We start from the raw sequence: 71401 nt of genomic DNA, 5'->3' as shown, positions 1-71401 counted from the left end.
CCGAGCCACTGCCACGCAACACGACGGTGCTTCCAAGAACCTCGCCGACACCCGAGGCTAAAACTCCCACACCGCTCGAAGCTTCCAGCTCAACACCCGGCGAACTCTTTTCTCCACCAATCGCTTCCGCCGAGACGATCTGTTCTCCATCGACGGTCCCCGCCATGCACGTCCCGCATGACAGCCTCGACGAGTTCCAATCTCCACCACTTGCTGCTGCCGAACCCTTGGGCGAGGACTTCCCGCTCGATTTGTCTCCACCAGTCGCTATTTCGACGCTCGACTCCAGCGCACTGACGACGGTTTCCACGCCTTGCAGAGTCGGCGGTGTGACTTCGAGCTCGCTGACGCCCATCTCCATGGCCATCCCGAACAAAGAGGAAATAAGCGCATCGTCAAAGTAATCTCCATAGTCAATTTCCGGGTGTGAGGGTGAAAAGGCCATGTCGCTGCCTTCCAAAAAGCTAGATATATCCTCCAAACTGAATTCTTGAGGGGACGATGTCCAACTTCCCAGCTCTTCATATGGGACACTTAAAGAAGGGGACAGTGGTGATTCTCCACCATTTGTGAGCTGGTTGGTGTTGCTCATATTAATGGAGAAAAGAAGACTAAGAGTGAAAAGAAAAGAAAGATTATATAAATAAAACAAAGAGAACGCAAAACGCAACGAAGAATAAAGAATGAGGATGAGTAAGGAATCTACCTCTTTCTTGTTGGATGACTGGAGATTCGAATGCCCAAAATGGCAAAAGAGGCTTATCACGGTACCTAGCAGCAAGAGAAAAAAAGGAGGACAGGGAGACGAAGTGAATATTTAAAACCCAAGACAAAGAAGATGTAACTTGGAAGAATAAAACGAAGAAGAAAAAACCGAGTAGAAATAGGGATGTATTTTGTCAATCACGGAAAAGAAGGGAAGCCCATTCTTGTGCCTGACAAACACAAAATCGCACGGCAAAAATAAGATGATGGAAACTCGTTGGGATATGCTCCAGCAGAGAATAAACAATGTACGTATAAAATATATCCTCTCAAGTAGCATGAGGCCATCAACACGTGAAAAAGTAATCGGGAAGTCAAAGGGATTGACAGCCCAATCACCACGAAAAAGAAGGAAAGCCCACTCTCATACCTGACAAACACAAAACCATACGACAAAAATATAATGATGGAAATTTACGGAGGTGTGCTATAGCAGAAAATAACCAATATATGTATAAGCTATACCTTCTCAAAATAGCATAAGGCCGTCAGCACATGGATAAGGAATCGGAAAGTCAAAAGGGTCAGTAGCTTTATCACTGTGCCTGACACCATATCTTAAGGGAGTTGGTAGCCTAGCAGGAAAAAAATATCTATAATATATATAATAATAATGATAAACACAATAAATAAAATGAAGCTCACGGGTCCAGGTTCAACGAAATACTAGAGCAGAGCAAATAATTTCACGGGCGACAAGTCCTCCAAAAAACTGGGGGGTTAATTAATGTAACGACGACCCCCAGGCTCGACCTCCATGCGAGCTCGACCCCCAGGCGAGCTAGACCCCCAGGCGAGCTCGACCTCCAGGCAGGCTCGACCTCCAGGCCAGGTTCGACTTCCAGGCCGGGAGACGGAGCGAGAAGCCCGCGCCGAGCTGGAGAAACTCGCGCACCTGACGCCCGCGCGCTCGCGTCGAGCTAGAGATGGCTGCGCACCGACGCCGTCACGAAGGCGGGGCGAGAAGCCCGCGCCTGCACCGAGCTGGAGAAACTCGCGCGGCTGTGCCGAGCTGGAGAGTCGGGAATGCCAATTTCTCGGATCTACAATTTGGTTTTGAAACCCGGAGCGCTCACCATCGACATATTCAAGCTAGGACGGTCGGGATAACGTCCGGACAGGCAACGATCCACCCCGAAGGCACGAAGTTTCTTGAACGACTAAGTCCTCCAAAAAACTGGGGGTTAATGTTGTGTGGGATTTTTCCCATAAAAAAACATCAAGGCCCAACTCAACCAAGGATGCATGGCGACCCCGGCCCAAAGAGTAGAGCCCGAGATTAAGACAAGTCGAGCTCACCCCTTAGGGGACCTCTCATCCTGACGTCCAGGCGAGCTCGACCTTCAGGCGAGCTCGACCTCCAGGCAGGCTCGACCCCCAGGCGAACTCGACCTCCAGGCGAGCTCAACCCCCAGGCGAACTCGACCTCCAACCAAGCTCGACCTCCAGGCGAGCTCGACCTCTCATCCTGGCGTCCAGGCGAGCTCGACCTCCAAGCCAGGCTCGACCTCCAGGCGAGCTCGACCCCCAGGCGAGCTCGACCTCCAGGCGAGCTCGACCTCCCGGCGGGCTCGACCTCCAGGCGAGCTCGACCCCCAGGCGAGCTCGAACTCCAGGTAGGCTCGACCTCCAGCCAGACTCGACCCCCAGGCGAGCTCGACCCCCAGGCGAGCTCGACCTCCAGGCCAGGCTCAACTTCCAGGCTAGCTCGACCTCCAGGCCAGGTTCGACCTCCAGGAAGAAGTCCAACCCAAAAATTGTGAAGGCAATCCCAGCCCTGCCAAGGACCAATCCCTCTGGTAAAGCTCACAAAACCGGAAGACACCTCTGGTAAAGCTCACCAAACCGGAAGACACCTCTGGTAAAGCTCACAAAACCGGAAGACACCTCTGGTAAAGCTCACAAAACCGGAGGACACCTCTGGTAAAGCTCACCAAACCGGAAGACACCTCTGGTAAAGCTCACAAAATCGGAAGACACCCCTGGTAAAGCTCACAAAACCGGAGAATCCCTCCGCTAAGTTTTCATAACTTTTCACATTCAAAATCCTATAAATACCTCCATTTTTCCCTTTTGGAGGTAAGTTTGGCTCACACTTACAAAACCTCAACTTCTCTCTCTAGAACTCAAAGCACGACACCTAGACTAATGTTGAGCGTCGGAGTGCCCGCCGGAGGAAACCCCTCCGCGGTCCTTTAGCTTACGTTTCTCCCTTTTCTCAGGTGACGAGTCGTCGTAAATCTTTTTCCGGCACGGCGGAGGTACACGTGTTGATAAAACTTCTCCGTTCGACCCCCGCACGGTCATAGGGTCCGGTCCTAGACCGAACCGCGGACCGGTTCTCGTGTTGATCCATGGCATTAACAGCACTCATATTATTATGATTGTAAAAAAAATTAATAGAACAAACACAAAGCCCCTCATTTTATTAAAATTGGTTGATACCGGTAAGTTTTCGATTTATAGGCGAACGTTGTCGTGTAGAACGAGTGAATCACCCAATTTGCTTCTTATCGTAGTACAACAAAAGGGTGCTTTTTCAGCCAATGAAAGTGAACTTTCTGAAGTGATTTCGAATATTTGTTTGTACAATTTTTTTTCCTACTTTTCAGAAAAATAATCTCAAAGAAACAGTACAATAATGAAATACAGCATACTTTTATGCCACGAGGAAAAAATGGAGTCGGCACAGAGAACGCATAATGCTAAATGGAAATGATTAAACAATTCTTACAATCAATTTTTTTTTTTCTTACTGAGAGAGACACATAGAGAGAGGCTATATAGGGTCCACAGAAACATTACACGTGAAAAAGCGCAGATCACAGTTCTCTCTCTCTTCTTCTTTTTCTTCTTCTTCTTAATATTCCATATGATCATGATCTGAATTTGCTTTCGCTGACGACAATTGTGGCCTTTCGACTTGGTTCCCACATTTAGAGTTTTGTTGCTGATCATACGCCACTTGCCTTAGTCTATCTATTTCCCTTTTTAATGCCTCTTGGTGAGCTGTGATCTCAGTGACAAATAAATATCCCCACATAATTAGTCAGCTAATTCATCCATGATGCGTTTGGTTAAATAACAAAACAAGTATATAATATCTATATACCGTCTTTGAAAATCTTGTCTTGAGACAAAGCAGCGATGCGTTGTTTGAGAGTGCTGTTATCAACGTTGAGGATTAACCTTTGGTGGTCTAAATATGCAACCCTTGGCGATAATACTGACACCTCTGTCTACAATCAATCAATATATATATATATATATATACAACTCTTGCTTATATAGGCACTAATTAATGTATACAAATAACGATTGTTATTATGAGTAATAATATTATGGATTCACCTGTAATGCTGTCACGCTTCGTTCTAACTCTGAGATGTATTGCAGCTTTCTCACTCTCGACCTCTGAGCCGATTGCCTATTTGCTATTATTCTGTATTTATAAAAAGCAAAGTTGAATTATATATCTCGTCAGTATTACTATATATTACTGTCGAGTTGACGATGTATTTATTATCTTGTAATAATAATTAACATACATAAGTGACACAATAATTAGTTCAAGTTACAGAGGGAAACAAACAACCATTAGAAATTTGAGTTGTTTAGCTATTGAATTTCATAAAAATAAAAAAATAAATATTTTTTTTTCTTCTTTCCAAAAATATTACAAGATTAATAATTTAAGAACTAAAATGCCAGAAGGAAAAAAAAAGGGTTGAGAGACCAAAAGATTTGTGTTAATAAAAACCCAGTATTACATATGATCCATGCAGAAGACAAAAATATTTGTGCTTGAAGAAAGAATAACTGGGGTGGCTAATTACCTTTTTACCCTCTTGGGGTCGGAGGCGTGATATCCCGGAGAGAGATCGCCGCCGTCGTCGCACGGCGAATTATCGGCGCTCTGGGCCTCGGCCGGCTCCGGCTTCGGGTTGAGAAAGAGACCTTCGTCGGTGTTGTGATCCGACGGCGACGACGGGTTCGGCGGCGGCGGAGGAGACGGCATGTCGTCGGAGAAGATGGAGATGAGGAGGTCGTCGTCGAGGAAGGCGAGAGAGTCGCTGGCTGACCTCCTGTGGGAGTGGGACCCACGGCGCTCCGATGAGAAGTCGAGGAAGTCCACGTCAGCCCACGGCGGCGCTATTGTTCTGGAGATCATGCTCGGCGCTTTCGGCGGTAACTGTGCCATTGTTGATGATATGACTATGTCTCTCTACGTTCGTACGTGCCAACTCCACTCAACGTCTCGACTCAGGCTCAGCTATGAAGATATATACATGCCAAATCTTAGAAAATGCATATACAGATAGATACACGTTATAACTTTTTTTTAAAAAAAATATTATATTGTATTGTATTGTATTGTATATCATGTAATCCACAAATACAGTAAAATCTCTCTCTATATTCAATCTTATAGTTTAGTATTGAACATTCATTCAAGTGCAAATTACAAATAATAACCTTTTGAATTTTGACATATAAGGTATTTTAATATATTGTACGGAGCCCAAGATTAATGCCATTTGTGTTTATAGTTGGACCTTTTTTTTTTTTTTTTTTTTTTTCATTTCATATGCTCCTTTGTGTGTAAACAAGTTCATTTGAAAAGAACTGATGAAATATTCGTGTTTCCATTCAACCAAAAATCAGAATGGATGGACTCCGTCTATTTTAGAGAAGTAAATAGATTAATGATAATAATCCCGTCGGTGATGTGGCAATTTTCTATTGGTCTTAAAAAAAGTGTTATCCAATTTTTTTCTTATTTTATAGTTTTTTGTTTGATTCATGCTTTCCGTAGCTAAACCGAGCACTAGGGATGAATTCATTTATATTATTATAGAGATGAAGATGCTAAATCACTCGTCAAATGTTATGAACCATATAGTCCCATAAAAGATGTGAGCTCTATATATCGTTGGTTATGAATAATAGGGTAGGGAGATTCCCGCCTCTCAAATCGGACGTGAAGGTCTCCCTTGCCGCTCAGTTGAAAGCTATGAAATAAGTCTACGATAGTTTAAAAATTGGAATTAACGATTCAAAGAACTATACAGAGTAAGTTGAATAGTTTATGAATGTGTCACTCGATTGACGTGACGCACTGATATATTGTTGATTATCGATACTCATATAGATATGTTCCATCCATTTTTTTTATCTTCCCTTAAAGGTTCGAATCATCTGATTTTAGAGATCCAACGGTAAAAGCTATATATAAGACTTATTTTTTTAATCATGATTGTTTTCCTCCATTCCGTCCAAAATGACGTTCATTTGAAAGGAATATAAGTATATCATGTGTATGTAAATATACGTCGTGTGTATGTATGTATGTATGTATGTATGCATGTGAGGGATATTTTTGTAAAATAAAAGGGAGTAAGTAGTAGCAGTGGTAGTATAGAGGGGAGGTGGTGGGCTCACATGGGGGATTATTAGGGACAGCTAGCAACACCTATTTTCCAATGCTCTTCCACTACTTCAATATTATTATAATTACTACTATATATCTACTTACATTTACTCCATCCTATAATATAATTTCTCACATTTTCATTAGTTACCAAAATAAAAAATTATTATTGCAAATGTGAGGAATAAATTTTCAGATTGAAATGAAAAGAAAAGAAAAGAAAAACATTAAATATATATAACAAAAAGAAGCTACCTCATTTGTCACGTATGTAAATTAATTTTTTTTTAAACAATTACGAATATCATTTTTAAAAATGGAAGTCTTATTGGCTTCAATATAATTACGAGAGAAGAGGAATCATCTACCACGTGCAGATGTGACTCTTTTTTTTTTTTTTTTTTTTAAATAATAAGTATCTTCATAAAAACATTATCTCTATTCTTTATAGAGCACATACTACATCTAGTACATACACATTAATTATTCTCTACATCTTTCATTCATTGGCTCTGTATTGTATATATTATAGATCCTAACTCATGAAAAAAAGTCATTTCATGATTCTCTATCATTTGTTGTTATATTGCTTTGTAGTTTCAAGCAAGTAACATAATTCAAATGGAAATTAAGGTTTATATAGCCATTTATTTTTACAGCAAAAAATATCTATATAAGCCTTTTATTTTATAAAAACATTACTGCCTCAAGTATAAGAATTTCCTGTTCGTTTTCTAAATGCATAATTTTTTTGAAATATTAATAATATATGTCAAAAAGCCATAACGAGCCACACATTTCATTGACAAAAAAAATCAAAGAGTATAGAGAAACACACACACACACACACACACACACACACACAAAAAACAAATGTCAACAAATATACTAAGAAGAAGAATGAAATTAATGAAAAAAATAATAACAAAGCAAATATTATAAAAGAGAAAAGGGGACACATATACACTCCCATGTGAGATTGATTTTAAAGAGAAGTTAAAAGCAAACATAATGTGGGCTATAACACTTCACATGGCTATACTTGAACACCCTTTCACAGCTCATCTTCCCTTATGTTATTATATTCATATATACTTCTAATTATTCATATTATATATCAACACGTAAGAATATATTCATATATCCTTCTATTTAACGTGGTGGCTTATCTGTATCCAGGATCCAGGTACAGGTACGGAGAGATCAAATTTAAGAGGGATTAAAACTCAAACTAACATTTCAAAGTAATTTTTTTTTAACTAGGGTAGAATTTGCTGTATGTATAGTTAAGGGCGGAGCCAAATGTAATTAGGAGTTAAGTGTAAAAAAACTCATGTATAAAAATTGAATTTAAAATTTAGGAAAGATATTAAGTTTTAACCTAAAAATAATTATAATTATCTTTTAAAATAATATTATGTATATAAGGGAATCAATTTTAATTTTATTTGATAAATAAAAAAGTAAAACTACTAGAGTTAAAAAATTAGGTAAATAGCCAATTAAAACGTTTGGAATTACTATATAACCAACGTTTCGTAAATTTTAAGTAAATAACCATAAAAATGACGTGACCTTATAAATGAAAGTGGTTATTTACATAAGATTTAAGTCTGTAAATATATGAGAGTACAAATGTACCTAAAATTTACGAAACGTTGGCTATTTCGCAATGTCAAAGTGTAAATGTGGCTATTTATCTAATGGTCCATTAAGAAAATAGCCAACTTAAACGTTTAACATTGCTAAATAGCCAACGTTTGGTAAATCTTAGGTAAATAGTCACTTTCAGACGTAAGTCTTAAGTAAATAACTATTTTCATATACCAAATGTTTTGTTATAGATAATAAGTAGACGAACACACCCAACCGCTAACACCTACCTTAGCTCCTGGTTAGAGCATCCTTTTATTCAAACATGAAAAGCTCCACTCCAAAGAATAAATGATGTTAGGAATAAAATAATTCATCCAATAAGAACATGAGGACCACATCCAGTGACGGATTTACATGGGGCCCAGAGGGGGGTCACATAACCCCCCACATTTTTTTATTTTATATTTTTGGCCCATTTTTATATTCTTTTTAAATTACAGTAAAAGTTTACTATTGAGCCCCACTTGAGATTTGTTTTCATATTAGCTCCCCATTATTTTTTTTCTTTCAAATTTGCTCCTTCTCATGAGCTTTTCCGGATCCATAACTGACACCTCCAAGCTCTGGCCAAGTCATCACGCCGTCTCGCAGACTCGTCATCGAGGCCTCTCGCCTCGTCTCATGTTGTCTTGCTAATTTTCCATTAGGGCCTCTCGTCTTGTTGTCCCACCAACTCTCTGAATTGCCATCAAAGCCTCTCGTCAAGTCTCGGGACAAAAATGTGCGAAAGCTCTGTTTGCCTATGTCGTTTTGTCGACCGCAAGACCAATTTGTCTTGTCACTTGCCGATACTTGGGTCGTCGTTTCGTTGTTTCTCTGCCCACAATATCAAATTTTCTTGTCACTTGTCGAGACCTGGGAAACGTCTCGTCACTTTTCCGTTCAGGAGACTGATTTGTCTCGTCACTCGCCGAGACCCATGACGTTGTTTCGTCACTTCGCTATCCACAAGAAAAAAATTTCTCGTTAATTGACAAGACCCGATACACCTTCATGTCACTTTTCCATAAAGATATCATCCAAGCTTCCTCGTGTCATGGCTCGAGACCGAAAAGGTTGATATGGGCCCTTGTGGGGAACAACTATGCCAGATATTATAAATACCGCTCTCAAATACTACTTTGAAGTATGTTTTTGCAAACTTAGAGAAACTTACTCTCTCTTTAACTCTCTCTCTCTAACTATAGAGACGAGCCTCGATTAGCTTAGGGGACTTTGTCGAATGTCAGAGCGTGTGTTGGGATAAAACCCTTTGTTCATCTTAACTTATTCTCTTATTTAAGTGACGAAGATTAGAAAAATAACTCCCTTTCCAATTGACAAGAAGATCAAGACCGAAAATTGACCCACGTGTTTTTGTCTCTTGAAATTTTTTAGATATCGTGGCATATCGGGTCCTCATATTCATATTTACAACCATCTCGGGCTCGACAGGGAAAATACACAAATCGATCTCTTTAGGCACGTGGTATCTTAGGTCTGCCACTTGCATCGACGTGTGTGATCTTAAGTGTTGATCAGAAAACAATCGTAACACTTTGATTTTTTTTTTTTTACAATTCGTAATTATAGAAAAATTTAAGAGTCAACTTAGAATGTTATCACATTAATAAATAATATTTTGTTTACCTATACATAAATAAAATAACTCAAGGATATGAAAATCAATAAAATTAAGGCGCTAATTGATATATTAATATACATATAGGAATATAGGATAATTTAGGGCTGAAAAAAATTATATGTTCTCTGTTTTATTGATATCTGGAATATATTTTCTATTATTTTGTTTTCTTTTTTGCAATTTGTTGTGATTTCGTATATGTAGTAACTTTTAGTCTAAATCTAATTACCTATAATGAAATTTAACAAACATTGAAATTACTTCACGTGATTAAGATAGTTGTTCAATTAGCGAGTGGAACAACTTGTTGAACAACTGATTTCTTTTAACAGTTTTAATCAAGATGATAAACAAACAAAACAATCAAGCAGAAAGCAATAAAGACACGCAAGAATTGGTAATCATGTTCGGTATAAACCAATGTTTTAAATGTCGTTTTCGTTGTCGTTTCGAGCCTCCTAGATTTACAGAAAATTGTCATGGCGGTGGAAAATCGAACGGAAAAAATGTGGAAAACGGCAAATGAAATGCCATTTTCGATGAAAAACCGACGTGTCGACGGAAAACCGAACGAAAATAATGTGGCGAAACAAAAGAATACATTATATAGTAAATATAGTCCAAATTTAAAAAACTTCAAATCATACATATCTGGCATAAATGTTCCATACTGAATGACATACTACCAAATTGATCATGAAATAAATATGCTTTACAAACATATAATTACAGTAGAAAATGAAATGTATCAATAGAAACCTGATGGACGTCCTGGTTGGATAAAACTCGGTTGATTTTCTTGAAGCTTACAATATTAGCACCAAGTAAATGCCCCTTGTACGATTGTTGGAAGTTTTGAATATGCCTGTCCTAGTCGGTTTGATCGTACCCCACGGCTTCACTTATTAGTAGACATCCTGTTACACAGGCTATAATGTGTTCGGCACCGAACCGATCTACGCGTACACCGAATGTACGACGTCCACTTCCTTGCGGATTCACATGTGCTTGTGGCACTCCTATCGGATTAGAGTAACGGTAAGAAAGACAAGTATACGAACCGTCACCCTGTGTGTCTGACATAGTGAATGACATAGTGTCGAACTGAGACATCAAGTGGTCGATGCCGTATTCACTACCATAGGACATGTATGTTCCATATCCTTGTTGAAAGTCACCGCCGTAATCACTACCAGAAGACATGTAGTGCGTCGACGTTCTCTGTGTTCCACCACCGTAATACGATCCGATCTCAAAATCAAAGTAATCTCCGGTCTGTGAAACATATAATATATTACTTTCCATATTAAGCATACGTACATTGTTTGAGAATTCGACATGAATAAATTCCAATACAATAACCTATTAGATCTTTGATGCCGTGACCTATGATTTGAATATTGTGTGGTTCGATAACCTTGCTCCATAGTCCACAGATCGTAAGGTTGGCCACCACCACTACCACCACCAACATCTTGACTAGCAGGATACCCGCCAAAGTCATCACCACCTCTATCATTGTCACCATCATTAGGACTTCGTCCATCATCTGATGATCCATGCAAAGTCTAACCGACGTCTTCGCTCAATACGGTGCTCACATCAACACATTCCTCCCGAGCTTGTGAGGCGAGCGTAGGTCAGGGTTCTGGTCTTCATCGTCGAGGTGAACTGGTCGGATCCATTATAGGAGTTCATCATCGTCAACGTTGTCTCCCATTACCTTCATTGATCTTTGGATCATATTCAAAGGATCCTTCATGTCGGCGACGTCGCTTTCGATGTCTCGTAATTGCAACTCATGTTGTAGCTACAAAAAACGAGATCATCTATTCTCTTATACGCCGGTCGATTTCGTTGCTTAGTGTGGACAAGTGCGAACGAGCTCCAATTTCGCTCGCATGCTAATGATGATGCGGTCTGAGACAAGATTCTCATCGCCAACTTTCTCAGCATGGGGGTTTTGATTTCAAACATGGTTCACAATTCTCCTACAAAAATGAAGAAACTCCGTAAATATGAAGTTATGAAATATTACTAATTCGGTCTTCCCGCTACTACGGATTTACTACCGAACATGCCTTTCGCGTCGCGGAGTGCCAGAAGTTCATTCCCGATGTTGTCGCAGTCATCACTCGGATGGGCAAGTTGTCTCGTCCATCTCTCGACTGCAATGTCCACAACTCATTGCTTGCTTGTGATGCTTCCAAACTTCTTTTTCATTAAGTCGAAGACGTGGTAAAACAAATCCATCGTCAGAACTACTTCTATATCAACGAGACGCAAAGCTGAGTACATAGGCTCGAACACCTTGGTCCATAGACTCGTGAAGGTCAAGTAGTTCATTGCGAATCTTGTCGGACCTGGACGAATTAGCTCTCCTTGTCCTTCTTCTCTCATCTTCGAGAGAATTATCCCGTGATTGTAGATGAACTTCGTCATTTCTCTACAATTTTTAACAACTTCGGCGATAGTTGCTGATTTGCGCAAGTCCTCAAGCATCAAGTCAATACAATGTACGGCGCACGGAATCCTATACAGATTGTAGCGCCGAGCAAGTTTCATTCAAGCTTTCTACTAATCCGAACCATTATCTGTGATAATCTGAACAACATTCTGTTCTCCGGCTTCTTTAACCACATGCGACAGAATCATATAGATGTACAAATAGTTCTTTATCTCACCCGACGCATCAACTGAGTTCAAAAAACAGTCTTACCAGTCGAATACACCATAACATTTATGATGCTCAAACGCGTCGATCCCGTCACTCCGTCCGACATTATGGTGCATCCATATTACACACTTCCCTTTGCTAATCGATGTACTTCTTCACGGACGCAACCTCGTCTCTCAAGTACGTGTTATAAATCTCGTAAGGAGTCGAAAGCGGGATACCTGGACCTGTGAAGTTTGAAAACGCAAGTACAGGTGAACACGGTAATACTTGTCAAATTAAAACCGCTACTTCAAATACAAAAGTCTTATCAACTACCACAGTTTCATTGATCATGTATCAGAAGTGAGGCAACTTCACTTTGTTTGCTGAGATGTTCTCGTGGATGACGTAGCTGTTAACGGATCGTCCTAATAATTTCTTCAATTTCGGATTCATCATTTTCGAAATAGTTGGTTGTCGCCCACTCTCTGGCCGAAAATGAGGAGGTGGTGGTGCAGTCCCGGAACCTCCACCAGGGCCAGATATCCAAGCTTCCGGATGTGTCTCTTATCAGCTTCTCTAAAGAGCTTGCATCATATTATGTTCGTATTCTTGGTCGGGGTTAAGCTATACGTGAGTCGTACCGAAGCATCCGGCCAAGTTCTCGTCAACGGTTTCATCATGGACATAATTGCTTTTCTTCTTCCTAGGATAATGTAAGAACAAACCATTTAATCTCTTCTGTCTCAAAGTCACTATGTATGAATTGCATCATGCTTACCTCAATCCTGAAATGAGACATGTCACTTCATAGCTTACATACTCTCATTTGAGAAAGTTAGTGTTCTAGATTCACAACGTGATATAGACAAGACCTATTGATGAAGTACTAAGCTATGAACATGTCATGAACAACTTTGTGAAGATCTCATAGATATGTAATTCATGTACAAGATTGTTGAAATGCAATGTATATCACCTCATGCTTTGTTCCTTGGAATGTGAATATATGAATTGGCCAGTGTCCAAATTGAGTCATAACTCTTTTGGATGAATCAATTTGACTTGTTAACTCCTCATCAATACATTGTTTCTAACTTATTCACAAGTGACAAAAGAGTTGAGGAAATAACAACTAGAAGGGTAAAATGGTAATTTTTATAAATCTCATCTAGTTGATGATATTCATGAAAGGTAAACATAGATTATATTCAATGGATCCTCTCATCACAATTAAGTAGAATTTTGAGTAGAAAATATATTCATTTGAACCGAGAGATTTTCAGTGTCAACTCTTTAGTGGAGTCAGTTGACATTAAGCTAAAACTTGGAAAAGGTTTGTGAACTTTTGAGTCCAAGTATGCTAGCTCAAGCTTTGTTCATTTGGATCCATGATGTCACTACACAAGTCATTAGAGTAGGATTTTTTTAACTAGTAGCTAAGTCAAAACAAGTTCAAGTGTTGAACTAGACGAATTTTACGAAGTTTGTCTAATGGGTAATTTTATCCATAAGGACATAAGATGGTATAAATGTCAAAATAAGATTTTAGACATTATCATATGATGAGAATGTGAATTAATTCACACGGACAAGACTTAGTTTTTGGCCTTGAGGATTGAATTTCATTTTATGGAATTTTATGTGAAAATTCTACATGGGCTTTTCTTGTATTGTCTTGTACAAATAAAGAAACATCTAGAAGCATGTTCTAGATGAAGAAATTCGTGGCCATCATCAAATAAAGAAAGATGGAAGTTATTTTGTGCATTGATGTATGAAGATACTTGCCAAAAAGGAAAAGAGGAAATAAATTTATAGCACATAGCTATATTTGTACACGTCCAAGAGAGAAAGGGAAAGTAATTTCCAGCATTGGTATTATTATGATAAGAATGAGAAACAAATATTGTGCTCATGAGTATGTGATATTCAGCCATAATAGAAAAGAGGTAATTGCATCTTTTGCATTGATTCAAGGCAATTCCTTCTCCTATAAATACACACCGCATTCACAATGTTGGAACAAGTTTTTTGTGTGCCTTTCTCTCCTCTTGGCTGTGCCCCTCTCTCCCTCTCTTCTTCTTGCTCTTTTGTTTTGGCACCTATGTCCTCATTAGACCTAGCGTTTTGTATTAGCTCTTTGGCTCTAAGACTAGTTCTTAGGTCATTGTGTTTAATAGTGCCCACACACTAAATCCTTTTCAAGCTCGAAGACTCTAGTGGTAGAAACTATTGTGGTTGCTCGGATTCAAGAAGACACGAATAACACAATCTAAGTGGGGATACGAGCGATTCAACCAATCCACAAGCTTCTCAACGCTCAAGCTTCAAGTGAGGTTGATACCGAGTGAAAACTCTTTTATAGTTTTATTTTATATTACATGTTCATGCACTTTGTCTAGGTAGTAAAATAGTTTTTACATGTTTTAAAGAATTTTTTTTATTTTTCGCCGCTAACAAGAAACGATAAATTATTCTTAATCCTATATCTATTCCATCAGTGTGCAGTGTTTACAAACTCCTTCGTCTTATCTTTGATATACCTGCATATTGAATTCAAAATTTCAATCCAATCTCAAACTTATTTCATTTCAATATGTCAACAAATTTCCATTTCAACATGTCAATAAATTCTATTCAAACTAGTTTCATTTCATTTCAAAATGTAACAATTTCAATTCCAACTCTAAAAATTTCATTTCTAGCATAAATGATAAACTAATTTCAATTCAAAGTATACTCAAACTAATTTCATTTCAATATGTCAACAAATTTCCATTTCAACATGTCTATAAATTTTATTCAAACTAATTTCATTTCAATTCAAAATGTAACAATTTCAATTCCTACTCTACCAATTTCATTTCTAGCATGATAAATTAATTTCAATTCAAAGTCTAACAATTAATATTTCAATTCAAAATCAAACACCATCAATTCAATTCGACATATATCAATTCCAATTCAAAACATAAGTAAATGTAATTTAAAATTTAAAGACATAACCTTAATAAAAAAATAAAAAAAAAAAGAAATAAATAGTTGTTTTTCTTTAAGGTATTTGCACATTCAGCTTGGATATGTCCAAATCTTTCGCACTCTCTACACTAGATTCCCTTAGATTTTTTGCGCTTGTCGTTATTTATGGTATCGACAAACATGTTCCTCCTTTGATAATTTTGATCTCTCCTATTTTGAGAGATAGGACTAGATTGCTGCCCTTTCTCTCATCCTCTTATGTTCATCTTCTTCATAAATTTGCCAAAATTCTTGGCCAAGAGAGCAATTTGCACTAGTACAAAATATAGCATCATGTACGACTTTTTTCGCACCTGAAAGTGCAAAAGTCGCACCTGATGACACTTTCCGGTGCGACTTTAGATGCGAATTTGTCGCATCTGAAAGTCCGCAGCTGATGATTTTAGGTGCGACTATCCGCACCTGAAAGTCATCACTATCGGGTGCGACATTTTAGGTGCGACTTTTCGCACCAAAGGTCGCACCTAAATTTATTCCAAAATAATATATTAAGGCGGGATATATAGTATCAGATGCGACTAGTCGCATCTGAAACTTTCGCGCGAAAAGGATCAGATGCGACTACTCGCATCTGATACTCACTCCCGCCTAATATTTTGGCGGTATACAATACAATCAGATGCGACTAGTCGCATCTGAAACTTTGGCACGAATGAATCAGATGCGACTAGTCGCATCTGATTATCTTTAGCTTTTTTTTAAATGATGATTCTAATAGTGTTGATCAGACATCTCTTCTTGATCTTCATTCTCTACATAAGTTTCAGCCTTCAGAGCCAAATCCTTGTTCTTCTTTTCAGGTTCCTCCACCTTAAGTTTCATCTCAAAAGTCTTGAGGGATACTAGAAGATCATCAAGTTGCATGTTCTTCACATCATGAGTCTCTTTAACAACAATCACCTTCATGTTAAATCTGTTTGGAAGAGAGCTCAGCACCTTGCTCATAAGCTTGAGGTTCCTTTATAGGTTCTCCCAAAGCAAACGACTCATTAGAAATATCATATATTATAGCACAAAACTCAACAATAGTCCCATCTTCTCTCATTTAAGATTTTTGGACCTGATAGTGAACATTCAGAGACATTGTGATCTGATCTTGTCAATACCTTCATGAGTAACAAAAAGAATATCCCATGTATCTTTTGCAATTTCACAATTGGAGATAAGCTTGACTATGTTCTCTTCAACAGCAGAGAATATGGCATCACAGCTTTAGAGTTTCCCATAAATTCTTTCTGATGATCATCTGTCCACTGGTCTTGAGGAAGGTCAGTGACGTCTCCATCCTTATCAGTCAATATCGGAGTCTTCCATCCATTATCAATAGAACTCCAAGCTTCATCGTCAATAGCTTTGAGGAAGGCTTTCATCCTAGCTTTCCAGTAACCATAGCTGTGTCCTTTCAATAGCAGAGGTCGCCCAATACTTTGTCCCTCCTTCATGCTCATCTTAAAATACGTCAGTAGACAAACCGGATCACACTCAGTGAATTGAGTGACCAGCTCTGATACCAATTGAAATTACTTCACGTGATTAAGATAGTTGTTCAACTAGTGAGTGAAAGACTTTGTTGAACAATTGATTAGTAACCTTTTTTGGTATAAACAAACTACTCAGGGGGACTGATAACGTTCGGGTTCAAATAATCCACTATAATCAATCGTCAAAGGAACATGAATATTAAAATTGATAAAACTTCCTTTTGCAAAGACCGTCGTCTTTGACCTCTCCAATGGATGTAGATCTGAGCTCCCCTCAGATTAAAGACTCTCTCTTTATGTTTCACACAATATTCTCCCGAAGATTATCAAGCACGTCAATGCAGAAACACACATTTTCAAAGTTCGATCAAGGAGTGATCAAGAAACTCGCAAGAACCAATAGCTAGTTGTCGATGAAGATCTCCGTTATAGAGAGACTAGCTAGATGAATAAGGCAACATGAATTCACCTAACAAAAAGGGCGAGACGACCTAATTCACTCAGAATGAGCTTTGTACTAGATCATGTCTCAAATATCTCATGTATCTCACAGAATCGGAAATCAAATATCCGATAATATATATCCAATATATGTTAAACTGAGAAACATGAAGTTTCCAATTTTGGTCACGTGTGAGAACAACGTAGAATAAGTAGCTTGGGTCTTGAACATCTTCTTACAGCTTCTCTCGAACCATGCCATAGAGGAACTAACAAAACAGACACACACATGCAAATTATCAAGCAAGACATTAGAAGTTCTAAGAACGCACGCTGATTATCGAAGTTCGGACTCAAACCAAAAATTGCTTTGTTTGAATCTTAATCCCCATTGAGTTCCGGTAAAAAAAAAAAATCCATGCCCGATCTTCAATTATTCGATAACACCCGTGGACCTTCGTACACTTCTTTCTCACCCTCTCTCGATTATTACAATATTCAGTGTTTATAGAATGAACTACTTTACACAGCTCCCACAATGAACTCATGATTAAGATGATCAAACAAGCTCAATCAATCGATCAAAACAACAAGAAGAAGAGATTAGCTCGAATGAAATCTTCGGTCAGACTTCCCTATTCTAATTTCTAACACACATCAGAGGGAGGTTTGACATCGCTTGTTGGATCTAACTTGATATGACGGCACTGATCGAGGCATGCATAAATACTCGCCATTGATACTATGGCCCTGTTTGGCATAGCTTTGTTTTTAAAAAAAGTGCTTTTAGATTCAGTTTTTGAAAAAAACTGTTTTTTTTTTTTAAACTGACAGGTGTTTGGTAAACTGTTTATAAAACAGTTACTGTTGGTAACAAAAACTGATTTAGCGTTTGGTAAAATAAATATATTATAGTAAAAAGACTAAAATGGACATGTTCTTAAAAATGAAATAATAATTATTAATATGTTTATTTATAAAGTATAAGCAGCCAAAAAATGCATAATTTGACAAATAGTTAAATTAATTTTAAAAAAGTTAACGCAATACAATTTTCACTATGTTTTTTTTTATAACCAAAATATCTACCTTTATGTAGTGCTGTAATTCTCTTAGTTCAGCAAGGTACAAAAGGTGCTTCTAATGTTGCTCAATCCATTTTTTTCTCATCTAAAAAATAAAGGCGTAAGTTTTATTGCACGTTTTTAGGGGCCATTATTAAAATTTATCTCGATAGTCGACAAACCTTCTTTCAAACTGGGTTTCTAAAAAAAATTGATCTTACCCACACAGTATGATGGCCCAAATAAACTACTGAGAGTAAGAAAAGTCAAACACGGTGGTGGTGTATTAATTTAACTAGGTAATAATTGTTACATTCATACAGGGTAAATAAGTAATTGTATTTTTTTTAAGAATAGTTTTTTTCAAAAGCTAAGAGTTGTAGCTTTTCAAACTTACGTTATAATCTCAAAAGTGTTTTTGCCATTTTTTTCAAAAGCTGTTTTACCAAACAGGAAAAAAGAGATCTAGCTTTTATAAAAAAACCAAAAACAAGTTTAATAAGCTGTACCAAACAGGCCCTATATGTCGTATTGTGTTAGATGGGCTGGACTTTGGAAAAGTAAGTTGAGCTTCCAATCCAACAATAGTCTACCGAGAATAATTCAAATTATAGTCTCTATTAATGTGTAAGTTTTAATATCTTGTAACATGATTAGTCTTTGCAAGATGAATGATTTAAACGTTGAATATAGTTTAGCATTGAAATGAGTGGCTCTATGCATATGCTTTTGTCTTTAGTAAAAAAAAAAAAAAAATTGAAGTCGCGAATTAAGAGTTTTATATAATTGAGGGAAGGATGTAAACTGATAGCAGATTGTATTGTCGAGAACTAGTAATATTGCTACACGGGCTCAAGTATTATTTCGTTATTTATAATATATTTATTATCAAATTCAATAGGTATTAGATCATAGATTTATTTAAATAATCCAATTTAACTGTTTTTCAGTCACGTTCTCAAATTAATGACCTGTCACTCACAAAATTCGGACCAAAGCCATCTGTGAACTTATTTCTTTAAGTGGAAATTGTTTGCCGTAGTGTTTTAAGAATCTAATTGCATAAATACCGTGTATAAAATTTTATCACAAAAATAACTTCTTAAACAATCATTTCATTTATGTTTATAGTAACTTTTTAAATAATTTTCTTATTGTTTTGGCTTCATTTTACCTTGATTACTGCTTATAGTTTCTTTTACAAGGAAAATATAAGAATACAAATGCTTATAGTTTTAAAAGTACTATTTTTAAAGGATTTAAAAGAGCCAATATTTTTTTAATATTATTTCTATTATTTTATTTAATTTAATGGGATAGCTAGACATATTAAGTATAAAAAAAAAAATTAGCCTAATTAACTAATAATTTAAAAAATAATCTGGTCTAAACTAAGACAAAACACTTCATACTCCCGTATTATAATTTTAATTTAATGGAAGGTGCCTATTATGCTATTTATCATTATTATTATTAATTGAGTTCTGTAACTAATAAATCACGTACAAACTTAAATTTTGATAAATAGCCAACGTTTTGTTGATTTTGCAAAATAACTATTGACATAAAATAACGGTATACATATTCAAAATATAACGAAAATTAACTTTGTCACATAAGATATTGTGGCTATATTTGAAACGTTAGCTAAACAATAAATTGTCACATCAGATTCAGTGATTATATTTGAAACATTAGCTATATAGTAAGAAAAATTAGTCAGACTAAACAACTTGAAACGTTGGTATTGCAATCTAGCCAACGTTTCGCCTAAGTTTCTATTCTAGCAAAAAAAATGATGACTAACAAATTGGCTAACATTAACATGTAGTCAACGTTTTGATTAGCCAAAAAATTCATTTAATACACGTGGCTGCTGTTTCTTTTTATAAAAAAAAAGATTTCATCGGCATTCAAAGATGTGTAATACAGCCAACGTAATATAATCAACATTTAATATTCGTTATTTTCCATAATATTTTGGCTTTCCTAATTTGTAACCCCGTCCAGTGGAAAGATTATAATATTCGTTATAATTAGGAAAGTTGTTTTGATTTTCAATTTTTTATATTATAATATAAACATGTATATCCTAGTTCTTTTTATTCTTTGTATATTTTATTAACTTTTGTCAGTAATTAATTACGGTTTATTTTTATATACTCCAGGCTCATCTATTGTAATCGTTTTATTAATTTATGTTTATTTTTATGTACTGCAGACACTTTTACTATAATTGTGATTGATGACAACCGATATTTCAACTTTTATTTGTTTCCTATATTATATTCATTAATGTTTTTCCTTTTAGATATTCAAATTTGAATCCAAGCGTGTATGAAGCCAGATGACTTTCTTATTAGTAGGATTCAAATGTTGGCTACTGTTTTATTTTCACTAAATTAAACCACACAAAAGTATATTCGATATTTCATAGTCGTAAATTTCAGTAAATGGCTAGATTGCAAAATTGACTAAACGCGCGGGCTAAATATTAAAAACCAAGTTTCAAAATGGCTACGTTACTAGGTTGCCCAAATGGTAATGTTACCGTTTCAAGCAAAGATTGAAATATCATTACCGCTATCGTACTGAGACTTAGATTTTGCGGATATACTATAGTAATGGTTTATCGTAATATACAGTCTAGAAAATGGTAAACTATACCGTTGAAGTTACCGTTACTATCGTGGTAAACCATTAAATACCGAATTTACCGAGAGGTGTCTAATGAACAAATGAATACACAATAATTCTTAATATATATACCATTAAGAAAAGAGATACAAAATTTTAATATATATATATATATATATATATATATATATATATATATATTACATCACCAAGCATTGTACTACAATACAATTAAATTTTAAAGATATATATATATATATTAGCTTATATGTGCATATTTTAGTAAAAAAAAAAAAAAAAAAGTATGTATGTTAAAGTAATTAAGCCTATCTCTGCCAAGAATTCAGATTCCAAAACGCTTGATATAATGATACTGCTATGTGCCACGTATTATTTGCATTAAATGCTGATATAATGAGTCGTACTTAAAAAAAAATTGCTTAATTTGTCACCAATTTCATAATATTTTCCCACTTTCTATCAAAATGCTAATTTTTCCCAAAATGTCACCATCTATGTCAACAATGTTGACATCTATGTTTGCCCTTCACTATTAGATGTCAACATTGTTGACATAGATGTCAACATTGTTGACATAGAGGTGGTATTTTGGAAAAAATTAACGTTTTGGTGGAAAGTGAGAAAATGTTATAAAATTAGTGGCAAAGGCAATTTCTAAAAAAAAAAATCAATGTTATTGTCATTCACATAATATCATATACTTTAGCACAAATACTAATTTCTTCTCTTTTTTTTTGCTTTATTATTATTACTAATTCTCATTTATGTGGGCCCGATTTTTTTTTTTCTCTCCTTTCTCGTCGTCTTCTTTCAAAATTAATACGATAAAAGTCTTCAAAATCTTTGGACCACCATTAAAGCACACCGTTGCAAGTCTGGAATTTTATAGATATTAGCGATCGAAAAATGTTCAGAAGTCATGGGATTCAACGGTATACAATTAAAATCATACAGCGCAGTGACTGTAAAATTTTCTTCTCTTTCCCAATTCGAATTTTGATCCCGACTTCCTCTTAAAGACCATAAAAAAAAAAATAAAAAAAAAAAATAAAAAAAAAAAAAGCCGGATTTCACTAACCGAAAATTAAACCTTTTTCTGTCCGAGTTACCACGATTTTCAGGGAAAGACACAATTTTATACTAACCGGTGCCGAGACTCTTCAAAAATCCGGTTTCCGCAGAATTTCAATACTTTTCAACTGGCTAAGTCCATTATATTTTTGTAATTATTATTATTGCTGCTGCTCAGCTTTAGTGCGTTTTACTTGCACCTACTCTGTAAGCCCTTTATTTCATTCTTCATTTTTCCACTCTATAAAATGAGAGATATACTCACCAACATTCCTACATCTACTATTTCATTTGCTTTCTGAACCTTTTTATTATTTATACAACAAAGATGTTACTATATGCTGTACACAAGTCTCTTTTCCCCTTACCTGTGACTCTATTCCCTTGAGTGAACTTGAAGGCTGTTATCATTATCATCATCTTGGTTCTTGTTGCCAACTGTAAAATGAGACTTGAGTCCGATCCAACACTGGTAATAATCGCGATCGATGTAGGGCGAATCGAGAGCCCATGTACAGACTCTAGGGATCAAACTCGACTCGAACATGAAAGCCATCGTGTCTTTGATCCTGAACGGACCCACCTCTTTCCCATCTGAAACGGTTGCCTGTTTCACAAGGAATGTCGCACACATGTTACAATCTCTCACTCACACGCCATGAATGTGAATGTAAGAGAATGATCTCATCTAAAGCGAGATCATCGATTGGATTACCTCGTAAGTCTTTGTATCGGGACCATGAGGAGTCATACAGCTATGGAGGCTAGCCCCGCCCGGTTCAAACCCATCAGCTTTCGCCTATGTAAAACGACACAGATATTCCCATACACTGATCGTAACACTTTCAAAATAGAGTAGGGATTTTTTCGTTTTTTGCATGTATTGTAAATAAATAAATAAATAATAAATGAATTATTTATTTATGATGAACTTAAAAAACATATTTTTTTTTTATATAAAAAACATAGTCTTACACTATAAATCGAAAACTATTGAAGGACCAAAATGTCACTCGCACAATAATTGACTCTATGCTAAATAAAACTATTATTTTACCTCGTACCCGCCGTAAATGAGGCCCATGAACTCGCTCATGCAATTCCGGTGATAATACGGCGGTCGAAACGTGTGCTCGGCGACCAACCACCGCGGAGGGAATATCACGAAATCAAGCAAAGCTACGCCGGGCTTGTCAGTTGGTGCAGTCAGTACTGAAACATAGGTGGTTTAGCAACAATCAGTCAACCCAGCATGTTGACTAAGTAGAACTTTTGTGTACCTGTGTTTATTGATGGATCGCTGTGATCGATCAGAACTGTATTGTATGGGCAGAATTTACTAAGATCGTACTGCAAGTGAAAAAAGAATGTGCAATTTGGTTGGTCCAAAAAAAAAACAAAAAATTTAGCGATATAAGCCACATAAACATAAGCGTTTGTGTTTTAGCCAACGTTATGTAAATTTTTCGTAAATAGCCAAAAACTCTTGTAAATATTTCGTAAATAACCATATTTACTAGAAATTTACTCTGCGTTTTTTGTTATTTTTATAGCGTAAATAGATTTACGTGGCTATTTACAAAAAATTAACGACACGTTGGCTATTTCAAATTTCTTACGTTTCATAAGGCTAGATAGCCACTGGACCCAAAAATTTATGCAGCAAAAAAAAGAAAGAATGTGAAGCCGAGAGAACTCTAGATAAAAGAACAAATAAGTTCTTCATTTAAGGTTAAAAAAAGTGTCTGGTTTCTACATAGATTTTCGGGCCGTGTCGAATATTTTGGCTCTTAAAACTATAGAACCGGGAACCATACCGAACTGCTAAAGAATCTACCATCTAATTTCCATTTACTTGATAATACTCGATCCTTCAGTTCTTGCAGTTCTTTTAAATAATTCTACGTAAGAGCATTTAGACTAAAATGTTCTTTGGAGAGAGTTCCGGGTCTCATGACGCATGTTTATTGATGAATTACTAAGGTTCTTATCAGATAAAAAAGCATCACCTTATAAGGAACATAGTTACCATGCCAAGCAACGACGTTGAAGGGCGAGAAATCTTGTTTAGCGGTGAAAATCTCGCCGCCAAACTTTTGGAGGATGGTGTATCCCGGGCGATGAGTGTCTTCATACCACGCTGTCGGAGCGAGGAAATCTCTTGGGGCCGCGAGCCCATTAGCTCCGATCGGCCCAAGATCGGGGAGCTGAAAATGGGCCCCGAAAATCTCTGCTACATAGCCTCGGGAAACACCATCTGGTAGATCGACGGAGAAACGAAATCCCTGAGGCACGATTACGATTTCTCCAGGGGATACTCGTAACTTCCCACACTCTGTAGTGATCCACAGCCCTGAAATATACACAAATTACAGCAAAGAATAATGTGTCTGAAAACAAGTCTTAAACCAGCTACTTAGTACAGAGAAACTAGACCAAAAGACTATTCAAAGCCGACGCGAAACGAGGAAGTATCTCCATTACTCGGCATACAATTTGTTAAGACTCGTAGTAGAACTACGAAAAGGGTAAGCTATTTCAATTATTCGATCATGTGTTTGTCATTAGTGTTTAGGAGAAGAGTTACTCGGTTATTATTTTGATTTCTTTCGTCATAGATCAGCGGGGTCCATTAGGTATATAGTCAACTTAAACGTTTGTTTTTGCAAAATAGTCAACGTTTCGTAAATCTTAGATAAATAGCCATTGCATTTTATATACGCTTATTTACAAGCGTATATTTACAAAAATACCCATAAATACCAAAAAAAAAATTGAGCTTATTTATGGGTATTTTTGTAAAAAAATACACTTATAAATAAAATATAATGACTATTTACCTAAGATTTACGAAACGTCCGCTGTTTTACTAAACTCAAATGTTTAAGTTGCCTATTTTGCTAATTTTTTGTTTTAATTATCTTCCTAGGAGAATTATTGAAACTAGAGATTATTAGTTATTAACTATAAATAATAGAGAGAAAGGAAATAGAAGTTGTATTTTCCTAATATGTAATAAATTAGCAGAGGTAATTGGTATCAAAATCTAAGTAACTTTCAAATTTGACTCACTTCCTTTCTGGGGAACTATCAAGAAATCGCCATCGGCGCTGCAAAACGCGCAATCGGACATAGATGCGTTGGCATTGTACCTGCAAATTCAACGCAATCGCCGATCAAACACCGCGGAATATCCGAATCAGCTCAAACAGATTATTGATTAACCTAATCTCTCAGTTCAAGCCCTAATAAACACAATCCTGATTAAAAGAGGGTTAGGTAAGTAGGTTTTACATGTGAATCGCATAGCCGTGTCGTAGAAAGGCGCTCCCGGAGCCACACACAGTGAAAAGCCCGTCGACGAAGTTCGTCGGCGTCGGGGACAAGTCACCATCCACCGGCCTCCACCGGAGCTGAGTCGGCGTGGCGGCGCTGTTGGACTGCGTGAACTCTCCGACGAGCTTCGCGGCGGTCGGAGAAGGCCGAAAAGGCTCGTGAGTGACGGAGGGTTTGATCCGATAGAGCCACGAGCGGAGGTTGAGGCCGCGAGGGGACGTGAAAGATGTGCCGGAGATTTGCTCGGCGTAGAGGCCGTACGGACACACCAGAGGGCTGTTCTGACCCTCCGGCAGAGCTCCGGCGATGGCCTCCGAGGTGAACGTGTTTCCGTGGCCGGACTGGTACGAAAGATCGTCGAAATCGGAGGAAGCCATGGAAACTGGAATCTTCTTCTGAAGAAATTTGATTAAAAGGAAACAAAGAGGAAAGACTCTTTACATTACGTCCACGTAACTATCACGTGTTTTTTTAAGTGTTGGATGATTATTTATCATCAAGATCTAAATTTAATATAATGTCTTTGATGTGATCCAAAAAAAAGAAAACAGAAATCGATGAGCGTTTGGTTTTCATTCCAAAAAGTGTTTTTGACTTTTTGAGATAAAAAAATTGAAAACAAAAAGTGAAAGTTACGTTTGGTTTAATTTTTCGGAAAAAAATTTTAAAATTTTTTGAAATTGTTTTGTAAAATAGTAAATAAAACTGAAAACAATTAAAATGTGTTTTGTAAAAAAAAAAAATTTCTCTTCTTTCCTTCTTCTCCTTCAAAAACAAAAATGAAAACTGTACCAAACAGTTTTTTCAATTTCTCAAAAACAAAAATGAAAACTGTACTAAACAGCTTTTTAAAAACAACTGTAAAATAATTTTTCAGTACAACTATAAAAATTAGAAAATAGAAAACAAAAACTTTTTTAGTCCATTTAATCGAGATCTTCTGTACTTTATTTCTTCCATATATTTCATCATGTAAATATGTTGCCTAAATATTGAATTCTACGTAGATCATAGTATATAAAGGGAACTGTAAAATTTACGGAATGCATTTGGTACAGAAAAGTTTGTTCACTAATTTATAGATACTAATGCAATTATCAATATATATTATATAACTACTTAAGTTAATGACCAACACAAAATCTACATCGATGCAATTTTTTTAATAACCATGGAAACTTATTTCTTTTATATTTATTCGTGGTTAATTTAAAATATAGTATATTAGTTTAAGAACAAAATTATAAAATTAAAAAAGTGGACTTTTATGAATTTTCAAAATTTGTGTTTTTTTTTTAATAGAGATCCTCAAAAGGACTTTAATAAAATAAGCCTAGTTTGATATAATTGGGAAAAATAGTCTCATACAAAATATGTTCATATAATATAGAAATTCGGAAAGATACAACTATTTCAGTAAACCTTGTTTTTTTTTTTCCTTTTCGAGGACGAAAATGTTATTGAATTGAGAAATGGTCTGATCTAGTAGTGACTTCAATGTTTTGGACCAAAATATTGTCTTCCATATTTTTGGACAATTTTAGTAGTAACCTGAGGAGAGAGAAATTATTCTTACTCGCTTTGCCTTTTTATTTTTGTTCATTTTGATCCAAAACTTGCTCACTAAGCCATTCACTGTTCTCTCTCTCTCTCTCTCTCTCTCTCTCTCTCTCTCTCTCTCTCTCTCTCTCTCTCTCTCTCTCTCTCCGTACATTATTTGTTCATTGTGCCATTCACAGCTCTCTCTCCTCTCTTTCTCTCTCTCGTACGTTATACGCCGAGACGTTCTTTGTTCATTGGGTTATATAATTGTAAGTATACAATTATAAGAAACTGTAGACATGCATGTCTACAAATAAAGACGTACGTTCTTTCTCTCTCTCGTACGTTCTTTGTTCATCGTGTCGTTCTTTGTTCAGTTTCTTATAATTGTATACTTACGATTATACGCCATCTTCTAATTGTAGACATATAACCCCACAACTTCAGCTATTGTAGACGTATTAGTCTACAATAACTGAAGGTGTAGACCTAGATGTCTACAATTACTATAATTATAGATATACATGTCTACAAACTAGTGTCACTGTAGACATTTAATTTTTTTTCATACACTATAATAACAATCAGATATGCCTTTTTCCTATGCAGGAAAGTAGGAAATATATATATTTTTGAAGCAGTGGCACATGGGTCGAACCCACAATATACGTCGAGGGAGAAAATTTAAGTATTATGGTGTCGTCTTCAGTGAACTACCCTAGTCTGATGCAAATGTTGTTCGCGAAGCTTGGCCTTTCCCCATCAACTCACACAGTCAGTTTAAAGTATTTTATTGATGGTGCATGTAAACCTGTTGAGATTAAAGATAACGGTCAACTGAAAGCTTATTTGTTTTTTAGGAAAACGATTCCTGACATGGAAGATTTCATAAGATTTTGGAAATATTTGAAGAGCCGCATGAAGGGCATGAGCCAGCAAGGAATGACCTAGTTTCTCCAGGAGTTAGATCAACTCCTAACACGGTTGAGCAAACACAGGGACTGGAGGACGTAAATACTTTTTACGAGCCAACACAAGAACGTAGAAAGTCCCCTCTTCCACCTAGACAGTCCCCTACACCTCATCGTCCACCACCTAGACAGTCTCCTCCTCCTCCCCTTAGACAATCCGCTCCTCCGCCACCTCCACCTAGACAGTCCACTCCTCCGTCTTCTCTACCTAGACAGTCTGTTTCTCCTCATCCTCATCACCTGTGCAGTCCGCTCCTCCTCATCCTCCTCCTCTAAGTAGCGATGAGCAAGTGATGGATATCGATTCCCTTGTGACACTCCATCTTCATGGATTGTACGCTAACAAATTGGTCTTGGAACAACAATTGAGTTAGTACGCCATAAATAAACACTTTACGTTTCGGATAAAGTATCCACAATTGAACTAATTGTAGATATGTCCGTCTTGAATACTTAAACATACATGACAATAGTTGTTCATGTTAGTGATAAACCGGGTTGTTAATTATTCACCTTATCATAATAACCGTGCGAAAAAATAATTAATTACGCTACCTTAAGCTAATCAATTTAATGGTTATCAAACAAGATCTAGTTTTGTTTAATTAATTCAACCATGAGAGCATATATGTCAAGCAATCAATATAAAGAGACGAGTTATTAGAAAACTTACGGGTTACTCATTAAGCTTTCTGAATCGGGATCTCCTCGAGCTCTTCGTCTTCTTCTCGTCTCGTCTCAGCCTACCAGCGTCGTCTTCTACGATCAGCCCTCCGAGATCTCTCTGAAACTCTTGGGACCTCATTTGATCTAGTCAGTTCGTGATCAAGATCCTCCAAGTTGAACCCGTATCGAGAAAGGTCAATTATTTTGTTATACCTTTCTTGATACATATATACCCTAAGCACCGTTGCTTCCCCAGCGAAAGATTCTTCCAAGCGTACATACTTCAGAAGTGTCGGCAATCTATCGATTCTGGAATCAACCCTTAGGTGAGTGAACATTGACCTTCTTTCAGGAAGGATAGATTCTGTATCTGTCAACCACTTCCTACTCGAATCATGTTTCGAAACTCCCAAGACATAAGCTGTGATTAGCATGATATTAGCCTTTTAGCGAATGAGTCAAAGAGCGCGGTAACATGATCCAGTATCCATGATCACTTCAGGATTTAGATCAAGTCTCACTGTGACCATCATAGCGACCTCGGTTAGTGTGTCGTAACGGTACTTAAACGACACATCTACAACTAAAGCATGTATGGGTTGTGCACTTACCACAAGTGCAGAATGCTCGCACGTCGTGATCAACCTTCACTGGTGTTCCACCTATATGACTTTAGATATAGCTATCCATGCGCGTATTAGTCATCGGTCATGTTTTAGCTCACCGTCCGAACTCATGTGTCCAACACGTGACTCAATTTAATACGGAAGTTACAGATGATAGTTGCTATTGATTATGATATTCGGAGCTCAACCCACTAATCATATGACGCTAATAAAGTAAACCATTATTCTATTTAATTATCATTTATGATTTAATAATTATCTCTCGTGGGCAAGAATTCCTAACAATCTCCCACTTTGACCAGAGAAGATAAAGCAATTCCTTTTAGCCATTTTATTCTTAGCCATGTCATACAGATAGTTAGAAGTCTAACCAGGATTGAGATTCCCATCATATGAAGTCCCACCTTAATCTATTACTCTATCGATTTTGTCTCATCAACGTATTTCTCGTTTAACATTCTTTAGTTCATGCTACTTTGCAAGTGATCATTGACTTACCTTTATAAGGTCAAGTCAAGTTGTCAATCAGTAAATCAATTTACTATAGAACACATTAACACTTCGCATACAGTTAGATCATATACCAGACTTTATATCTTCTTGATAATAAGTCCCCTATCACAGGTGTACATCCCTTTGGCACCAAGATTAGTTGTACCACGTCATGTTTCAATCTCATCACCACTAACTATAGTGTGATATCATTGAACATATTTTTAAGACCTTTTATTGACTTTTTTCCATTACTTGGTTATTACATAGTCGATCCTTATTGGTCGTGTTCATATTCAATATACACATGACTCAAGGTTCTGGTACATCTATAATAACTACGTATCTCACTATTTCCAGAAATCATCGTGTTTTAAATATTTGTTAGATTTCTCGGAAATTGAGCATTGTCAAGGGACTAATGGTTAGCCCTTATAATGACAATGTCTTCAGCCTCGTCAGTCGAGCTATATACCTTATGCCAATAAGTATATTTGAGATAATATGGAAAGAGCTAGTTGTTTCTAAAACTTAGGTTATAGAAACGATCAGCTCTGTCAAATTCCTTGTGTCAATAGTTCACACGTTTTTAAGGAGTTACACATATCGATCATTCTCGTAATATCGATTTAATTGATAAAATCTTAAGTACAATCATACTTGGTTTATTTCATTCTTGGATCAACCTTTGTGAAGGTTTTAGTAGTTACATTACTTAGATCCATGTCATAAGTTTTTCAGAACTTTATCCCCAAGGACAATTCAACTTCCAATTGCAAGACCCAATGAATTGGTTCGTGGTATCAGAAGAGCATTATCGTTGTCAATATCTATAATCAAGGGCTCAAACCCTTTTTGTACCATTAAGCTTATTTAAGCTTGAACGCATTCAATAACCCTTCTAATCCATTAAGTCGAAGACTTAACTGGCAGACCTTTTAAATTAGGTTTATGACATCTTTTAAGTTATTATGATCTTCATAATCAAATCTTTCATTGAGTGTAAGATATTGTTGATGGTATTGAGGTGATGTGGATTCTTGCAAGGATGCTCCCACTATTTCATTAACCATGTTCATAAGGAAAGTATCATTTTTCCTTAAGTTATATTTATCGATTTATCGAACCATGTGGTAATGTAATTTTTAATTATCCTTCCACTTAAATTACTTAATGATAGCAAAATATCATCATTAATGATGAGCTTGATCATGTGAAGGATATTTCTATGCATTGAACAACATGTAGCTAGATTCGGAACCTCCCACTTAATTGACAAATAATAGCGACTAGGATCCAATTAAGGATGCTCCCACTTAATAATTAGAAACATAGTGGCTAGGGTCCTTTTAAGGATGCTCCCACTTATTATTGAACTAGAGTAGCTAGGTTCATATTAAGAAAGCTCTCACTCATTTAGTGAACTAGAGTAGCTAGGTTCCAATTAAGGAAGCTCCCACTCAATCAATGAAGTATTAGTGGCTAGGATCAAAGATTCTCCAACTAACTCATCATCATCAACACTAACTTGACGTTGTATTTCCTTCTTCTTTTTTATCGCACAACAAGTCAATGTCGAAACAAGGTAACTTTTCTTTATGCGCTCTCAAAGTTCTAAAGAGTTCTTAAACATATAAACATATTCAATTATAAGAAATAAATCAATCAAATGCTAAATAAATTTCTAGCAGAGATATAACTAATAGAACATCACAACGCTCACTTATAGTGTATGAACGGAACATTAAGTTATTCACACTCTATAACATACATATTATTAATCACGACATTTATGCATAAAAATTATCATAAAAACTTCAAATGCATTACAGGAATCAAAGAGGGAAAAAAATATTAATATAACACAACCATGTGTCCATAAAAGAATATAAAAACATAATGTAATGTATAAGGGAAAAGAAGAGATTCATCATATCTGACATAGCCACGAAGGCTACAGTTCAGAAAACCTCAGATGATAAAAACACATCAATATGTTCAAATTATCAATCAAAAAATAAAACTAGCACGAAATTAGATCTTCAGACGGAGCATCAGCTTCTCTACAACTCGAGCTTGATTCCGACATTGTTCAACAAGCTCATCAACACTTGCGTGTTCCATCAGATCTACTCTGCAACAAGAGAAGAAGTACGCTCATGAATGATTATCCTAAAAAAAAAAATTTAGGATATCTTTAATCATGAAATTTAAAGTACCATACCAGCATTCTTCTTGTTTTTCTCAAGCTCGACCAAGTACAATGGACAATGCCTTCGCCAATGGCCTTCAGTATTGCAGTGATGACATTTACCAGCGTTTTCTTGCTTCTTACCTTTTCCTTTTCCACTCTTCTTGAAATATTTCCTTTTCCTCTTAGCAGGAGCTTTCCCCTTCGAACTACTAGGTTGTGTCTTAGATAACTCTGTTACGAATATTGCCCACTAGAAGATGATGATTACTAAATAAGATAAGAAGTTACTTTATTAGCATTATATGATTAATGGGTTGAGGTCTGATAACATTCATAATCAATAAAAACTATAATCCATAGTCTCCGTATCAAACTGAATCGCATGCTGGGCATCCTAGATCGGACAGTGATTTAAAACGTGGTCGATGACTGATATGCGCCTGGAAAGCCTTATCTAAAGTCATATATGTGGAACATGAGTGAGGGTTGATCACTCAGTGGGAGCATTATACACTTGCAGAAGGTGTACGACCCGAACATGCTTTGGTTTGGATAGATGCGTCGTTTAAGGACCGTTACGACGCACTAGCCGAGACTGCTTATGATGGTCGCAGTGACGCTTGATCTAATATTCTGAAGTAATCATGGACTTCTAGATCATGTTACCGGCTTCTTTGACTCATCACGTTAAAGGCTAGTTATACGCTGATCAAATAAGTGTCTTGGGAAGTCGGGATATGATTGTAGAAGAAAATATTTTACAGATACAGAATCCAGCCTTCCTGAAAGAAGGTAATGTTCTCTCACCTAAGGGTTGATTCCAGAACCGATTGATTGTGCACACTTCCGAAGTTGGCTTACGTTCGGTTGAATCTTTCGTTGGGGAAGCAACGATGCTCATGGTTTATATGTAACGAGAAATGTATAATGGAACAAATTGACCTATCTCGATACGGTAGAACCTGGAGGGTCATGATCACGTACTGAATAAATCAGTGGACACTCGTTACGATGAGTAAATATAATTCTAGTATCAAAGTTAGGTTCAGTCCTGGATTACACGGTGGAGTATTGTAAGGGACTAGACAATTCGATTATAAAAGAAAAAAAAAAGGAATATTTTGTCTTTTATCGAGATTGTTAAGCTTCTACTACTAGGTACTTCGTCCCTGATTCGGCTTAGATAAAGGCGGATAAGGACGTTAATATAATAGTATGTATTATTATTATTATTAGCTCACTTGCTGTAATAGTGATTGACAACATTAAATTCCAAAAGGGTATTTTGGGAATTAAATAAATATTTATAGTAAAGTTATTTATTTATTGCTAGATCAAGTAAATAAACTTATTATTTATTGTTGGACAAGTAAATAAGTGTTTAATGGGCTTAAATCTATTGGGCCTTGAAAAAGAAAAAATTCGCCTACCCCCTACGGTGTTGGACGTTTTTTGCACTCGTGTGGTAACCAGTATTTTTTCTGTTTTTATGTTCCTAAAATATAGGAGAATAAATAGGAGATATATTTTCCTATATTCTCTCTTAATATTTAGGCTAAATATTAGGAGGATATTTAGGAGAAAATCTAGGAGAATATATTTTCCTAGATTTTCTCAACAGTAAAATATTTTATACTGTTGTATAAAATAAAATCATAGATACAGATCTGACGAATGAGAGAAAAAATAGGATTTACTTGTTGAGATCCAATGGCTGAGATTTAATCCACTAGTGTTAACACAATAAAATGAAATAACATCTTTTAGAATATTCTGGAATATTCTATAAAGATACTTTTTAAAGTGCTAAAAATAGAGGGCTGATGTGAATCAAAATTTAACCTAATTGTCAAGAAATTTTGTGGCCTCTCTCCCTTGAGTGTACCGACCTAATTCCTCTACTCTTTCCCCTCGGAATTACTTCAATTCCATTCTTAAAAATAAGAGAGAAAGATCGAAAACACCTCGTTTCTAGATCTAGAGAGATACAACGAAGCCCACTCTTTTGTCTTATCTTCCTCGAAGATTACGTTTCAGAAGACTTTGGTGTCATCACATCGAGTCCTTGAAGGAGGATTTCAAGATCTGATCGTGTGGAGGCTTGTACATTCAAGAAAAAGACGAATTGTGAAAGCTTTCGGTTCGTGAGCCAAAAACTGTAAGTTTTCTTAAACTCGTCTTTTATCTGATATGGTTACTTGATGAAGTTTCTTATGATTAATTAATTAAGTAATATAGATCTTGTTTAATAACTATGTTAATAATTAGCTCTTGTAAGCGTAATTATTCTTTTCCACATTTAATTGGTTATTTGAGGTGCATTAATCACCAACAGACTCAGCACCAGAAGTCCACTTCTTCTTGGTTTTCTGAGGAGAACTCTTGTCAGCATAATTTTCCAATACTTTGTTCTTCCCATGTTGAGTGACTCAAAAGTCTGTAATTCATTCAACAGCTGAGACAATCCATAACTCAACTTATTCATGATATAGTTGGATGTGAACTGTATGAAGTAACTATATAGAGTTCAGCCTCGGTGAAGTAGTTAGTCATTTTCATGACATGATCCCTCACCGAGGTTCCCACAGTCATCCTAGTGCTAGTGCATTTACGGGTGAGCTCTATGCAGGCTTGCTCGCTTTGCATCCCAAACATTTTCTGTAGCGAGTCAAGGATTTCCACAACAGTCTCATTCCCTTCCATTTTTTTTCCGCAATGCATCAGATATGCTCACGAGCATGTAGGCTATAGCTTTGTTGTTAGCCATGACCCACTTGTCATAATCCTCCCTTAAGTTCTTGGAGGCATTAGGAGCAGGAAGGGGAGGTCTCTCTCTTCAGTGAGGATAAAATGTATGCTTTCACTCACCAACATGATGTTAAGGTTCAACTTTCACTTCGAGAAGTTATCACCAGTGAGAACGTCTTTTGACAACAAGGCCATAATAGGGTTCGACAAGATTATTATAATTTATAACAACAAATATTAGCAATACGAAAAGAAACAACTATCAATAATATTTAGGAAAATAAAAACTTAATGCAAAAGCACAGGATAAAACACTAGAATAAAACAACCCAGTTTTTTGTATTCCACGGTAATTTACCAAATAGCCACAGTCTGTTTCACTAAGGTGACGTAGCGGGGTGCACCTAGTAAACATGAGAACCATCTCAGATTAATGAGCAGCCACAATTCATGTACATTCATAATTATGCTCATTAACTACCACTTTATAGGAATCTTTGGTCATATGAAACAACCACCGGTCATTTCATACATGAGTCGACCCAACATTTCAGTAGACAAAGCTTAGCCCGTGCGTGCTATGGAAGCCTAGGTCAGGCACGAGATCCATTTCTCTACCTATCATCAGAAACACGACATTGGTATTGGCATGTGCTAACACCTTCCGAAGGGATAAGACCATCATGTCTAAAAGACCGCCGGTCACGAGGCGAGCAAGACCACCTTCACGGTGTTGTGTTAATGTCGGAGGCCTACGACTCAATATACTTTCAGTATTTTAATTTTCCTGGCATTAAATTTAATCTAGGTGATCCACTTGAGTTAACTAAATCGTATTATAAACTCAAGTGTTTCTAAGCTACCCTTAAAATCATAAGTTTTGATATAGCTTAGTTACTAGAAATTTTGTGACATCTAGTCTTGATTATCCTAACGGTATTCCATCATGGAAAAACGTCCAGTTGGGAAGAAAGAGATTGTCTTTTATTTACCCCACAGCTTAGCGTCTTATCGGCTTGGTGAAAAAGCTTACCGGTCCGTTCAACTCATTCATTAATTAACTATCCTAATCATATTAGACAATTTCAAATGAATGAAAGCCTATGATAACCCACAAAGCAAGTTATAAGTTATATCAAGCATGTCATAAAGCAATAAATAAACAAGCATAGCAAGCATGGTTTGATTCGTTTTGATCGTATCCTATTTGACTCTATAAAATAAAACAAGATGAGCTCAATCGTATTGCCACATGGATTCAATTGGGCCCATTCATATGTCCCTTAGAAAAATAAATCAATATCAAATTATTTGATTTTTCTAGTTTTATCGAAAAATAAGTTAATTAAGTAAGGGTTCATTCATATGTCCCATTGAAAAATAAATCGATATCATAATCATTTATTTTCCAATGTTTTAAATAAAAATCATTAACGCCTAGCCCATACAATTACTTAAATAAAACATTTAAACCTTAAAAAAATTCGATAATTTTTTTAATAAGTGGGCCCACTAGAGCTTCCGGATGAGGCCCGGAAGAATTCACTTCACTTGCCTTAGGGAAGGAAGTCTTGTAACAGCACTGGACCCCCGCCGCCGTGAGGGCACGGCCCAGCACGAGAACACGGCCGAGAGGCCGTGCTTCATCTAGGAGTAACGGGAAGGACAGTCATTATTGACCGTCCTTGTGTGCAGCCATGGAGGCTCTCTTCGGTCCTTTGTTATGAGTCCGTCTCTCGCCGATGGTCGTGATCAAGAACATCACGCTCATTGGATTACAACAGTAATAATATAAATTACTTAAAACTTATACCCTTTGAATTTTGGGTTTAACATAAAATCTAGAAAAGCAAGAATCAAATATTCTACGACAAACCACGAATCACAATTCACATAATCATATATATAATTGCATGAAACTCATTTCCATATATAATTTCATTCAAACCATATTTATTTTAATTACAAGAACGAGTCGATTAATTAAAAAAAAACATCTAGTTCTGATACCACCTGTTGGTAAAAAAAATCGGGTTGGTATCAGACACGAACAATCGCTCTGACACCAGGGGTTGTTGATTATTCACCTTATCATAATAACCGTGCGGAAAAATAATTAATTACGCTATTTTAAGTTAATCAATTTAATGGTTATTAAAACAAGATCTAGTTTTGTTTAATTAATTTAACCATGAGAGCATATGTGTCAAGAAACCAATATAAAGAAACGAGTTATTAGAAAACTTACGAGTTTCTCTTTAAGCTTTCTAAATTGAGATCTCCTCGAGCTCCTCGTCTTCTTCTCGTCTCGTCTTAGCCTCCCAGCGTCGTCTTCTTCGATCAGCCCTCCGGGATGTCTCTGAAACTCTCGGGACCTCCTTTGTTTCGCCTTGATGACACCTTAGTCTTCTGAAATGTAATCTCTGGAAGAACAAAAATACAGTGTGGGTACACTCTGAATCTCACTACAACTCTGATTTATGATTTCAGATCGTACCGTGTTTATGAGAATGGAATCACGGAATTCCAAGGGAGAGGGAGAGAGAGAGAGAGAACTTCGTCCACACTAGGTGTGATGGGCAAATTTTTTGCCTCTGCAAAAGTGTATATGTTGCTTCCTCTTAGACCTATTTAGAGTGGTAGAAATGATATATTCTAAGAAGATCCTAGAGATATTTCATTCTCCTTTATTCTTTCCTATTTTGTGGTACAAATCCTACTTTTTCTCTCATCCGTCAGATCATAATCTAGAATATTTATTCCCCTTATTTTTCTCATATAGTTAAGGAATCTAGATATTTGAGAATAATGAGGACAATATCTTATTTCCTTATTTAATGAAAAGAATATTTTTACCATCAGTATTCTCCTATATATTAGGAAATTAATTATAAGAGATAATAAATGACAATATTTTATTTCATTATTTAATGGAGAGAAAATATCTCTAACATTATTATTTTATCTCTTATTTAATTAGTTACCACAAATCTAGCAACTAATTAAGGAGAGAATATTGGATAATTAATACCCTAATTTAGGCGCCCAACATAGTGCTATTAGACCTAGTAATATAAGCTTAACAAATCCGATGAAAAATATGAAAAAGTTTCTTTCTCTTTTTCCATTGATTTGTATAATCTTGGTCAAATACTCCACTATGTAAGCCAAGACTAAACCCTCCTTTATACTAGAATTATATTTACTCATCGTGGCGAGTATCCACTGATCTAGTCAGTTCGTGATCAAGATCCTCCAGGTTCAGCCCGTATCGAGAAATGTCAATTATTCTGTTATACTTTTCTTGATACATATATACCCTAAGCACCGTTGCTTCCCTACCGAAAGATTCTTCCGAACGTACATACTGCGGAAGTGCCAGTAATCTATCAGTTCTGAAATCAAACCTTAGGTAAGTGAATATTGACCTTCTTTCAGGAATGTTGGATTCCTTATCTGTCAACCACTTCCCACTCGAATCATGTTTTGAAACTCCCAAGACATAAGTTGTGATTAGCATGATAGTAGCCTTTTAGCGAATGAGTCAAAGAGCGCGGTAACATGATCTAGTGTCCATGATCACTTCGGGATTTAGATCAAGTCTTATTGTGACCACCATAGTGACCTCGATTAGTGTGTCCTAACGGTACTTAAATGACACATTTACAACTAAAGCATGTCCGGGTCGTGCACTTATCACAAGTGCAGAATGCTCACACGTCGTGATCAACATTCACTAATGTTCCACATATATGACTTTAGATACAGCTATTCAGGCGTGTATTAATCATCGAACATATTTTAGCTCACCGTCCGAACTCAGGTCCCCATCACATGACTCAATTTAATATGGAGGTTACAGATGATAGTTGTTATTGATTATGATATTCGAAGCTCAACCTACTAATCATATGATGCTAATAAAGTAAATCATTATTCTATTTAGTAATCATTTATGATTAATTCATTGTCTCTCGTGGGAAAGAATTCCTAACAATTCGAATTGTAGACATTGATGTACACAATTGTATACATAGTCATACCATAATATATAACATAGTTTTAGGCATTCAAGCTTCAAATTGTCATACCAAAATATAAAACATACTTTTAGAATTAACTTCACAGTTTTATATTAGAATTCATATAACCATAGCAAAATATAAATATATAAATATCCTAGCCCAAAGATGTCGGAAACTCCTCGTAAGATTCACAGCCGGTCGCAAGTTCACTGCCCCATGACAGTTCAAATTGTAGACAGTGATGTACACAATTGTAGACATAGCTATACCATAATATATATAACACAGTTTTAGACATTCAAGCTTCAAATTGTCATACAAAACCATACCAAAATATAAAACACATTTTTAGAATTAACCTCATAGTTTTAGATTTGACTTCATATAACCATACCAAAATATAAATATATAAATATCCTAGCCCAAAGATGTCGGAAACTCCTCGTAAGATTCGAAGCCGGTCGCAAGTTTCACCACCCCATGACAGTATAAATCTATCATGAGCTTCCGCCTAAACATGCTTATGAGGGATGCATTTAAAGCAGACATGTGTACGCCGTGGGTCAAGTACTCAACTTCCTTGATCACGAACATGTCAGAATCCCCTCTACAAATATATATGTTAGTATAGTGTAAAAAAATTAAACACGCAAGAATTCTAGCAGAGGGCATTGCCCATTAGCTTTTTGTGGCATTTCATCATACTCCTCAATGTCGAATGCCACCGAGCTTGTTCTGCTGCGATTTGGACTTGGAGGCCATCGTCACAAGATACTCTAGCGCCTGTCTGCGGAAGAAATTCCAAGCCACGTTCCCCCATGGATGGTTGTTGAATTAATCCAAGTCCTCCACAAGCATTGTCCAGGACATGTTTTGGATCGGGTGGGAGCTGGAGCGGCGAGGATAATGTTCCTGACAAAGTGAAGCAGTAACAACTTCACTCACTTCTAAATATTCTCCCAAGAATTGCTTTTAGTCAGCATCAATGACTGCACTCCGCGATTTTTGACAACGCCTCCAAAAGATTTCCTTGTACAAACTATCATCCATATCGGTCGAATAATCACATTGACTGTAATCATCAATGTAGCGAAGACCAGTAATCTCCGCAAACTGCTTTAATATAAACCCTATTGGTTTACCTCCAATCTCTATGTACAGAGCGTCATCTGACTTGGCCCCATCAAAATCACCCCCCTCATCAACAAGTGGTTAATAATCTTCAATGATTTTATTATTTTTGGATGATCAAGGAAATGGCCAAAAGAGGACACGCTAAAAAGCGCATTCTCCTTAGGTGACATGGTCATAGTCTCCTCGAACTTGTTTAATGTACCGAAGAAGCTGAAGTTGTGGTTCACTATATCGTCTTCGGGGACAAATCTGACAAATCTCTACATATGTCAAGAAAAAAACATGAAACTCTACACAAACAGTCCTCATTTATCAACTAAAATAGTCTAAGATTATATGTAATGTAGAAAAAAAAAGTCTACATATAAGTCTACACTTATAGAAACGGCTATAGTCACATGAATTGTAGATATAAAAGTCTACAAATTCATAAATTATAGATGTAGAAAACGAAAATCATGTCTACAATTAGACAAGGCCACAATCACAAAAATTGTAGACAAGGCCAAAGTGGTATGAAATTGTAGACATAAACATCTACAATTCCAGTGATTATAGCTTTGTATGTCTACAATTATAACTTAATAGCCAATGAAGTCTTCAAACACAGAAAATGTAGAGTAAAGAATTCTATAATTACAGACTTAATTATCCAAACTTGTTTACATAAATAATAACCCAAACCGACGCGCATGCAATAAAAAAAAGTTACCCAAAATGTGAAAGTGAAACAAATGTACCTCATTTATAAATAAAATATCAAAGAATTTTACAATCACTTCTACAATTACATACATAATTACCCAAATTGACGCGCATGCAATAAAAAAAAGTTACTCAAACTGTGAAAGTGAAACAAACGTACCTCATTTTTACTTGATTTATGCTTTCAGACCTTCAATTCGAACTGCGATGTGCCATCTTCATCTGACATTGGCTTCTTCAATCACCGGCAGGTGTTGGTTTCTTCGCAGGAGATACATTCCTGCGTGTTGGTGCCAGAAGGCACCGGAGCTCGCCGGAGGGTGCTCCGGGCCCCCGGGGTTTTGGATGGCAAATCGCTGCTTTCTTCCTTCACCTCCTCCACTACTTCTCTGGTCGCACGACGACTTCGAGTCAATGATTGAGAGACTTCCTCCTTTATCACAGGCTTTCTTGGCCTCGTCGAAGTTCTGCAAGAAGTTCGAGGACCGGCCGGGGTTCCGTTAATGGTGGTTTCATCAGGACCAGATTGGGACGGGTTCATGATTCCTTCGAGTCCTTCAACCTAGGAATTAAATCAAACACATTGTATGCACTCAATTTTAATCCTCAAAAGAAAAATTACTACAACAAATGAAATTGTGGATCTGAACATAAAGGAGATAGATCATTTGTCGATAAAGCATTACTAGGTCGAACTATCATTATTTTAGCAAGATCCAAATCGAAAGATCCAGAACTAATTTGCAATCGGAATCAGTATGCAATGAAAAGAGAAATGGAAATTACATGTTCGAGAGCGGAGAGAAAATCGGCCATGGCGACATTGGTGAGGTTGGCTGGGATTTTGTTGAGCTTGCACAGAGCTTGGAGCTCCTTCCTGGTCAAGCTATGGAAATCCATCGAGATCGATTAAGGTCAAAACAAGTTGTTTTGAGATGGATTAGGGTTCTTCTTGTCTGAGAGTATTGCAGAGAGAGCAAATTGAGTGGAGGTTAGTTCGAGAGGCGTGGTATATATATGTGTGTGCGTGTGTCCGAGAGGGACGTTCTTTAGAAACCCTAAGATGACCGTTGGAGAGCGCTGATTTGAAATTTGAATTCCTTCTACTTCTTGTCGGGCTTTACTTTTATGGCCAGGGCTCAACACTGAACCCATTTAGCTTGGGCTCTTTTTGAAGTAATAGGCCCAGTTTAATTGGGCTCTTTTGGGCAAAGCTAACAAAAGCCCATATGAAATTACATTGGCTGAAGACGTAATGAGAAATGAGCACAAAAATCAATAGGGAAATAGCCGGAGCTAACTTCAATGTAATGTTATGGACCAAAATATTGTCTTTCATGTTTGTGGACACTTTTAGTAATTAGCCTGAGCAAATACAAATTAGCCCTTGATTTTAATTTCTTTTTTTTTTTTTGGTAAAAATACCCACAAAACCAATGAAGTCGGTTTCAAAGTTCAAAAAATTCCCAGATTGTTTCTGTCTCTCTTCATTCGCGCGCTCTCTCCTCACTCTGACGGTTTCACTCTCTACAATCATCACGCCCACAACCATCGTCGAAATCGCTGGAAAAAACCACAACGCCCACAACCATCACGCTGAATATTCAACAGGTATATCTTTACAACCTCTTGATTTTTATTTTTTATGTTAATTCGAAACCCTCAGTCGTTCAAATCCCTCTTTCTTCTCCATTCTGTTTTCGGAAATCTAAATCGCAGAAATGATAAAGCCCAAAAAACGTGCACCGGTTCGGAACAGTCCCAGGACGAAGAAAACACATAATGTGTCGTCGTCGTCAAAAAGGGGGACTCTTCAATCACCGGCAGGTGTTGGTTTCTTCGCAGGAGATACACGACGACGACGCATCATGTGTTTTCTTCGTCCTGGGACTCTTCCGAACCGGTGCACGTTTTTTGGGCTTTATCATTTCTGCGATTTAGATTTCCGAAAACAGAATGGAGAAGAAAGAGGGATTTGAACGACTGAGGGTTTCGAATTAACATAAAAAATAAAAATCAAGAGGTTGTAAAGATATACCTGTTGAATATTCAGCGTGATGGTTGTGGGCGTTGTGGTTTTTTCCAGCGATTTCGACGATGGTTGTGGGCGTGATGATTGTAGAGAGTGAAACCGTCAGAGTGAGGAGAGAGCGCGCGAATGAAGAGAGACAGAAACAATCTGGGAATTTTTTGAACTTTGAAACCGACTTCATTTGTTTTGTGGGTATTTTTACCAAAAAAAAAAAAAGAAATTAAAATCAAGGGCTAATTTGTATTTGCTCAGGCTAATTACTAAAAGTGTCCACAAACATGAAAGACAATATTTTGGTCCATAACATTACATTGAAGTTAGCTCCGGCTATTTCCCTATTGATTTTTGTGCTCATTTCTCATTACGTCTTCAGCCAATGTAATTTCATATGGGCTTTTGTTAGCTTTGCCCAAAAGAGCCCAATTAAACTGGGCCTATTACTTCAAAAAGAGCCCAAGCTAAATGGGTTCAGTGTTGAGCCCTGGCCATAAAAGTAAAGCCCGACAAGAAGTAGAAGGAATTCAAATTTCAAATCAGCGCTCTCCAACGGTCATCTTAGGGTTTCTAAAGAACGTCCCTCTCGGACACACGCACACACATATATATACCACGCCTCTCGAACTAACCTCCACTCAATTTGCTCTCTCTGCAATACTCTCAGACAAGAAGAACCCTAATCCATCTCAAAACAACTTGTTTTGACCTTAATCGATCTCGATGGATTTCCATAGCTTGACCAGGAAGGAGCTCCAAGCTCTGTGCAAGCTCAACAAAATCCCAGCCAACCTCACCAATGTCGCCATGGCCGATTTTCTCTCCGCTCTCGAACATGTAATTTCCATTTCTCTTTTCATTGCATACTGATTCCGATTGCAAATTAGTTCTGGATCTTTCGATTTGGATCTTGCTAAAATAATGATAGTTCGACCTAGTAATGCTTTATCGACAAATGATCTATCTCCTTTATGTTCAGATCCACAATTTCATTTGTTGCAGTAATTTTTCTTTTGAGGATTAAAATTGAGTGCATACAATGTGTTTGATTTAATTCCTAGGTTGAAGGACTCGAAGGAATCATGAACCCGTCCCAATCTGGTCCTGATGAAACCACCATTAACGGAACCCCGGCCGGTCCTCGAACTTCTTGCAGAACTTCGACGAGGCCAAGAAAGCCTGTGATAAAGGAGGAAGTCTCTCAATCATTGACTCGAAGTCGTCGTGCGACCAGAGAAGTAGTGGAGGAGGTGAAGGAAGAAAGCAGCGATTTGCCATCCAAAACCCCGGGGGCCCGGAGCACCCTCCGGCGAGCTCTGGTGCCTTCTGGCGCCAAAAAGACGGAGATCGGTTCTGTCCAGAGAGCATACAGTACAAGGCGATCGGTTAAGTTGCTTGAAGAGACCATGGAGAAAATGTGCCTCGGCAACGACGGGCCTGTGAAGACTGACGAGTTGTCTAAAGGTAAATTTGTGAAGCTGTTTATCGTTGGAGAAATCTGAGAGCTTATTGGTTTTTCTTATGCTTTTCTTTGGTGTGAATCCTTTTTCAGAAGTATCGTCCGTGGAGATTAAAGAAGAATCGTCTGAAATGCAGATGGAATTGAAGTATGATGTTTATGATGATGCGGTGAAAGAAGAGAAAGTGGTTGAGTCTGAGGATGAGAAAGTGGATGTCAAAAATCAAACTTTGATTGAAGAAGGTATGATTGTGTTTTGGATAATGATTTAAGATCCCGTAGCTATCGCAGTACAAGGACTAAATTGCTGTTGAATTTTATCTATGTTCTTTCGAATTAAATTTATAGGGTTTTATGGATTGGTATTTACGATTCAGAATTCTCATGTGTTTTGACTAACTTTTGAATTGTAATTAAGAATTTCTGTTAAATTTTACCGCTGTCCTCTTAGGTTTTGTTTTCTGACATCGATCATTTTTGTGCAGTGAATGGCTGTGAACCCGACGCTGAGTTGTCGAACGAAATCCAAAGTTCGATTATCAAGGACGTTGAAGTTTCTGATGAGGTTAAAGAAACCGTTGAAGCCATTTCTTCAAATGCAAGCTCTGCTGTGATTGAGGAAGAAGAAGAAGAAGTGTCCTTGAAGCTTGAGTCTCCGGTCGAGAAGTCCACACTTGGAGACTGGGTCGTCGTTGCCAACAATGGCGGTGATATCGATCATGTCAAAGCAGAAGTTGTGCAATCAATGTCTTCCATGGAAGAAGTCAAAGATGAGACTAAAGAGGAGAGCTCGGAAGAGAATGAGATTAAATCTGTAGAAGCGATTGAATTCCCATCAGAATCAGTCACAGAAAAGGAAACCTCTGAGCCCATCTCTGAGGACGAGGAGACCGAAGATGAGGAAAGCTCGGAAGAGGATGAGATTGAATCTGTGGAAGAGATTAAACTCCCATCAGAATCTGTCACAGACAAGGAAACATCCGAGCCCATATCTGAGGACGAGGAGACCGATGATGAGGAAAGCTCTGAAGAAGAGTCTGATGAAGAAGAAGTCGAATCAAAAGAGGCATCTTTGGTTGTTAACAAAGACTCTTCTCCGGCTAAAATCGATATCGTATCAGAACCCGTCACCACAGAGAGCAAAGTCAAGATTGTTGAAGCGGAAGAGAACAAGAGTTTCAACGCAACTCAGTTTCCTCGGCCGTCTCTGCCGAAGCCCAGCAAATCCTCGGCCGAGGCTCACCCTGTGATTCAGAAAATCGCAAAAGTTCTCGACGAGGACAAAGAAGAGGAAACCGAGGTCAAGAAAACCGACTCAAAGAAACTTGAGGACAGAAGTTTAAGGGAGCTGCATAAATTGCTGAGGACTCAATTACAGATCACCAATGAAAAGAAGGTGAAACTCACAACAAAAACTTTACTTCATTATCATATTATTTGTGCAATTAATTAATTGGTTTTGTGTTCATTTTCAGGGGACTACTAGAATCGCCTTGCAGTCTCTACCGGAAAATCGTTTGGATGTGAATGAACAAAAGGATTAAGTGTTTTTTTGTTTTTTCTGGAGCTGGAATTTCTCTGCGCTTGAGGAAGAAATTTTTGGGGGTTTTGTTATGAAGTTGAAAAAATGCCTGTGATATGAGCCGAATAAAACCTTCTTGGTTTTGTTTTTATTTTGTATTTTTAGAGCTTTGATGATGAACACTCATTATCATACTTTCTCAAAGAAATCTTTTGTTTTTCTTTCCTACTTTGTTTTACCATTTAATAGGATATTGAATCAAGACACAAATCTTTTCTCATATCATATTTGTATGACATACTTTCTCAAAGAAATCTTTGTTTTTCTTTCTACTTTGTTTTACCATTTAATAGAATATTGAATCAAGACACAAATCTTTACTCATATCATATATGTATGACTCACAAATCTTTCTCATAAACTTTCATACTCCCTCAAATAAATCGTTTATTTTTCTTTCTACTTTGTTTTACCTAATAGAATATTGAATCAAGACACACAAATCATTTCCATAAAATATTTGTATGACTAACCAATGTATGACTCACAAATCTTTCTCAGAAACTTTCATACTTTCTCAAAGAAATTTTAGTTTTCTTTCTATTTTGTTTTACCATTTTAAAGTATTGAATCATGACACAAATCTTTCTCACAAAAATTGTTGTATGACACAAACTTTTTTTAAGGAAAATTGAAATTGTTCTTTTATCTTCAAAAAGCGAATTGAATCAATACATATGTGTTGCACTAATCTCTAAAATATGAAAGCTAGATGGTGTCCATATTTGTGGTTAGCGATGAAGAAATTGATGGAATAAAAAACAATTTATAATAATGAAAATAATATCAATGTCAGCATCACAAACGAACCAGCTATTGGTCTTGAACGAATCCACGCAAACATTTGAAAACTGGTCCTACAGCCTTATCCCACTACACATGGCTTTTCACTGTTCACCCAAACGTCCAAATATTCTATAACTGTCCTATTTATTATTGAGGTTCATTATTTCAATAGGCCATTCCATACCATATCAGCGAAGTCCTTCTCCTGCCGAAAAATTAAAGTAAGGGAGAAAAAAATGCTACAGATATGATCTATAATATAAGACGCGTAGTGTACACTAAATTGATTTTTGATGAATTATTAGCGGAGAAAAGGGGAAGATATCGTGTGTGCTAAGTCAATGATAATCTTGAATTGCAAATTAAATAATTAAGAAACCAGCTGAATATTATTTTATAAAAATAAACAAAAGTCAGATTAACTAACCAAGAGAGAGACTCAGAAGTAGCAGCAAGTAAAACTGTTACTAAACCAGGGCTGGACCATTGGAGTGGAGTGACACAAACTGAAAGGTTTTTTTTTTTTTTTTTGGGCACTGTTCACGAAATTAGAAATTTCATTCCTGTTGTTCACGAAAGTAGAAGTTCTGGTCCCCTTCTAATACTGCTCATCGAATTTTTTTTTCCAAATATAGGAATATATTTTAGGTTTTTCTTTTATATTTCGTGAATAGTAGCGGAACGAAGCGACATGAAGGTTCCATTCCAATTTGCCTGGAATCTCGGTCTTTAATAAACGAAAGTCTTCCATCCATTAAAGAAAGGAAAATATGTCTTATTGGAAGTGGAGTTTCATCCCGTCCAATTGTACAGATTTAATTTTAATGGCCGAAAAATATAAAATCGTTGCACAAACAAACATTTATATGAATTGTAAGAATTATCTAATATGTACTTGCTCCATCTATTTATTACTATTTATTTGTTTATTTATTTATACATATATATATATATATATATATATATGTATTAGGGAAAATATCATATCAACATTTTATCATTAGTAGAATTAATGTCTCATGAGGCTACTGTTTATGATTTATTCCATACCTTAAATATTTCAGAAAATCATTTCTAATTTTCATGGATTTATTCTTTAATTTTCAAAATAGCAAAACTACCTCAGTACACAAGCATTTTTACCATCTTTTCATTTCTTTTGTTTGAAATAACCTTAATTTTATCCAATCTCTTTTTTTTTCCTTCCTTTTTAACTCTTAAATCACAATGTTCGAAAAAGAATCAAAGTAGTATAGAACAAAAAAGTACGTAAAGAGATGAAGTCTTTTATTTTTTTTTTTTTTTTTTTTAATAAACGGATTTTCCATTAAAATTGGGTAAAAAAAACTCATTAATACAGGAGAATATCACATTAGTACAAGGAACACCAAGACCTAAGTCGAAGTGAATCTAACACCAAGATCCGGTAAAAGTACGTTATGTGCATACTTCCGACAACGAGAAGAATTACAAGCACCAATAGAGCACACAAGAGACTCGTTCAAAAACCCAAAGATTGGCGGTGGAAAAATCCAACCAATTTCGGTCCGATGACCACGAAGAAGATGACTCTTCCACTTGCATAGATCAAAACCTAACAGGAAATTCACTACGGATAAGGAGACTACGGCTAATCCGGCTCCAAAACAAGTCAAAAAAACCAAAGCACAACAATAAAAATAACGATTCACTATAGCACCAGCATGAACTAAAACTAAGAAATCAAAACACAAAACTAAACTAATATTATCTTCGTCATGCTCAAAGAAAAAGCTCTCAAAAACACCCCACCCCACAAGGACCGCGACGGAGGCACCCTTGCCGAGGAGGAACCGAACCACCGGGACGATGAGGCCGGCGCCGAACTGAGCCATGGACCCCCGATGGACTGCTTCTGCCTTCTCCGGTGGAGCACGATGAAGAACATGACTGCTGCAAGAACCTCCGGCGGAAGCGCTGCACCAGCCCCGGTCGGAGAAGAAGACAGAGCCAACCTCCACAACGGACCCAAAATCATATATGAGATTTCAGATCTAGAAATGCCTCTCGGTCATCGCCTTGGAATTCGTGCTAGGTCAAGAGAAGATAGATGCCGGAGAAGCCACCACTCGCGAAGAAACGCGACCTTCGCCTTCCCCACGGGTCGGAGTCGTATTACTGACGTCCGGTTCCCAGGGGGGCGGCGGCAAGAAGCAACTAGAGTTTTAAACTTTGGAGAGAGAAAAGCCTTTCGTCCAGAGAGTCCTTCAATTAATTGAAAAAAGAAAATGTCCAGATGAAGTCTTTTATGTTAAGGGTGTTTTACCATTTAAAAAAAAAAATCTAAGAGATGGATATTGTTGATGTCGTTTCCGAGTCTCAATGATCACGAAAAAAAACTGTATAGATATTTCAGTGTTTGATTCGATTTAATTTTTTTGTGGATCTCAGAAAAGTTTCATATAAGAAATGAATATTAAATATGCAGTAATAAATATGGAAATAGCACGAGAAAGTAATTGTCTTTATTAAATATTCGATCTCAAATACACTGGTCAAGCTCGATTGATTATGAACGCAATCGACAATACAATTTGAGAGAGAGAGAGAGAGTAAGGGATGATAGGTAAAAGTCATGTGTAAATTCTCTCTGAAGGAGAGAATTTATACTACGACGAGATGCGAAATCCTCGGAAACACATGTTGGCGACTTCGTCTTTCATCGCTACTTCTGCCACGTTGCTTAAACATTTGAATGGGCTCGGTAGAAATTATCTACTCTCCGGATTTTAAGGCGAGATAGCTCCTCATGCGTTGACTTTGACTTTGTCACAACCTTGGAGGTTACGTTATGAGTTCGTAAATGGACTTGGACCGGGCCATAGTGACTTAATAAATTCGTACAACAATAAGTAATTAAAAAAATTAATTAATAATTTTCGTCAATTGATTTTTTTGAATTACTTCATTGAAACGGGCTTTGGTGATTATTGAGCTTTCGCGTCCCGATGTTAATTTATCCTATTAGGCCGAAGTCTACTCCTATAGATATAACCTAGAAGCGCAAAAGTTGTATTTTAGTTAACATTTGACTAATAATTAAAAATTAGCCACTCATATTATTAACCAAATTGTTACGCCATCAAAATTTATAATTTTAATTTATTATTATTATTTTCACGTAATTAAATTAACTCATTTCCAATTATTAATTTAACGCTAGTTAAAATGTAATTGACATGTTTAATGTGACAGTATAAATTCTGACAAAAAAAAATCATGAAGAAATGTATTCGAGTTTTTAAAATATGTGGTCCTGAATAAAAAATTGGGGATTGACACGATATTCTAAGGCAAGATGTAATATTTTACTAAAATTAAGAAGAAAGTATGAGATTTTTTTTTATTTTTTATTTTTGGAAAAAGATTGCACACTGGCTGTCGGGTCCATTAATTTTTTTTTTTTATTACTATCATTCAAATCAATATTTTTTTTTTTGGTATAATATTTGAACTGATCATATGGGTCCTCCGAGATTTGTTGCCAAATTTAATTAGCTAACATGTTGACATGATCTGATTGAATGGAAAAGGCTCTTATACCCATCATCGATAAATATCATATAGAACTTTATCATGATTTATGTAAGCACGCGAAACTCTTTACTAATTCCACGTGGGTGTGATCAAGCGGATGTCTTTGAAGTTAATCCGTGGGTAACTCTAACTCTAACACTAAGTTTTGTGTGAAATTACATTATTTTTGTGTGTTTTTAGCACCAATTTTTTTTTTAACTCCAATCACAACATTAAATTTCACACTAAAAATACTATTCGTCATTACTATATTATTAAAAAAATCTAAAACTATTTTTTTTATTTATGCCGTGTGATACAGTAACACACCAAATTTGACGTGATACTGTACTCACACTAAAATATAGTGTTGTATTTACAGTGTGGTCGGAGAAAATTTTGTATTATATTTGATGATATACCGCGTGTAGTGACCTAAGAAGAAAACAAAAAATGAAAAAATGATTTAATTATTGGTACATTGTTGCCAGTTTAATTCATAAGGTTGTATATTTATTCTTTGGTTTTGTCATTTTATATGCTAGTGTTATTGTTAAGTTAAACTTAATTATATTGTGTGATCCTATTTTCGAGTTAAATTTTTGCCTTGGGGAATATACCTTTTGCTCTAGTACTTAAAATTGATTCGGTCCCCCACAGTGTCCGGGATATTATCTACTAAGCCATGTTCTTATTCCTTTTATGCATGTTTCCAAATTCTTTGATTAAGAAAAAGGTTATTAATCTCACTAATAAATAAAAATGGTAAAATTTATTTATTTTGGATTAAAAAAATGAAATACCTAAAATGCTTTTAAAAATGTTACAACTTAAATTTAAGAGTCGAAAATGATAAAAAAAAAAAAAAAAAAAAGTTGATTTGAAAGATATAAGATTAAATTATTACAATTAACATTAAATTAGAGTAAGTGAATGATACCAATTTGTATTTCTGGATATTTAAATCAAGACATTATTATCTGATGAATAAAAGTTCAGAGTCGGTAAATAAAAGACATAAATAAAAAAGAAAAAATTCCTCAAAAGTAAAAATGGATGTAAAGAAACAGAGAACAATAAATAGATAAGTTTTATAAAAATAGTTTAAATTAATAATTTCTAAATTCGCTGAGATTTCATTTCATACCATAATAAAGAATTATTAGTTAATAATTAGTACGGATCGCATACAGAACAGTCTTAACACTGATTGTTTATCTTTACTCACACACTGCGAGGTAGACACGTCTAAGACGCTGAGAGCCTGATACTAGTCTTAAGAGTACTTCTTCCACTCTCTCTCTTTCTCCCTATAATCTATATATATAAATGTGTGTTTGTAATTGTATATCTCTCTCGTAGTTGGCCAAACAAACAAAATCCACCATGGCTAAGCCGCTCCTGATCTTCTTCTTCCTCGCCGTAGTGATCCTGTGCGGTCACTCCCATGGGCGATCGATCTCCGCCGAAGACGGAGATCTCGTCTCCGACGGCGTTCACATCCGCCGGAACGAGCCGTTCCTCGGCCTGAGACTCAATCCTTTCGCGGAGGCGACAGAGGAGTCCTGTGAGCAGTCGTACGGGTTCTTACCGTGCACCACCACCGTGCTTGGGAACATTTTCCTGATCCTGGTGTACGGATACCTCATGTTCTTGGCCGCGACTTATCTCTCCGGTGGAAGCGAGCTTTTGCTCGAGATTCTCGGCCCTGGAATCGTCGGAGGTCTTTTTCTTCCCGCGCTCGGTGCTCTTCCTGACGCCATGCTCATTCTCGGTACTGATCTCTCTTTCTCGCTCTTGATCTGTCGATCTGTTTGAAATTTGATGAAGTTTATAGGAAATGTGTAGGTTTTTTGGTTGTTCGTGTTGTTCTTTGGATGTAGAGAAATGTGAAGAGGATGAGATAGATTGGGAATTTGATTTTGATTGTCTCGAAGTCAAAATTGAGGGGCTGGTAGATGTTTCACTTCAAAGTTCAAACTGATTAAACATTTCGAATCTTAAAAAGAAAATAAAAATATACCTTGTTAAAGTATGGAGTAGTGGAATGTGCTTTTACGAAAACAAATTAGAAAAAAAAATATCGTTTCTATCTATCCCTAAAGAGATTTTAAGGGTCCTGGTACTTTTCTAGAAACCTTGTCGATAGTGTTTATCTTTTTTTTTTTTTTTTTTTTTTTTTTTTCTTTTTGTTCTCTATTGCTTTTTGTGCTTCGAATGTTCCACTTTGCTAGCATGTGTCTTTTTCTCTATGGTCTACAAATTTGCGCACCGGTTTTGATGTCCTATCCCAAACTGGAAACAATTGAAAAAGAAAAAAAATGCGTTTTTATCACCGGTAATACACTACCATCAGCAGAGTAGTTTGCTTTAGTTTTGTGAATTTGACTGGTTCTATTGACAGGTCGAATTAAAGCCATATAAAATATTCTCAGTTGTTAGCTTGTACGGTTGATTAATATTTTCTTTTTTGTAATGGATTAAAAAAAGTGAGTGACACAGTCATATATGCACTATGTCTAGTTTGAACAATAAACGTCCATTTAAATACTTTAAATTGTATCAAAGTGTGGAATCCATCTCCAAAAATATTGTTTGTACGATTTAAGCCTCAACTCTTCAATATTTTGTTATTAAACGTTTCTTGGGACCGGGTCTTTTTGGAATACAATACAGCATTATATTTGATTGTTGATTTGAGGAAATGGACTGGATTTTTAACTTAGCTTCTTACTCAAGACTCGTATATACAAACGTTAGTTTTCAATTTCAGCTTAGACTCTTTCTGTAATAAAATTCATTTATCCATCAAGGCGTACAATGTATTCTAGCAATCAGATTCCTCAAAAGAAAATCCTTCTGTGTTTTTTGTTGTTGGTCTTTAGTTTCCGGACTTTCTGGGACCGCGGAAACTGCGCAAAGTCAGGTCTCTGTTGGAATGGGATTGCTTGCTGGGTCGACTGTTATGCTTCTTACCGTCATATGGGGAACCTGTGTTCTTGTCGGCAAGTGTGATATTGAAGATTCGGTCGCAAAAGACGGGAGAGATACTAAAGGACTTAGCTTGACTGGTACTATGTCTTCCTTTCTCGAAGTCTCGGTTATGCAACATTGTTTCTTAGTTGAAAAATATTTGAACGAACAAATTCGCTCATGCAGGATCTGGAGTTAGCACTGATATTTGGACTAGTTATGCTGCGAGGATCATGGCTATATCAGTTCTCCCGTTTGTCATAGTTCAACTTCCACAGCTTCTCAATTCGACCTCGGGAAGACATTTATCTGTCCTTATTGCTCTAGTTGTCTCAGTGTCGTTATTCGTTTCTTATTGTCTATATCAGGTGCGCACAAACCAAGTTTTCCTTTTATTTATGGGAATTTTATTAGCTTCCGAAGGTTGTTTGCTTTTATATATTCCCTTCAAAATCCAAATTAAGAAGTTAATTGGTTCAATGTGTACTTGACCTGTATTTGATTCTCGGCACAGGTCTTCCAGCCCTGGATACAGAAAAGACGGTTGGCTTTTTCTAAGCATAAGCACGTTATATCTGGAATCTTGCAACATATGCATGGATTGGGAAAGCTCCTTGATGAAGAGGGCGAACCCAACAGAGACCTTATCGAAAAGTAAGCTTCTTTGATATATTGTTTCAGTTTAAAAAATGAATTCTCACTGTTTGCAGCTATCTATGACAGTATCAGATTCATGATTGCCCTTTTTTTTTCTTCTCAAATCATAAATGTGTCAGGTTGTTTCAGAGGGTTGATGAGAACGGTGACGGGCATCTATCTGCTTCTGAATTGAAAGCACTGATAATCGGAATTCAGTTTGAGAATATAGATTTTGACAAGGACGATGCAGTGACCAAAGTTCTGAGAGATTTTGACACGACTAGCGATGGTAATGTCGACGTCCCTGAATTCGTGGCTGGAATCACTAAATGGATCAACGAAGCCAAACACACGGGGGGTTTCTCAGCCGAGTCTGGCGACCGAACCTCGAAATTCTTAACCAACTTCCACAGAGTAAGCTGATATGAACTGGTATTTTTGGATTTAATTGAAATATGAATGAAACAAACAATAGTTGATATCGGACTTTCGAGAGGTTCGTAATCTCCCATAGTCCCACTAGGAAGCTTCTTCCTCACTCGTCTCACATACGATTACTATTCTTTTTCTCTGCCTGTAATTATTCTTTATAAGCCAACCAACTTTAACATATTCTATATTAAACCCCTAATAAACTGCTAATTATAATACTATCCTCAATACCAAGTTCCTAACAAAAGCTTAGCTTTGTTTCATGGTCGAGACTTTTGACTGCTTGTAGTTTTCTTCTGAAAAACGTGGACTCTTCCATTACGCAGCGAACAAAACAAGAGCACGATCTTCTGGGTTCGGATGAACAAGGCGAACAGGGCGAAGAAGGCACGAGCTCGAAATGGGTGACGATCAAAGCGGTTATGTATCTGATCATCGGAGCAGCGATCGCCGCCGCGTTCGCAGACCCTCTCGTGGACGCTGTCGACAACTTCTCAACCGCCACAAGCATTCCCACGTTCTTCATCTCCTTCATCGCTCTTCCTATCGCCACTAACTCCAGCGAAGCCGTGTCCGCTATCATCTTCGCTACAAGAAAGAAGATAAGAACTTCCTCGTTAACCTTCTCCGAGGTTTGTGTCTTTGCTTTGTTCACAATTAGATTATGATAAACTTACAAATTTTGCTCCCTGAACTAATATTTTAAGCAAAATGAATCATATAGCATTTTAGTCCTTTCTATAAAAAAATGAACTGTTTTTTTTAAATGAAATTCAAAGACAACTTTAAATATATTTATAAATTTAAAATGACTTGTTTGTATTTTAAAAAGTACCATCAAAACAAAATCTTGCTCTTAAAAACCCAAAATTGGTTTTAACTTTAATCAATGTTTTTAAGACCATAATATAATTTAATCAGATTATTTTATAAAATTTACAGGTTACTTGATTTTTTTAATATATGCTTTTAACTTAAAACTTTAAGTTGTATAGATTTAAAGTCTATAATTATTTTTTATTTTTTTTAGAAAGTGACTAGAATGCCACTTAACATAGAGTTTCACGGATTATTTGGTAATGCAGTTATACGGAGCTGTAACGATGAACAACGTCCTTTGCCTGTCGGTTTTCTTGGCTCTTGTCTATGGAAGAGGCTTAACATGGGACTTCTCGTCAGAGGTGCTCGTGATTCTGATAGTTTGCATTGTCATGGGTCTGCTCGGAAGCTTCCGCACCACTTTCCCGCTCTGGACGACTTCCATTGCATTCCTTCTTTACCCATTCTCGCTCGCCCTCGTCTACGTTCTCGATTACTTCTTTGGCTGGTCGTAGATGATTATGAGAATTAGCATTCTTTTCTTTTCGGCTTCTGTTATCTAGAATCATTCCGCTTCTTTCCCTCCTAGAGGATTTCTTTGTTTGATCGCCGTTGATCGGCTGTGTATTCAAGTACTATCGCTCGATGAATTTGACTGCTTTTATTGCTCGTCTGTTCGATTTTTTGGATTTCGACCACCGGTCATAATTGCCCTTGCTTTGTGACATATTATCTGCTAAATGAACGTATTAATTGTGTGAAATAAGTCTTATTGACTGACATAGTACAAAGAATTACATCCGTATCAGTTTGATGGGTCAAGTGAAACAATGTACAAATCGCAAACCTCTCTAAACAAAATTCCTTATTATCTCCTTTCGCAAGTAGACTTTTGGTTGATCTTTATGTTTCTTCGGCGAATGAACATTCCTAAACCTTATATATACTTGATAAGCTCAATTGCAAACTTGCCTTTCTTGGTGGGACTAATTTCTCCAATCTGAAATAGCCACAGATTTTAAGCATAATTAGTAGTTCTTTATATATAAACGGTTTTTTTAATCTATATGCTGGTACGAGAGGATAAAAATTAAAATTAATATGAAGATCAAATAACATGCATCCTTATCAAATTAATTGTTCGGCAAGATTGCCCCTTTAATTATTTTCAATTTACAGGACTTCCTCATTTCACTTGCATTTCTCTTATAAATAAAATTAATTAATAAATAAATGTGCTAGTGCAAGAGAGGATCAAATTAATTCCAAGGTTATTTTAGTTAATAAAACCCACCTTAAGTTTTCCTTTCCCGCGTACCGAAACAACATCGCCGGTCTTGAGTATGGTTCCGTTTTTATAAATAGGGCTCCAGTTCACGCGCACGTCTCCATCGCTGTGCGAGGATACAGATTTCTTAATTAATTCCAACTACAACAATACAATGATTCGATATGAAAAAAGAAAAAAAAAATGCGAGACAAAAATACATGTTAAAAAAATTATGGACGGACCTGATTAAGGCGACCAATTTGGAGCGTGATATTTTAAATCCTGCACTTGCTACAGCATCCACACGTAACGATGCTTCTACAGTTTTAAACGACTTTGTGCTACAATCATAAAGAAAATATTAGTGAGGAATAATATAATAGAGATCAATATGTGTGTGTGTGTATATATATAGAAGTTCTAACCTCGGAGGCTCGTATTCGATGGCTTCCAATGGTATCTTTGTTATAGTCACCGGAACTCTACCCACCTGCATTAACAATTCGATATGAACCGAAAATTCCTTTAAAATTATTAATTGGAAACAAGATAATGATAGATCATTTAACAAATGAGGTAAAATAAAAAATTATATATATACATAGTGTTCGTGGCTCAGCCTAACATTTTTTTTTTACCTTGTCAAGTGCTGCTTTAAGGAAATCAACAAGTTCGGGATCGATTATAACTTGCGCTCCATTCTCTCCCTTAAACCAGAAATAGTATATGCAAAATTGATGGAATGAGATCAAATTCTTCAAAATGAATGTAAAACTGATTCTGTATTTTCTAACAATTGGATTCCGAACGGAACTTCAGTAAAATTTCACTCTGAATACGGGCATAAAATTAATACAGAGAAATAAACAGACCTGCAACAATATATCTCCGAGCCTGTCCCTAGAAATCCCTGTACCCAGAATCGAACCGAGGAAGTCGCCATGTGAACAAGATTGAAAAACAAAGTTCCCTGTAATACTGCAAGGATCACCCCCCAAAAAAAACATGATTAAATTACCCATGAAATGATTACATTATCTACTATATATGACCCTCAGAGCCCGAATTCCATAAATAAAATAAATAAAAATTGAAAATTATATTAAATTGTTACCTCAAGGCAGCAACAACATCGGGATCACTTGTAAGTACGTCAGGGTGTCCAACAGAAATCCGGCACCGCTCAGCCTTTCGAATTGAAGATATCGATCAGCACAAAAGATCTTTAAATACTCGAGATTTTAGATCAGTACTTACGCATTTTACATAAGGAATAAATAAACAAAATAATAAAAAAAAATAGTAATAAACCTGTGGATATCCTCCTTGAGCGACTGCTTCAACGTCGGCCAGCTTTTCCAAAGCGAGCATCGACTCTTTCATCACCGGAGGCGTGAGGAAGTTTGAATGCGAAACTTCTCTCCTCATTGACGCTCGCTTTGCCTTGCGAGACAAATTACGGACTTTTTAAAAAACCTTTCAACGGGCAAGACTCAAAAACATTTCTCACCATCTATTGAATCGAATCGAATCGTATGCATATATATACCATTTCGAGAACGCGCTTCACTTCTTCGACCGTGCTCTTATCCGCAACTCCGTTGAGCACGGCGTCGATGTCCCCTTTCACGGCTTGTGCCAGCTGGCACATTCCTGAAGAAGCTAACATTATAACAGATTGGAAAGCATGTATTAATTTCAAAACAGTTTAGAAAAGAGTTTCACTTTGGCATTTTACCAAACATCTCACTTGCTGCTGCTTCTTTTTTTTCTTTTTTCTTTTCTTATCAATTTTGGCTCTATATGTACTTGCTTGGCCGTTAATGTCTTTTTGTTTTTGCTCAGGATTTAGAATACAAAATATTAAAAGTGAGAGATTGTAAAGGAATGATGGTCGAAGTGAAGACCTGAAGAAGCATGAAGAGGAGTTGGGAGATTTGGTGAAGCAAAGGTCCAATGGCGACAGATATTGAGATTCTTCTTGACGGACTTATGGGACTTCGACACGACGAAACCACGACAAGCTCTTCCTAAAGTTGTCGAAAGTCCGAAGCTTTTGGCAGCCATGGCTTGGCTCTTCTCTTACTTTCTTTCTAAAACCATGGATTGAAGTTGTACACACACTGAATTGAAGGCCATATGATTCATTTTCAAAAATTGCATTGAGACCCCTCTTTAATTTCGAAATCTAGCAATAAAACCCTTTGTCCAAAAATATTCCCACCACATTTTTTTTATTGGGAAACTTGATAAACCAGTCGTCTTGAGATACGACATTTAACTTTTTTGTGTATAAGAAAAATTAAGATTTGGTTGTGTGAAATGACAAAATTACCCTTGAATGCAATTAACACATTACCAATTTAATCTCAAATACAACACTCGCTCATTTTTGCACTAAGAATAAATTTTAGGTTTTTTTTCCGCGTTTTCTCATTTTAGATCTTTTTCACCCAAAGATAGATCGATATAAAAAACTAGAGTTTGAAGTTTTGTTGAAGATTTTCAAGTTATCTTCGATATGGATAAGCTTGAAGACATTGTCATCATTTGTGCATTCGTTGAAAGTAGGCTCTAACTCAAATAGCTTTACGGCGGTCTTATACAAAAAAATATTTTTTGCACAGATGGTGATTTGCTTCCTGAAGTTGTCGAAAGATGGAAGCGAGCGAAATTTTGACCCTGTTATCAAACCGAGCGAAATTATTCCAAAACCAGATAAGTACGTCCCTACATCGACATAAATAACATCCAAAATTTTCTATCTAATGCGTCTGCAGAAGCTGGTCGATAAGTACTCCTAGAAAATTAAAGTCTGAATGCTTCATATCCACTAGAATGTTGCGATATGAAGTCTATTTATAAAAAGTTTCTTTCCAAAACAACATTTACTCGAAACACTGGCGACATTCTCCTATAAGTTGACCAGCGTAATCCTCAGAATAAGGAACTTACAACTTGTACGACTACAATTATTAAGCAAAACATTCAGAAATTAACAAAAGTTAAAAAAAATGACTACAAACTTTGAAAATCACAGTTTAAATTCGAAATCACACAAAAGTTCAAAAATATAAACCTAAACTTCAAAATCACGTCTAGAAGTTCGAAAATGATGAACAAAACTTTGAAATCACAACCACAAGTTCGAAAAGTAGGACCAAGAGTTCTCCAAACTATCGAAACAAATAATTGAACTCCAAACTATCGAAACACTATAATAAACTTTGAAATCGCCATCAAAAGTTTGAAAGTCACAAACAAAATTTGAAAAAACTTTCTAGAAATCCAGTACTATCTCCAAAATTTTGAAATCATCAAATCAAATGAGTATTCCTTTGTTCAAATCCATAGCAATCAATACAATTCCAAATACAAACGAATCCCTACAACAAAACTCGAAAATCTAACAATAATCTATTAAAATGAACAAATTCTAAAAATTTCCAGTTTGACACCAATGAAGACTAAGGCACGAAGAAAAGCGACCAAAGCTAAGGAGACAAAAAAAAAAGGGTTGAAGACTTTGGTTGAACCGAACGATTCCAAATTCGATCGTGGTCCTCGTCAATGCACATTGAAAACTTTTGAAATTTTGCTTTGGCAACTTCGAAATGAGATTTAGCACCGTCTTTGGCAAGTTCAAACTTTAAGGATATTTAACTAACGTATATAAACGATGTCTTAAGACTCAAAATAATTGACATATATATACATGTACATATATATTACATATATATACATGTATATATATACATATATATGAATAAGGAATAAAATAGAGATTTATTAGTATCTAGCATCTATTAAGAGAGGAGATTAAAATAGTAGTCAAACTATCAATTTATTTTAAAAGATAGCCGACATTGATTAAAGTCTCAAAAAATACCATTCTCTCCTACACCCGAACACCTTACTCATACCCAAACACCACACCACAATCTTCCTCTGCGATCCACCGGATCTTAGCCGGAGACTCGCCGTCCCCGACACTGAAGAAGGAGCTTCGGATCGATCGCCACCGCCCCGTGTCCCTTCCGGAGAAGCTCGGATCGGTTCTCCTCACCGGCGGTTCCGAGGTTGATTTCGACGTGGTTGTCGCTCAGGTCGCTGAATTCGGAGTTAAATAGCGTGTCGAACTCGAACATGGCGGAGGCGGGGCCGGCGCACGCGGCGGTGGAGGTGCGATTTCATATTTTAGGGTTTTTCGTTCTACAGTTAATCGGATTAACTGTCACAGTTAATCTGATTAACTGTCACAGTTAATCTGATTAACTGTCACAGTTAATCTGATTAACTATGACGAACTTCTTTCGAAAACGATTTTGAACATCAGCGAGTCTCGCGGTTGCCTCGATCCGACCGTTCGAGGGTCGCAAGTTCAATTCTGCATATAACTGTGATAGTTAATTAGATTTACTGTAAAGGTTAATTCGATTAATCGTGACGATCCTCCTTCGAAAACGATCTCGAACATCAGTGAGTCCTGCGGCTGCACATATCCGATTTTTTGAAGGTAGGGTTGAGATTTCGTCGTTTGAAACTTGATGAAAACTCGGATTCCAACGCCGAAAATGAAAGTTAATAAGATTTACTGTTGTTCTTGTTACAGTTAATAAGATTTATGTTGTTTTTGTTACGGGTAATGAGATTTACTATTTTTCTTGCTACTATTAACATTATTTACTCTGACAGTTAATAATAACAACTTTTAATGGTATTATTGGAATATTGGAATGTTATTATAATAGATTGGTTATTTTTCTAAATATGTTAATAATTGAGTTATAATTTAAAAAGGGTAATTTAGCAAAATAACCAAATCAAACCTTTAAAATTGCCAAATAGTCAAGGTTTTGTAAATACTAAGTAAATTGCCAGATATCATTTAATACACTTCTAAATTTACAAAAACGCCCAAATGATTTCCCGCCCATAATACACTTCTAATGCACAGCTGTTGACTTTTTAAAAAAAAATGGGAAACGTGATTCCGAGAATCGAGGAGAGTAATAACTGTAAATTTAAAACCGATGAACTCACAACCGATATCCAATTTCTGCAGTAAATATTGAATACTATTATTTTTTGTTACCTGTAAGTACTTATTTACGCATATTTACTGTAGACATTGTCAAACCCTCAAGTTTGTTACATATTTACTGCATTATAACAGCAAAGTAAATATACGTAAATACATTAATAAACTGGGATGAACCTCAACAATGAAATAAAAAATTAAAAAGTTACACCACCTGATTCAGTAAGAGAAAATCCAGACATGGCGTGGAATAGAAATATAACAACGTTTGAAAATATATGTGGGCTAAAAACAAGAAATTTGAATAATAAAACAAGACAATATAAAACAAGCAGTAAATATAAGAAAATAATATATAATAGGAAACAAGTAAATAGCAACTGCCACGTCCAAACGTCCAATTTAGCTCCTAAAATAAAGAGAATCATTAATAGACTAAATCTTGTTCACACTTAAATCAGGAATTTAAATTCAAAAAATCCGGGAATTTATATAATCCGAAATTTCATAAAAATTCGAAATTCAAACGCAAACAGGGACAAATTTCGGATATGAAAAAACATATTATTGGACCACGTCATCCGAATGGTTATTTACTTAGTATTTACAAAACCTTGGCTATATAGCAAATCATACCGTTTGATTTGACTATTTTGCTAATTTTTTGATTTAAAAATATGAGCTGTTTGGGCTACATATGTAGCCTCTGCCCAATAAAATGTACACGCTGAAACTTTAATCATGCTTATTTTAAGGAATCACGGAAATAAATTTAAATTTAAAACCAACTGATATTGTTTACTGTTAATCCACGGAAATCAATTTAAATTTAAAACCAACTGATATTGTTTACTGTTAATCCCAGCGAATATTGTAGGTGTGATACAGTGCGGAATTGGAGGGGAAATTAAAACAAAATTCATTATTAAAAATTTATAATTTATTTCGACATTTCCCTGCATTTCTATAGCGGCGTGATCATTGCAAATGATGATAGTTCTCCGATCTCTCAAGGAAAAAAAATAAAAAATAAAAACCTGCAAAGTTTAGGCCTTCCATCTAAAGCTGGCCAAATGGAACCGGGAAATGGGATCCCCTAGTCCTGTCCCATATTTTGCGGGAAATGGGACTCCCGGGACCGTAAAAAATAATACCGGGAAATCCCGGAACCATTTTCCACGGTTACATATTTCGCGGTTCCGGGATTCCCCTATTTCCCATATTTATTTATTTTATTTTATTTTAATCATAAATACATTTAAAAATAAATAAAAATTCATATATTTTCAATTAAAAAAATACAATATAAAAAATACGGTACTAAACGGGGATCCCGGTTCCGTCCCATTTCCCGGATGGTTCCGAGACAAAAATCCCGATACCATATTTTATAATATGGGTTTTTCCCATTTCCCACATGATACCAATAATACGGGAAACGGGGTCCCGCGGGATCCCATATGGCCACCTCTACTTCCATCCAAATAAACATCATCCATAAAATTAGACAGAAGTCAAAATTCGAAAGTTACATTAAAACAAAACCAAAAACATGTAAAACTGTCTGACTCTCTACTACATGGGTGTGAAAAATAACATATTGGAGGAGTTGACTAAGCGAAAGCTATAAAAAGCAGAGCAGCATTATGAGTTTTGAGTCCATTTTAGGACGTAAAGAACAAGTAATAACTTATAAATTCAACTATCACATATTTTTTTTTTCCCTTTCTTAAACCTCTCTCTCTCTCCTGTGCTAACACACATATATCTCTCTCTTCCGCATTCGAGTTGACTTTCATTTTTATTCAGAGAAAGTATTGATACCCGATCGCTACAAAGGCGAGGGTCAACATTGCAGCCGCCGGGGCAGCCCACAGCCAATAGTTAGTGGCCTTCTTGCGCTTCAGAATGGCTTTCGCGATCGAATCGGGACCGCCTCTGGCTCGGCCTCTCGACCTGACACCTGTCATCTCTCTCTTAGCCACCCTCTCCTTCACCGGAGCCGCCGCCACCGCCGGAGCTTCCACGCTCTCGCTCTCCTTCTCTGCCTCGACCCCACTCTCTGAATCCGCCTCCGCTCCCTCGTCGGTGTTGGAATCTCCGGCGGACACTCCGGTCTTCTTCTTCAGCTTCTTTTCGCGCTCCTGCAAAAACAAAACAACAAAGTTTCAAACTTATTACTAAAAGAGGCCAGAACGAGTACAAACTGAAAAACGGGAGTAATAATTTCCTTAATCTTCTTCTCGGCTTCCTTTTGAGCTCTTATGGCTGCTTTGGCCGCGGCCTTCTCGGCCAACTTCTTCTTCCGTTCCATGGCCATCTTGGCTTTGGCGATCTCCTCTTGTCTTTTCGCCGCCTTCAGCGCCGCGGCATCAACTTTTTCTATCTTCGGAGCTTCGACCGGAACCGGAAGCTTCTCGGGCTCCGTAGCGGTTTCTTCCTCCTTCACACCAGTCTCGGGTTTCGAGTTTTTCGGTTTGTTATTGGCGTCCTTTTGAGCCTTCTGGGCAGGCAAAGCTTCGGCCTCTGCTTGAGCGGGTTTCGGTTGTTCCTTTGCTCGTTTCGGAAGAGCTTCAATCACGGCGGGCGGTGCGTGGTGCTCGACCACAACGATTGGCTTCTCGTCCGGGTTTCTCATCCGACCATCTCTGCTCAACTGCCGAGCGTCCAAAGAAGACAATATTCTTTTCTCGTAATCGTCTCTAAACGACTTGTCACCGTTCCAGAGGGACATAAAATGCTCCACCTGAAAAACATTAGCAAACATTGTGAGCTTCCGGGTATAAATGTCGACTATGAAGCTCTTCACTCGAGCAGAATCAGTAGTTTTAAACTCACCTCAGCATTGGCAAACTGCTCAAGAGCCAGTACATCTTTCCTGTTCGCGAGATCTCTGGCTTTGTTCAAGATTGAACGGCTCTGGTAATAGTAAGAGTTCTGCAAAAAAAGAAAAACAGAGACAATAATGAGACCAAAAAGAAAAAAAAAAACATCTAGATAGCACGGAAGATTGAGTCTCCAAGGAGAGAAAAAGAACACACACCTCATCTTCACGCTGTCTTCTGAATTGGTGAATATTGTCGCGAGCTTTGTCTCTCTTCTCGGTAACAGCTGCCAGCTCATCCTGTAATTTCAAGATATCATTGTCTATTACATTCACTTCATCTTCGAGCTGCTTAATCTTGGACCTGAGCACTTGTTGCTCCTTTCTCACTCCATCCAAATCACCGCCTATAACCTGGGTGATCGCATAATTTAAATCACCATCACTTCGAGTTATACGTAACAAGATGTTCAAAGAATATTAAAAAAAATTAACCACTTACTTTGGCCTGGTCTTGGAGGGATTCTTTGTGAACCATAGATTCCTGAATCTTAGCTCTCACAGCAGCATTAGCAATGACTTGAGGCCGTGTGCTCTCGAGTTGCTTGATCTCTCGGAGAATTTGCTTCTCTTCGGACAACGGAATGCTCTCGTGCTGTATGCGGTACTCGTAGCTGCGAATCTGATTCAACCGTTCCGAAATTAGAAATCAGGGAATAATCAATCAAGATCAATTTGAAAGACATTAGGGCTTTCAACAATCGTATAATCGTACCATGTTATTGAGCTCTTCCTCGGAGGAGCAAACACCCCGAGTCGAATTGTTTGCGTTCCGAAGCTTTCCCAAAGCCTGCTGAATGGGTTCAATCTCCTTGATTTTCTCACCTAAGATCGACCTGATTTGCTTGTTTTCGCTGTTCAGAGTCCTAAGCTGGGAGGTCAACTCATGCCGACCAGCCTAAAAGAAAAACCACAGTGTAAAAACACTAGCCCTTCCAATCTCTCAATTTTGTAAAACATGTTAAAATAAGAAGAAGAAAAAAAATCCACAGAATAGCGCCACTTGAAACTGTTTACAAAGCTCACCCTTTTCGCCTTTAACTGCTCGGTGATCTTGAACCGGGCTTGATTCCTCTTCTCAGTTTCAAGAGCGGCCTGGTCGAGCTTGGACATGATCTTGGGATCATCGTACTGGCGGAACCTCACGAGAAAGAAGCTGTGGACCTGCTTCTGGGCGGGCCATTCGTCGGCCGCGTCTTTCGGGAAATTCGCTGCATCGGAAGAAGCTACACCGTTCGCCTCTTTCTTAACGGGCTCATCGACGTGAGAGCCGAACTTGATGGGCTCGTGAGACTTCTTCGGCGGTGATGCTTCATCGACCTTCCCATTCTCCTTCTCCTCGGTGACATTGTCTCTGACGGAGGAGGCAACGATCTCCACCGGTGCCTCGACAGTCTCGAACCCAACAACCTCGACACCCATGGCTTCTAACGGAAAAAAAGTCTCACAACACAACCCTGGTAATGGATAACAACAAGAGATCGAGAACGATCATATCATTTTTCTGCAATAATATTTCTAGCTCATAAAACAACAAATCCATGACTCTCAGATTTCAGGAACCAGATCTTTCAGCCAAAATCCTTAAAACGCAATAAACGACAGTAATTTCGAGTCCAACCTAAATATTAAATGGTTGAGATTCAATTATAAACAGTATAATCGTATCCTGGATTGCTAAACTGCGAATTATGCTCAATATTTAAAACAATTACACGAACAGTAAACGAAATTGAAAAGATCATATACCGAAATTCGAAACATGCAAACAAACAACAAAAAATAAATCAATCAATCTTATAGACATTCGAGGTCTGCGATGATATACAATCGAGATTCGAGATCGAAGCAGATCAATTGGCAATAAGATATCAAAACCTCAGAAAAATCAAACGAAAAGATGAACAGATCGTACCAGAAAAACGGATGAGGATAAAAATCAAAGAGACGTCAATTTCAAAAACACAAACAGTAATAGACGATTAATGTGTAAACATACGTGTGTCTGTGTAGCGAAGAGAATGAGAGTCGCAGATCTTTCTTCGTATGAAGTCTCGATCTTTCTCCGCTATTATATTTCTCAAACAAGAGAGAGAGAGAGAGAGAGAGAGATTTTTTTTTTTTTTTAGAATAGAGAGAGTTTATTTGGGTTATATTTTACTACCGTACTTGGAGACTCTAGAGAGAGATTTTAGGTGAGGTAATTTATTTTATTTTATTTTATTTTATTTTATTTTCTGAAAAGAGTAAGGAATTATAAATTTATATAACGAACCATCAGATTTATTTCCTTTTTTTTATTATTATTAATGGATTTCATTTTGGTCGACTTTTACACTACAAGTAAAGCAAACGTAATCGAAAATTGAAAATAAATTAGAGATTTCAAATCACGCCATAATTAGCAAATAGATGTCCATTTAGTTAGAAAAATGGAGTTTTCTTATTTGGTCTCTCTTCTAATGAAAATTTATAATCGATTTATTTCACTATAATATTTGTAATTTACATATTGGTATACTATTATTTATTAAACTCTTTTGTGAATTCATTTTCCATATTTAAGTGGTTAGACCTAAACAATTGTATATCTGTTTTAACATTTAAAATGTGATCATCAACATTTTAAGATGAAGTCGGATTGCTACATAGCCTTGAAGATGATAATGTTTATAAATATTAAAAGGCTCCTCATCTCTAGATATCGCTACTTATCAAATTTAATCTGAGAGAATTCTGATATTTTTCTTTATTTTACGTGTGGGTGGGTCGGAGACCCTTCCTTTTTCTTTTATTTTCGTATTTTGATGGAAGATTTTCGACCGCTATTGCTTTTATTCATGTGTCTTGAGGCCCCTCTTTTTCGTTGTAGCTGAAAGATACTTACTAATTCTTCTTTTTTCAGATCGACGCCTCCCAATATTTTGTATGCATATAATGGTGTGAATTGATAGTTTCATACTCAATGGCTCCGGGTGTGTTTTGGATGTAGAAAATGTTCTCTACAATTGTGATTTGGTTTCGAACTGATACGACCGATCTCGACTATGTAATTTATTTCTGATGAGGTCTCTCCTCTATGCGTAGTTGAGAGCTACTCTCATCTCTCGATTATCGATTTCAGGAGTTAACGTTTTGTTTTTGGTTGAAAATCATATTGTTTTGTTTAAGATTTTAGTGTTGTACATCTTTGCATTTAAATTGTGAATCTTTTGTTCTAAATATGGATTAGCGATCATTCGTAATTTTCTTTTAAGATTTGGTCGTATATTTGTACAACCTTTTCCATAGTATGTGGTATTTAGACTTTTGAATTTTTGTATTTTTGAAAGAGAAATGTAATTGCTCAAATTTTAATGTGTATTATTGTCAAACATTAGGCTATAATTTTATTATAGTTTCTTACATTTATCAGTTGAAAGAAGTTTGATATTTGTACTTTTGTACTTGTGGGTATTATAGCTGTTTTTTGAATAAAAGCCTCTCGTTACTCTTTAAACAAAAAAATATGTGACAATCAACTAGGTATTAAAAATTTGAAGAGTAAAAAAAGTCAATGCGCATTATATTTAGTGTTGGTTAGTGGTAATAATATTTTGTGCCCAGCTGTATGCATCATTCATTGTCATTTTCATATAGTAGTTACATAAATGTGAGATCTATTTTGAAAATATTGATAATATGGTTTAATCTAATGTGTTGCCCACCTTTTATTTATTTACAGATAATATTATGTAATCGACAATTACATTCTCAAGATACTATCAGATCCAATCCAACTGTTATATATGCATACATATTAACAATTATCATCTATCTTTACTTTTTTTTTTAATAAAACTTATAAGCCACACAGTGAATTATAATAGAATAGTGACATTTTTTTTCTTCTAATCGAAACATGAATTATACATGGTCCTTTTTTTTTTAATAAATCTTATGACTTTGACGTGTTAATTTCATAACCATTATATCACTGTGACGCTTTTATATAGTCATCTTTACAGGCTTTCAACGTGTACAACTATCTTTGATTCCATTACAATTTGACTTTTATTTATCAACGACTTTTATTTTGTGTGCCAAAAACAACAAAGATGGTCGTGATCGTGAACGCTCATGGCTGTCGTGCTGAAATTTGTGGGCCTTTTTAAAAAAAAATCTTCTCATCTTACTACAAGAAAAGACTTTAAGATAAATATACTTTCTATAGCATTATTTCAATCAGAATGTGCCATTAATGGTGTATCAAACAACATCCTTATCTATAGTATGGTTTTATTTAGCGGAGAGAATGACTATAAGTTGTTATTTTATTAATAAATATTTATGTCACGTGGCTCCTCATTTACATTTTTTATTTTGTTGAATAATTAATTTTGCTATACTAATATATTTTTTTAAATGTAACATATTAAAGTTAAATATTACCCCAAAACAGCTGAAACTTCAATTAAAACCTTAAATAAACTTTGAGTTTTTTTTTTGTTAGTTATTTCCAATTTGATGAAATGGTAAGTTTAGTTTTAATCATATTTAAAAAAAAAAAACTTATAAATTAGTGAATTAAATTTGTAACGTGTTTGGCCTGTTAAAAATCTCAGTAGGACTAAATTTGCTATAAAATTACTTTTTCAGGATATTGTATTATTTTTACTGCAAAACGTCATCGTTTGGGATAGTTTTTGTCATATAAATTAGTGGTGGCTTTAGTTGAGCTTTCCCAGTAAAAAGAACACGTGTTAGGTGAGCGTGCTGAATAGTTTGGACACGCTTTGGTCGACTACATTACAGAGTGGGGTCCACGTCTGCAATGACAAAATTAGCTCCGATATAAGATGGCATCACTGTTAACTCTTTTGTCAACACCCTGAATTATTAAATATTTTTTTTTAGTGCAAAAAGACTGAATATATTGGTAGTATTACTATTATCAATTTGTATGGATTATCCGGATCTTCATTTCTATCAATCTTTTTTTGTTAAAAGTCACTCATCTTTTTCTCGGGATATAAAGTATAACATAACCGTCGCGTCACATAACGATTTATATCTGGAGAGAGTAAAACCCGGAAACAGAAAGAAAAGGGGGGGTGACATTATTATTATTATTATTATTATATAACCACTTGTATATTGTAACTTTTTTTTTTTTAAGTTATAACTTATTACCAACGTAGTTAATATGTCATTCTATATTTTTATTTACTATATATCAATGCGAAGATCTTCTACTAGAACATTGATAAAAGAAATTCGAGATTACAATTATTGAGTGTCTTTATCACTACGCCAAAAGAAGATCAATATGTGTTAGTTTCTTAAAATCAAAGACATTAGACATTATGCTTTGAGCACATACTCGACTCTTCCGAATTATCATTGTTGGTTGATTGAAAAACAGGATAGTCAAACTCTACCTACAAAGTAAAATTCTGTCCATCATGCAATTATACATGACCGACTTGTCATCTCCAATCAAAATACCATCCAACAATTAAAAAAAATTGCAAACTAATGCTAAACAAGCAACAAGACACGACTAAAAAAGAAAAATAAATGTCTTATGAAGCAACAACACTGTAGGTACGACAATTGTTAGATAATGATGGTGGTCTTCATAAATAAGAGGTAAAAAAAAATAAGGAAGAAGAAATGAACACCATTGCAAGAAGGAAACACAATTATATTTGAGGGCTTCACAACTGACGTTGGGGTTTGGCTAGACTCTAGAGCAAAGATTGGGGATTTTCTTTAATCAAAGTACACAGATCTTTTCTTGTCAGAAGAGCCGGAGTGGTCCGAGGGTTTAGAAGGGCTCATTTAGCCTATTTGGGGGACGTGAAGAATGAGCATATTTCAGAAGTCCCCTTCCGAGGAAGAAGTGAAGCACACGGTTTGGAGTATTCATCAACTTAAGGTTTCCGGTCCCAATGGCCTTCGAGGCGTATTTCATAGGAAATATTAGGACATCATCGGAAAATATTTGATAGGCTTCGTGTGATTAGGTCTCAGGGGAGTTGGGAATGAGGAGATGTGAAGAAGATATTAGCTATCTTAGCAATCCTCTCTTCATTGAAAGAATTCGATCGTCGAGTTTTAAATCGTTGAAGGAGAGGATTCATGAGAGGCTTTAAGGTTAGATGGAGGAATCCATATAGAAGGCCGGCCGTGCGACGCTCATCAAATCGGTGATTCAAGGTATACCTGTTATGATATGTCTTCGTTTAGGCTACCAAAAACCTTTTGGAACGTTATTGAAAATTCACGAGACAATTTTTGTGGACCGGAAGAGTCACCGAGGATCGGTAAATGACGCTAGTGGGGTGGGGCTCGATCTGTAGACCCAAAGATTTGGGCCGGGGGGGGGGGGGGGATAACCAAACCTGAGATTTTATGGCAGCCAAGTACTGTAGAGAAACATGCTTTCTGAAGGTTCATGAGAAGTCCACCTGGTCCACGGGGTTGAAATAAATTATTAAAAAAAATGGAGCTTATTCAGGGCAACTTGAGGGGGATTATTGGCGATGAAGATTTGTAAATTGTCGAGGAAAATTGGCTTGACAGAGGACCGGTCTAGTGGCACGAGTATCTGGGAGTCTCGAAGAGAGCCAAAGTGATGGAATGTTTTAGACCTCGCGCGAGGACTTGGGATGTAGAGCATGTATCACACTGAGTAGGGCGGACATATCTGAAGAAGTGCTCAGAACCAGAACCCTACCGAAACCCCAAAAAGATCGCCAAATCAGGATAAGGACCGAGAATGGGAGCTTCGTTAAATCAGTGAAGCTCTAGCGCAAAAATTGGAAGCTTCCCCTTCATGAGAGAAATTGGCTCTTCATGTGGCGGTTTGCGTGAGCTAGCCTTTCGGTGGCCACGAGGTTAGCCGTGTGTATCCCTAATAATGATACCAAATGTCGTGTGTGCGGATATGCGAATGAGACGATGAGTCACTTATTCTTCAATTGTGATCTTGCGACCGTTTTTTTTTTGCTTGCGAGGGCGTTTGGTCGGAGATGGGAGATGGAGGATGTGGAATCTGGCAAGGCTCTGATCTAAAGGGTGATTGAGGTTAACACAGAGGTCAAGCTGCATTAAAAGAGTGACGAGTTCCTGGTCTGTGAAGTAGCCATTCTAGAGCTCGACTGAGCTAGTGATGGAGCGAATGTGGGGGAAAGCAGAGGATATCTAGAACGCAATAGATTCGAGAAGGACAAGCCAGAGTAGCTCAAGAGCGCGCATAGTTGAAATATGGGAGAGAGATGAGGAATAGTGGGTCAAAGTGAACATAGGCACGAGCTTTGTCGGAAGGAATTCGACCGTGGGAGTAGTGGCTATCAACTCCGAGGTAGTGGTCAAATGGATGTGGTGTTCCAGAGCAGAAGCCAATACTGTTTTTGAAGCTAAGTGTATTGGGGTGCTTATGGCGATGAATTTATGCAAGTTTAGAGTGCTCGACATATCATTATTAATGGAGATGATAAGGCAATTATGAAAGGCTCGAGGCAAGGCAAAACTATCCGAATTGGCCTAGTAGCCTTACTTTTGAGCTGATTCTTTCTTTAGTCGGGAATTTCACTAAGCGCAAATTTGTTTGGGTTCCT

General features: G+C 36.6%; 6 protein-coding genes across 7 annotated transcripts; 2 read left to right on the top strand and 4 right to left on the bottom strand.

The window, feature by feature from the left end:
- Positions 1-3458: 3458 nt before the first annotated feature.
- Positions 3459-5062, bottom strand: LOC149401090 (basic leucine zipper 34-like). The gene is made up of 4 exons (XM_089612414.1): positions 4602-5062; positions 4117-4207; positions 3878-4004; positions 3459-3774 (listed from the first exon to the last, which is right to left on the bottom strand). The coding sequence occupies exons 1-4, from the start codon at positions 4964-4966 to the stop codon at positions 3626-3628; spliced, it is 732 nt and encodes a 243-aa protein (XP_089468540.1). The 5' UTR covers positions 4967-5062; the 3' UTR covers positions 3459-3625.
- A 16840-nt stretch (positions 5063-21902) lies between these two features.
- Positions 21903-25674, bottom strand: HGO (homogentisate 1,2-dioxygenase). Its single transcript, XM_089613274.1, has 7 exons — positions 25187-25674; positions 24965-25044; positions 23902-24245; positions 23173-23242; positions 22950-23104; positions 22608-22691; positions 21903-22499 (listed from the first exon to the last, which is right to left on the bottom strand). Exons 1-7 carry the CDS (start codon positions 25603-25605, stop codon positions 22269-22271), a joined length of 1383 nt encoding a protein of 460 aa, XP_089469400.1. The 5' UTR covers positions 25606-25674; the 3' UTR covers positions 21903-22268.
- Positions 25675-42972: 17298 nt separating this feature from the next.
- On the top strand, positions 42973-45563 carry LOC149401088 (uncharacterized). The gene is made up of 5 exons (XM_089613519.1): positions 42973-43194; positions 43419-43821; positions 43910-44059; positions 44302-45212; positions 45292-45563. Exons 1-5 carry the CDS (start codon positions 43081-43083, stop codon positions 45358-45360), a joined length of 1647 nt encoding a protein of 548 aa, XP_089469645.1. The 5' UTR covers positions 42973-43080; the 3' UTR covers positions 45361-45563.
- Positions 45564-50989: 5426 nt separating this feature from the next.
- On the top strand, positions 50990-55275 carry LOC149401087 (sodium/calcium exchanger family protein / calcium-binding EF hand family protein). Of its 2 annotated transcripts, XM_089611148.1 has the most exons (8): positions 51007-51021; positions 51102-51513; positions 52625-52810; positions 52899-53080; positions 53227-53366; positions 53489-53765; positions 54110-54415; positions 54869-55275. In XM_089611148.1, the coding sequence occupies exons 2-8, from the start codon at positions 51126-51128 to the stop codon at positions 55115-55117; spliced, it is 1728 nt and encodes a 575-aa protein (XP_089467274.1). In that variant the 5' UTR covers positions 51007-51021; positions 51102-51125; the 3' UTR covers positions 55118-55275. The 2 variants fall into 2 exon arrangements, with proteins under 2 accessions (XP_089467272.1, XP_089467274.1); XM_089611146.1 differs by having other exon boundaries at positions 50990-51513.
- Positions 55276-55351: 76 nt separating this feature from the next.
- On the bottom strand, positions 55352-57998 carry LOC149401086 (RNA-binding S4 domain-containing protein). Its single transcript, XM_089611149.1, has 10 exons — positions 57780-57998; positions 57422-57525; positions 57184-57315; positions 56987-57060; positions 56745-56850; positions 56511-56579; positions 56298-56362; positions 56115-56213; positions 55897-55996; positions 55352-55602 (listed from the first exon to the last, which is right to left on the bottom strand). The coding sequence occupies exons 1-10, from the start codon at positions 57937-57939 to the stop codon at positions 55540-55542; spliced, it is 972 nt and encodes a 323-aa protein (XP_089467275.1). The 5' UTR covers positions 57940-57998; the 3' UTR covers positions 55352-55539.
- Positions 57999-62392: 4394 nt separating this feature from the next.
- On the bottom strand, positions 62393-65974 carry LOC149401085 (proton pump-interactor 1-like). The gene is made up of 8 exons (XM_089611580.1): positions 65797-65974; positions 64824-65254; positions 64513-64695; positions 64240-64419; positions 63957-64151; positions 63752-63850; positions 63129-63659; positions 62393-63054 (listed from the first exon to the last, which is right to left on the bottom strand). The coding sequence occupies exons 2-8, from the start codon at positions 65217-65219 to the stop codon at positions 62719-62721; spliced, it is 1920 nt and encodes a 639-aa protein (XP_089467706.1). The 5' UTR covers positions 65220-65254; positions 65797-65974; the 3' UTR covers positions 62393-62718.
- Between the last annotated feature and the right edge of the window lie 5427 nt (positions 65975-71401).

This window comes from Urtica dioica, chromosome 4 (genome assembly GCF_054948205.1).
Source record: "Urtica dioica subsp. dioica isolate 48M chromosome 4, U.dioica_male_clone48M_v1_H2, whole genome shotgun sequence".
NCBI classification, from domain to species: Eukaryota; Viridiplantae; Streptophyta; class Magnoliopsida; order Rosales; family Urticaceae; genus Urtica; species Urtica dioica.
This window is presented reverse-complemented; position numbering and strand designations above follow the sequence as displayed.

Bases quoted from the DNA above. Each gene is read 5' to 3' on its own strand.
- LOC149401090 (XM_089612414.1), bottom strand. From the start codon at position 4,966: ATGGCACAGTTACCGCCGAAAGCGCCGAGCATGATCTCCAGAACAATA. The intron at 4,208-4,601 runs GTAATTAGCCAC...TTATAAATACAG, and splicing joins GACCCCAAGAGGGTAAAAAG to AATAATAGCAAATAGGCAAT. The intron at 4,005-4,116 runs GTGAATCCATAA...GATTGATTGTAG, and splicing joins GAAGCGTGACAGCATTACAG to ACAGAGGTGTCAGTATTATC.
- HGO (XM_089613274.1), bottom strand. From the start codon at position 25,605: ATGGCTTCCTCCGATTTCGACGATCTTTCGTACCAGTCCGGCCACGGA. The intron at 23,105-23,172 runs GTACACAAAAGT...CCTATGTTTCAG, and splicing joins CGATCCATCAATAAACACAG to TACTGACTGCACCAACTGAC. The intron at 22,500-22,607 runs GTAATCCAATCG...CTTGTGAAACAG, and splicing joins CCGATACAAAGACTTACGAG to GCAACCGTTTCAGATGGGAA.
- LOC149401088 (XM_089613519.1), top strand. From the start codon at position 43,081: ATGGATTTCCATAGCTTGACCAGGAAGGAGCTCCAAGCTCTGTGCAAG. The intron at 43,822-43,909 runs GTAAATTTGTGA...ATCCTTTTTCAG, and splicing joins GACTGACGAGTTGTCTAAAG to AAGTATCGTCCGTGGAGATT. The intron at 44,060-44,301 runs GTATGATTGTGT...ATTTTTGTGCAG, and splicing joins TCAAACTTTGATTGAAGAAG to TGAATGGCTGTGAACCCGAC.
- LOC149401087 (XM_089611146.1), top strand. From the start codon at position 51,126: ATGGCTAAGCCGCTCCTGATCTTCTTCTTCCTCGCCGTAGTGATCCTG. The intron at 53,081-53,226 runs GTGCGCACAAAC...TTCTCGGCACAG, and splicing joins TTTCTTATTGTCTATATCAG to GTCTTCCAGCCCTGGATACA. The intron at 53,766-54,109 runs GTAAGCTGATAT...TCCATTACGCAG, and splicing joins TCTTAACCAACTTCCACAGA to CGAACAAAACAAGAGCACGA.
- LOC149401086 (XM_089611149.1), bottom strand. From the start codon at position 57,939: ATGGCTGCCAAAAGCTTCGGACTTTCGACAACTTTAGGAAGAGCTTGT. The intron at 57,316-57,421 runs GTATATATATGC...TTGTCTCGCAAG, and splicing joins TGAAGCGCGTTCTCGAAATG to GCAAAGCGAGCGTCAATGAG. The intron at 56,580-56,744 runs GTCTGTTTATTT...TTCTGGTTTAAG, and splicing joins TCGGAGATATATTGTTGCAG to GGAGAGAATGGAGCGCAAGT.
- LOC149401085 (XM_089611580.1), bottom strand. From the start codon at position 65,219: ATGGGTGTCGAGGTTGTTGGGTTCGAGACTGTCGAGGCACCGGTGGAG. The intron at 63,660-63,751 runs GTGAGTTTAAAA...AATGTTTTTCAG, and splicing joins AGCAGTTTGCCAATGCTGAG to GTGGAGCATTTTATGTCCCT. The intron at 63,055-63,128 runs GTTTTTCAGTTT...TTTTTGCAGGAG, and splicing joins TTAAGGAAATTATTACTCCC to CGCGAAAAGAAGCTGAAGAA.